The following is a 71,928-nucleotide window of genomic DNA, read 5'->3' as shown; positions in this document are numbered from 1 at the left end:
TCGCAGTGTCAAATATCGCCTGTGGTCTATTCACCTCCTATATAGTTGCATGCATGCTCCAAGAAGTCCTCCAAAACACGCGCGTAATGCCAATGGGGTCCTGAGTCGCACTTGCTCGGCCTTTATTGCGTTTCCGCAGCGTCAGGATCGCTTATCCTTCGTTTTTTTTTTTTTTAAGAATAGGGACTGTCTCCACCTTGTTTTCTCGAAAATCGCAGTTACGGAACACATACGGCCAAGTCTGTAGGGGACTTTAAAATCTCAAGGTGGCTTATAAGCAAACCTCCTGAAACTTTTCCGCATGCGGTTCGATTAATTGCGTCTTTTTCCGCACTATTTCTACAGAAGTGCAACGATTCTTTATCGTTTTCATATTAATAGATACGGAAATCATATGATGGCTTATATCCCGTGAGCGGTCACTGCATATACCCTATACACACAATGGTACAGAACATATGCCTCGTGGATATCCTGTATCCTCAATCGCATCGGTATAGTGTGGAGAGCACGGCGAGAGAAAGAAATGCAGGTACGGGCATTTTTGACGTCATTTCATGTGCACGTCGCCTTCTTTTCAGCAGTTATTCATGAGGTCTTACTTCATTAAGAAAGCTCTCGTAAATCAGTTTACCTGCCCCAGAGGTAAGTGAGAGCAATGCGAAAACACGCAGTGTGCGAGCAGTGCTGACGGTCAGGAAAAAATTACTCACTCCAGGAGCCAATTGCGGTACTTAAGCGCAAGCATGAGCGTGTTGAGAAGCACCAGGACTAGAACGAACATGTCCAAGTATCTGGGATACGAAAGACGTCAAGGGGTGTAAGACAGGTGCTGCGCGACTCTGAAACTCGATTTGCGTGAATGTCTTATAGCTTGGATCACTGTATAGGCACAAATGGTGTTTTGGTGTCCAATTGCGGTTTCAAGAGAGATAGAGCGGCAGATAATTGAAAGCAACCGTTCAGTGATCAATTGGCGGTTGGGAGGTTTTGCGCAGACACAACATATGACGTGAATGCCTTCGGTTTCAGAACGTAAGAAATATTTACGTGTACTATCAGGTTGGAATGAAACGCGAACATGTGTAGGGTAGTGTGAAGGTATGTCCGGCTTCGATGTAAGCGATGCATCCGACAAAAGAAATGCACGTAACCGATGAAAGGGACCAGTGCACATGAACAGAACAAGGAAGTTTATGAGCGCTGCTATTTCTTTTCTTTTTTTTTTATGTGTCAACTAGCCTGACAAGATGCTGTCTTGCAGTAGACAGAAATGTCGTAAGTTAGGAAACTGCCTCTCAGCCGCAGTTCTCAATAGTAAATCTGGCCCACCCAAAAAGGTATACCCCCTTCACCCCTCCCGCCCCAAGCGATACACTGTTTGTACCAACGAAGGATACTGGCTGGTGACGAGCCGCACGCAAAGCTTGCGGGCCGGGTGCAGAGGACCGAGGCAGCCGAACGATTTGGCCGCGTTGAAGCGGTACACGTGGTATCCACCCAGCTTCTTCCCGATGGCGCAGAACGTCTGCGTCCGCAACAACGGCCACTTTATTAGCGACCCGCTTGGTCAGAAAAGCAGCGATCGTAGTCTAAAAAAAAAAAAAAAAAAAAGAACACTCTGTATAGCAAACAGGTCGTAGTCAGCAGTTCTTTAAACCTCAACCTGCATCAGCGTTTCCTTTTGCCAGTGCACTCGATAACCTTATACACTACTTATTTTGGCTCATATTGGTAAATTTCAGGTTGTTTTATATGGGCTTGAGATTTGCATTCATACTGCCGAAAACCTTGTGACTCGCCTTTCCAGTGACTTACGCGTGCTTGTCTGCAATGTGCCAAGTTGTTAGTCTAATATTTTACCGAGTAAATGCTGCGCTCATGCATCAGCGTTTAGTACGTAGCACGCAGGCAGTATAGTGCATCATGAGAATAAATTATTTTAGCATGCAGATGGTGCAGTCAGTCCAGCCCCAGTCTAAAAACCGAAGGACCAGATGGAACCCCGCTTAAGTACCTTTGTCTCTTTATTCCTATTTACCGAGCGTGCATGTGCGCGCCCGTGCATGCGTGCGTCCCTATGTATGTATGTATGTATGTATGTATGTATGTATGTATGTATGTATGTATGTATGTATGTATGTATGTATGTATGTATGTATGTATGTATGTATGTATGTATGTATGTATGTATGTATGTATGTATGTATGTATGTATGTGGTATGTATGTATGTATGTATGTATGTATGTATGTATGTATGTATGTATGTATGTATGTATGTATGTATGTATGTATGTATGTATGTATGTATGTATGTATGTATGTATGTATGTATGTATGTATGTATGTATGTATGTATGTATGTATGTATGTATGTATGTATGTATGTATGTATGTATGTATGTATGTATGTATGTATGTATGTATGTATGTATGTATGTATGTATGTATGTATGTATGTATGTATGTATGTATGTATGTATGTATGTATGTATGTATGTATGTATGTATGTATGTATGTATGTATGTATGTATGTATGTATGTATGTATGTATGTATGTATGTATGTATGTATGTATGTATGTATGTATGTATGTATGTATGTATGTATGTATGTATGTATGTATGTATGTATGTATGTATGTATGTATGTATGTATGTATGTATGTATGTATGTTGTATGTATGTATGTATGTATGCATGCATGCATGCATGTATGTATGTATGTGTGTGTATGTATGTGTGAAATCCGGCCTGCATAATTTTTAAACCGGTTTGTTAGCAAAGGAGGATTCTCCTCATTCTAATACTTATGCGAAGAAGCCAAGTTCAAGGTGACACAATAGAGAAAAGCAAGTTGAGCTGCATAAGTAAATTACGCTTCTGCAACACCTATAAAAGCCACTCTTGCAGTGAGAGGACGCTTCACAATGCAAAAAATTCTGCGGTGATTGCCAGAGAAATGCGTTAGCATTACGTCGAACCTCTTTGAGGTGCCGGATCGATGGCTTAAACCGCGTTCACTGCATTGCAAATTGTTGTTCGGGAGCTCACTCGACAAAAGTCCTTCCTCTGCGAGGAGCGAAGTGCGACTGACGGTAATCCGGAGCAGACCACCGTCAGTTGCTGTATACATCGACTTCCCAAGTGCACATTCACACTATTTCCACCTCGACACTCCTAATGATACTATTAAAAAGACCCAAGAACAAAAGACAGGCGGCGACGCCACCTCGAAGTTCCCGCGACGTCAAATTACAGTGACGTCACTGATTTTGATGAAGTCAGCTGGGCCTAGTTAATTTTTCATCGGTAAAGAACAGGTGATCTATACGCTGCAGTCTAACCGAGGCAGAACTGAATTTAACAAGATTCAAAAGCGCTTACTGCACGAGGACAAGCCGGCTAGAGAAAAATATTTTTTTTAATCCATGATGTCACACTGACTTGCCTGCGCTGGTATTTCGGCGCAAAATTGAAAAAAGTGTTCCTCATTTTGTCCCCTAGTAACGAACCTATTATTTCGACATTAACAGAAATGTAGTTTTGCAAGAGTAATTTACAAATCTAAACTAGCAGACGGTTGGATTGCGCTCACGCCTGGCTGTCGTTGAAACAGTGTGAAAAGTGTTGCTCTGATTGCAGAGACAAGTGCCCGGATTTGCACTCTGAAAAAGCTACAGTCAAACCTCGATATAACGAAGTCAGTAAAATCGGCAATTTGCTTCGTTATATGGAAATTTCGTTGTATTAAAATTTGACCTTGTATGCAAATAAGTACAGTCGCCGATCAATTTTTCGCGCATGGAAAGGGACCGCAATATTTTCCGAATTATCTGTCAATCGAAAAAAAGCACATTTGAACTGGAAAAAAATACGTTCATTTTGCTGAATTTGGGAGTCGGCAACGAATGATACGGTTTCATGCCCCATTGACGATATCTTCACATCGGCGGTGCGAATCAAGCGATACCAGCCAGGCCTTCGCGTTCACTCTGCCCCCGCGGCTGATAGCGTCGCCCGCACTGGGACGGCGCTCTATCATGCAACGGAGCGGGGAGCGAACACTTCTGCCTCTCGCTTCAACTAAAGTCCCTATATAGGGACTTCAGCTTCAGCGGGTCTCCGAAACTCGAGATAAGCAACCTCCAATACTGAACGCACGGGAAGACAGCTGACATGATGCCACGCCGTCTCGGCGCGCCCACTCTTTGCACACGTGGCAGATTACCTCTAGAAGCAGAGTGCGCGGCTGCGCGTGCGCTCAGCCGCGCTTACAGCCATGCGCAGCACGGCCGAGACGCAAGCCAACTTACCCTCCCCGTCCCCTCGCACGCGCTTGATCGCGTTACCGCGAGCTCGCTCCCTTCCCCTTCTTCCCTTTGGTCGCGCGGGAAACCGGCCCTCGCGAAGCCACCACCTTTCGTCTCACCCTCGCACGCTTTCACTCGTACCTAAAGCACACCGTGCGCCGGGCCGCTATAGGATTTTATCGCACTTGGACTTTATATCATACGGAACATGACGCTGCTCCACTTTGGCGGGTCGCTGTTGTCGCGCGGCGCGCGATTTGAGAGGTGCGTTCGCAAGCAGCCGCTTGTAATTCAATCATTTGACCATCTGCGTCCGCGGAAGTTTCCATTGCGGCGGCAGTGAAATTTCGTTATATTGAAATCGCGTATAAACACACTTCGTTATTCTGAAGTTCTAAATAAATGGTGTTCTGTGGGCCAGAGGTTATGAAAAGTGAAATAATTCGTTATATCGAGAATTTCCTTATATTGAAGTTCGTTATATCGAGGTTTAACTGTAGTGCACAGCCGGAGGGAGGGAGGGAAGCTCGCCTGCAGCGGCAGCGTGTCGTCGACCTCCTGCAACGGTACGCCGCACAAGGCATCGTGGAAGACGGGCTGTTGCATCGGGCACAGCTCGTCGTCGTCCATGGTTGGGCCGGGCTAGCCTTGGGGCGCCGCGCTCTTCTGCGGGAGATACAGACATTCCTCTGTTCGTGGTTTGGTCGGCCAACGGCGTTAGTTGCAGCTCGCGATCTACTATATTGTCACGTTGTGGTGACGGCGAAGAAGCAAACACTGTAAAACTGTGAATTAAGAATGGTGCTCGCGTACGCTGGAGAATGCACAAAAGCATACGCGTCGCGAGCACAAACTTGACGAAGCTGCAGGGCTGGGAATTTTCCAACTATTTTTTTACAGCTTTTAAATAGCGCGTTTGTAGAAGACGTGGTTAGCGGATATGACGCATATATCCCAGACCACGATCTCGTGATATTTCCAGCTTGCCGCTGGTGCCGCTCTATCTCGAAGGTCATTAAGGTCATGCCCAATCGCCGTGCTGATTCGCAACATTCTGGTTTGTGCGTCATTTCCGGTGAGCGGCAATGACAGCGTTTTTTCACCTCTCTCTCTCCTTCTTAAGTTTGAGTATCCAAAAACATGTATTTATGTGAGCTTCTCGAAATGCATCCACTCACATTTCAATCGCATAATCTCGCACGAACGTTGCCCTGTATTTGTACTATCTGAAACTAAAGGCCTCTTACACACCCCAAAATTTTGTTGCATGCAGTTGGCCTTTTAATGAACACTACAGAGGAATATACAGTTAAGATGCAATAGTCAATCAGGCTTATACCATAGCAAAATAGCAAGTCTTATGTACCGCGGGTGGAGGATCGGTAAGTCATAAAAATACGCAAGATGGGTGGCGAAGCCAACCTCTCATCAAGTCCCACATCAACACAACTCGCAAACCGCTTCAGCTCACCGTAAAGTCCCGAATTTTGACAGCGTCTGCTGGCATTGTAATTTATCGGCAAAGAAGAGATTACATTGCAATCTGAAGGATCCAAGGGCTATACAGAGCAAGTGTCATGAACGATTCCAGCGCCAAGACGGCCCAAATATGAGAGCATATATATTTAAATTCGTAACGTCCCACTGACGTACCAGAGCTGAGGCCTATGCGCGAAATTCAATATGGGGAAGCTTGACCTGCGTGTTCTTCACTAATTCTTAACTTTTATTTTCTACCAAATGAGTGAGAACAGTTTCGAAAGGATGCTTTACAAGTTTAAACTGTCTTAGAGTTGCTCTTAAGTGTCGTTTTAAGAGGGACAGCACGTTAGTATTTCGCCTTCGACTGCAGCGGTGCAACGATGTATGAAAGCTTGCAAAACATTTTTTTTTAAATTTTTATGCAGTCTTTCAAACATTGTATGTCCACCACTTTTTCGGATAAATTTCGAGAAAAATTTGGTGTCCCTTTAAAAATGAGTGTATAATTCCACGGGCTTCGCCAAGAGTTTGGAAACAGCGGAGCTAGTAATAACAGCTTTCGCTAGGCCGTGTGTTCCTACTGCGTTTCTGGCCTTTCAAAGGTCAAGAGATTCAAAGTAACACTGTGCCGATATCTACGAAGCATACTAGCTGTAGCAGTAGAATCTTGATATTGACCCTTTTCGCGGCGATCCCGTGGGCGCTGCCATGTTTGATCACGTGGTGACGCGTCCATTACTTGCCTCAATTGCCTCCGTTGCCTCCTTGTTTACAATATTGGAAGTGTATGGCGCCGGCACGGCTTAGAAAACCTCTGTTTTCGTAGATATCGTAGACGGTGAATATAGGTGGACGACACGAAGCTTTGATCACAGCTTCAGAGAACATGTAAAAGCGCTTTCGGAGCTGATTAACCTATGTCCAAACGGCGCTAGCAGCGTATATGGTGCTTGTTCTAAAAGCGGCGCTAAATATGTATTCCAAGCTATCCACAAGCTTTCCGATTATGAATTCAGTCAGGATTAGTGTGTTTTGCTCTTTGTTATTTATTCGACAAATATTTTGAAGCAGTGGCTTGTCAGTTTCTAACTCAGTTAAGTTCCTCGGTGCGGCCACTATCTGATTATTTTCTGCCTATAGTTATAATCGCTCGTGGGTGTGCTCAGTTCCCATAGATTTGTTCTTGCTGCGCACAAGGCTTGAAACTTAGCTGTTTTGTACATTGTAATACCTTGTAGCAAACATATATTACAGCTAGTAACTCGCTTACTCTTGCGGACCGTCACGAAACATTCAGCTTCGACCATTCGTGCGCCATAGGTGTAGTCCGTCATTAATTGTTCGTATACAGTGCGCATATATTCAAGTGTGAGCCCATTCGCTTATTCTTGATACGTCGGCGATAAAGTGGGCGTAAGTTTTCCTGCCATTTGGGACAGATGTGTATAGATAACGTGCGCGAAACTTACTATGACAGGAAGCGCGCTACTCCCTTTGTCATTGTTTAACGAGTGGTACTCACTCTTGCCGACGTTCTGGGGATGAAGCCCTTTCTTTGAAGGTTAGCGATACAAGGCTGGCGGATGAGCAAATTTCTGTATCCTAGAGGAAAGCCGCACATCACGAAGTGCCGGTAACACGTTCGGACAGTTGCAGCAGCGGTCCGCGAACTTGGCCACACAGATTGCAGCCAACTACTGCACACGTCTTCAATCCACATGATTCAATCTAGCATGATTGGAGCTCAGTGTGTTAGCGAAAACTCAGTTGCATTTCCGACAGCTGATCGCACAGAAGCAAGGTAGAAGCGGTAATGGTTTCGTATTCGTGCGTGGTCGCTGAGGAGATGTATGGCGCGCCGCCGTGAGCGCCATCTCGTTTCTCTAAAACAAACTGCTCCGCGAAAAGGGTCAATAGATGCCTCAGCTGGTCTAAGGTCCACATCACGCGCGCTCCCATGACTTGTGAAACTTTCTAACAAAGGATATTCAATAACATTTGTTGCGTGAGGCCCAAGTGGCAATCTCTGGCGCAGCGTAGGCCAGGCGCATTGCGAGATCTTCATCTGTAAAAAAGGGGCTGAAAACTCGCATACGTAAAAAATGTTTACCTGCTAAGGGACTGGAGGTGCACTTATTGGCAGAATGGCTTGTCGTGACTGCCTTCTACCACTTCTGTCGCACAGCCAGCGTGGGAAGGTTCTTCTCTGCTTCTTCCACTACTTCTTCTTGGAGTGGGAGCACGCGAGGTTGCTCCCAGGCCCAGCCAAGGTTCCGAAATGCGAAGAAATTATTCGAATTGTTTCGATATACAGCACCGAAATAATTTTTTATGTGTTTTAGCGATAATGTTACATCTATAGCAGGGCACCAGCGGAGAGCAAATCCTTTCCAACCGAGGGTTCGGCACGTTCGCGTGGCATCTCCGCACGCTGTCACAAATCTGACTGTTCAAGCACAAATTGCCTTTCTAGCTTTTTCTACTTGCGATTAGCACACTTTGCCTACTTCAGCCATTTTGAGCATCTATCTATCTATCTATCTATCTATCTATCTATCTATCTATCTATCTATCTATCTATCTATCTATCTATCTATCTATCTATCTAGCTAGCTAGCTAGCTAGCTAGCTAGCTAGCTAGCTAGATAGATAGCTAGCTAGATGATTGTGCGTATGATTGCGCATGACCTTGGTTAGCCTGCCTGCGTTTGTGGCATGCCAGGAACGATGTCGCTCGTAGGCGCCGACGCGTCCAGCGCTAGTCACGCGAAATGTCGCGAAAGGGAAGGTACGTCCAAAAATGATCGCTCGAGAATACCTTCCTACACGTGTCGTTAAACCAAGACCTAGCAGCAAACACGTTAATACCTATCAGTAGCAGTCAGTAAGATTTGAGGATCAACAGTTTCCCTGTGCCTAAGGGAAACTGTTGTAAGAAACTGTTCCCTCTGCACGACCGAGTGCAAACTTGCCCGTTTTTTTATGTTGCTCTGCAATTTTCTCATTGACACTTTTAATCTAATTGTAATATTTGAGATTTGATTAATGAATTAAGACTAATTATGTATTTAGGCGGAATAAAAGAACATTCCGAGTATCTCCAAGCGACGAAACATTACCTTGGTTCTGTCCAGCTACGTTGCATTTGCATATTTTTAAATCTCGTTGCATGATAGCTGGAACACCCTGTAGACTTCTGTCATCGTAAAGAAGTGTCCCTTCACGATCAGGGTCTGCAGGATCTGTCGACCAAGTGGCCTCAAACAAGCGGAGGCAAGGTACATGGACCCTGCCTGGTTCTTCAAACGATAGGCACTTTGACCACTCCTGTGTTGTTCAGCCTTCTGAACAGCGCAGGAGCCAGTGTGTCGGAAAGGTACGAAAGCAAAAACGAAAAAGAACGATATTTTTGACCCGAACGAAAACGTCACCGAAACAATTATTTATTATTTTGTTCCGGAGTGAAACCAAAATATTTTGATCGGTTTTCGGTTCAAGGGGAAAGTCGGTAGACCGCAACAACCGACGTCAGGCAACGTGAGAATTAGCGCTTATCTCAGGCAGCGATAGTGCGAGCGACAGCCGGTCGAGCGCTCCACTAATCTAAGCCTGCCGCTCGGTACATTAGCAGATCGACATCGTAGCAAAACCCAGGCTTCCGCGCTGAAAAGCTCATCATTTCGTTTTCTACGGCTACAACGCTTTACTTTTACCGAAGCTTTATTGTTCGTTTATGTAAGTTCGTTTTATCGGAACAGCGGTTTCGCATTTCGGTGGGTACACTCTATGACGTGCTGCTTCTGAGATCATGCTCAGTGCCTCTAGTCAAGGCACTGAGCATGATCTCAGAATTCATAATAGCCCGAATAGCGCGAAGCAAGCCCTCGTCGCCAGCCGCATCATATTCGCGCTACCGCATCGCACGCGCTAAACGGTTACCGCGCGCATAGACAAAGAAATTGAGAGAAAAATATTTAAGAAATATATTGATCAACAAATATTAATAAGCTATTCTCAAAATATTGAGAAATTTTGAAATATTGAAAATATTGAAAATGCAATATTGAAAATTTTTGCATGCTAACCAAACCGTTATGAACCGCTACGGAATTTTTTTTTTCGTTCCGGAGCAGAAACGGAACGGAACTTCTTATTGCGATAGCAATTATATGGACACTTCAACCGGATTTCTGCCGTCGGCGTCGCCGTGAGGTTCCGTATAGATTCCAAAGGCGATAAAATTGTCGCCGCGCGCCGTATGCGCGAGCGAAAGCGCGCGGGGGACGCGCGCTATCACGGAGGGCGAACTTCCCCGCGCGCTATCACGGATAGATAGATAAACTTTAATCCAAAGATAGTTTAGTCTTGCCCCAATGGGGCATCGCTAATGGTCGGGGCCCCTAGTCCAGGGCTCCGCTGGCTCTTGCCATCTTCTCTGCTCTCTGGATCAGCTTGAGCTGGTCGTCGAGGGCCGAGCTGGACAGCAGTGCATCCCATTGCTCCCTCGTGGTGTTCGCGTTTCATCACGGAGAGCGAACGCACGGCGGAAAGCAAACGCGACCGTCGCGCGAAAGGCCGTGAGGGTATGGGAGGGAGAGGGGGCGACGCTGTGCTCCGGCACTAAAGGCGGATCTTGCAACCGGGCGTAAAGGGAACTTGCCACTCAATCTACCACGCGAAAGCAAGCGGGAAGGCAGTGCGAGAGGGAGGGGGGGGGCGCAGCTTTTACTCTGCCAACAACTTCGCTCGTACTTTGCCCGGCTGTGGCGATCGCCCGCACCGTCTCTTATCTCCACACGGCTCTGACCTTTGTATGCGCTGTGCATTCGCCGCTCAGTTTCTGTTGAAGCGATAGACCGCGCGAGCCTTCGCCCGCTGCGGCGGCTGTGCTTGCTACCAGCATTATGACAGTCGTTGTCTGCAGTCATTCAGTGTGATCTATTCATGTTTGCTTGTGCGCGCTGACATCACGATTGTTAATTCAGTTAGTAAGCGAATGTTACCAAGTTTATGCAGCCGATAAAACCACTATCCCTACTCCGAATACCTCTCTACTAATTTGCTATCGCAATCGATGCTTCGCCTTTCGGGCGAAACTGCGACATTTTTTCAGTGGAACGAAACTAAAACCAGAACGAAAAACAATTCGTTCCGACACCCTGAGTCAGGAGCAGCACTTGTTCCTTTGCTTGGGCTTGACCTCTTGGACAGCCTTATCATCAGTCCTCAGTCCGTAAGGTTCATGTGAGTGCAGCTGTCACATGGGGGTCATGCTAAGGCTTCCGACAGGTGCATTATTCCTTGCGCGAGCTTTAGATGCGTATCCCCTCCACATGCCGAGGCCTTCATGCAACCCGCTAAAACCACTTTGTGCTTGCACCACGTACGATGCGCTTTACGTTTTGGTTTTAATAGCGAAGCAGCATCAACAAAAACGAGGCTTTCGATTTTATGCTTCTGAAAAAAAAAATGCGATTGCGCGCGGAACTGTGTCACGGCGAAATACGGCTATCAGAGCACGTAAAAAACGACATACAGCGCGAAGGACTGATAGAGACGACAATCAATCCTTGTCCTTTCGCGCTGTACGTCACTTTTTACCATGAATTACCAACTAGCCCAAGCAACCACCCTCGCAACTATGAAGCTGCAGCGCGCGTACGAGTGGCGCACGCCTCGCGATGCTCAGCCACTGATCTCTACTCTAGGGGACGAAATATAGTACATACGATTGTGTTCAGCTGGCATCACCCGGCGGCGATGTTACGTTTGGCGTATTAGCCGAAGACCAAAGGCAGGGGTCATGGGATTGCTGACAAGACCAGCTGTTATGGCTAGACCATGGCAGGCCAACCTGCGAGGTCAACGTATGTTCGAGATTTCTGGAACTGCTCCATTCAGTGAAAAGGGTAACAACGATCAGGGCCGGGCTCAGCTAATTGCTGCTTCCCCATTACACCTCATCATTGCGTCATATGCGAGAGCAAAGGAGCATCACAGGCGGAGTCCGGCGGAGTTATGCGACTTCGTGTGTGCGATGCTGCAGAGTTCGACCTTTCCAAGTGGTCAATGACATGACCTGTTCCCCTAGCGAGTTATCTAGGGAAGACGGATGGTTTTTGAGAGACATCCTTTATGCATTCTCTCCCAGAATGCATGATTTAGCGTGCTCCTCCAGAATCATGTAGCTTATACTACAATGCACTGCGTTCTGTACTTCGGCCCTTCCTCTTTGCCCTATTTCTCCCATGTGAATAAACCCCGTTTTATTCCTCGAACCTGCCGACCTCGTACTCATCAAGCAAGTTCGGACGACGGCGTGGGCTCAGTTGGCCTCCGCGCGACGCCCTGGTATCGTAGGCCAGCTACCCGTTTCGATATGCGCTGGCAGCGTACAGGTTAGAGTGCCAGCCCTATAAATGTATAAATGACGCCAGACTCCCGTGACCAGGGTACGGAAATCCTACAGCAGGTAAATTAAATTATGGGTTTTACGATCCGATTATGAGGCACGCCGTAGTAGGCGACTCCAGAAAAAATCGACCACCTGGGGTTCTTTAATGTGCACCTAAATCTAAGTACACGGGTGTTTTCGCATTTCGCCCCCATCGAAATGCGGCCGCCGTGGCCGGGATTCGATCCCGCGACCTCGTGCTTAGCAGCCTAACACCATAGCCATTAAGCAACCACAGCGGGTATCCTAGAGTAGGTAGCCAGCCAGCACACTGCAACAGCAAGGAGACACAACGCACTGGCTGCCCGCCGCTGGGTGACGTGTGCAGAACGTTGTCTTGAGAAGCGCGGTTGCTGCAGCCGCCCAGTTTCGGCTTCGCGCGCTCCGATCGCCAAATTTCGTCGTGCCACAGTTTTGCGGGAAATGACATTCTTCCAGATCCAAAAGTTGATATGGCTTGTACGAAGAGCTCGCTCCAATTTCCCTATTGCAACGAGCTCACTGAAATTAAGTAAATTATTGCATGTTTGTTAATTAGCCGCTATTTACCTCTATCCCCCGTCACCCCATGGTTACCACCGCTCACGGCATGCTTACAAAAGAATCGTCCTTTTATTCCAAAACGGCTATGTTTAAATATTACTAAACGTCCTCGTAGGTATACTGGGTGCTCCTGTGAACACTAAAAAATATTGTTTAAAGGTCACTAGTGGCAGTTTAGTAGCATGGTTTGCTGGGCCAGTTGGTGCATGGTGACAGTATAGTCGGTTCCAGCAATTACAGACGCGAGCACAAGAAAAAGAAACGCACAGGACAATGCTGGACTTACAACTGAAGTGGACTGCAACTTACAGCTGCAGCTACAACTCGCAACAGTAGACTGGAAAGAGAAATAAGCAAAGCATTCCACACCAGAAAGTTGGACGCGATAAGGAAATTCAATTTTTAAGTTTACCACGCTAATCCACGTGTTGCGTCCCTGTCGGGAGGGGTGTGGCTAGGTTTTTTTGCATAGATCTTTGACTAGAAGCCTTGTTACTGCTCTTGGTTTTCTGCGCATGCGTGGTGGTTTTATGGAATGTATTCGTAATAAACTTAACTTGTAAGTCCAGCATTGTCATGTGTGTTTCTTGTTTTCGCACCTGTAATTGCTGGAACCCCCTATGCTGTCACTAGTGGCAGATAACACAATCCCAGGCTTGAGATGGATTACACAGAGGAGGACATTACTTGCACGAGAAATCGACATACACAATTCACTAATTAAGTTTTTAACAAATTACCTCATGGCACATGTTGCAATTTACAAATTGTAGCCGGGAAGTTCGCAAGGTGATCATCCACTTGGAACTCACTCTCAGGGTTATGGCAGTTGCAATACATTAATTCCCAAACTTTGCGAAGCAATACATTGGCAGTCCAATTACTTTTGTGCGTCAATGCATAAAACTGCGTTTTGTTAAAAAACGTAAGTGGAATGATAATGCATTTTTACTGCAAGTTTGCTGGCACATACCTAGAAAATAGTGCCACCCGCAGAATTCTTTCCAAGTGGGTATGCTTTGCTGTCTCACCCCCCCAGCTACAATTTATAAACTTCAAAGTATGTCATAAGATAATTAGTTAAAAACGAATAGTGAATTTCAGCAATCAGTGATTTATGCAGTTCGATTTACTGGGCAAATGATCGCCTGCGAGTAATCCAGCTCAAGGCAGCTCAATATTGAGCTATCTACCACAGGGCATCTTGGGCATGTTTCTAGAGCCAGGACAAGAGACATTGATGCACTTATTCCTCAGGAGCAAAACTTGATGCTAGGTAAGCCACTTCACTAGTGTCGACTTTTGCCACATTCTTGCCTCTCTCTTTCCTCCAGGAAGGAGAGAGGTAAAGTAGGCCATAAATGTTCATGGCAACCTCCCCCACCAAAGCGTGTTTTTGCACAACCAGCAATAATCACTCTTAATGGTCTGCACCAGACATTCCAGCACATTAGCGTAATGAAGTCGCACAATCATTACATTTCATGAGCCATGATAAAAATTGTTTTACCAATAGTTCAACAAGCTCATTGCTTTTGAACTTGTCTTCCTTTGCACGGGATGCAAACACATACCTTTGAAAATTTAAGGCAGCTAGTGTTTAAAGCGTCACTTCAACCAAGAATTCCCACTTGGATTGCATCCACCCCTTCCAGAATATATTCAGGGTGAAACGAGTTGCAAGTCCTTCCACTATGCTCTTTTGAATATCATTTAGCAACGAAGTGCCTTTTTTATTATTGTCAGGCATAATGTCTAAATAGACCAATTACACGAGTTTGACAACACTACTGGCACCACAAAGCACACCAGCAGTCCTTAGTGGGCTGAAAGGCAATTGTGGCAAGGAGCCAGTGTTTTTACCATAACCAATGATAGAAAAAACTTGGTCTTTTGCAGCAGCTTTACGAGCAGGAGAAACCTCAGTTCAGAGCAGAAATGTATGCTTTTGGAGCAAGGAAACAATGCTTTGGAGCAGTAACCTACTGCTCTGCTGCCAAGAGGAAGCTCTGCATGCAGTTAACAAAAAATGATGCTGCATGAATCTAGTTCTGAAAAAGCACATTATTATCTATTATACTAAGATGCAAGTTTTTGTCAACTTTTGCTCTATTTTTTTAAATGCATATGAAGATATTTAACCCTGTATTGACAGTTAATTCTGCATTTCAATAAAGACCCAAGCTGTCCTTGGGCTTTTATCCATTTCATCTGCGTCAGTATTTCATCTGCTAAACTCATGTCCAGAAGTGGAATACGTACAGGCGCCCAATTTGTTAACATGGCACAAGCACCGTATCCTCACCCATTAATAATGCACCTGGACAAGCTCATGCTGAAAGCGTATGCTAGTCACAGCGTATAGTACACAGGCAATCCGCCAGGAACTACTGTGAACTCGTCTAACATACGCTTGTGTGCTTATTGGATGGAACAGTGTAGGCACAAAGCTCCAAACTAAGAAAATTGCGCTCGTCGCATACATCGGGACAATGCGCGACGCTGACTAGGCTATACAATGAGCCAGGGATAGGCGAACGCTCGCTGCCGGAGACCATGCATAAAATTCGCTGCAAAACCGTGGAGCTCGCGTGAGAAGCTGGGCTCAAAGCGGCCAGCGACAAACTGTGGTATTCCAAGAACAGTGCTCCTACAGTGGGACATGGGTGACGGGTGAGCGGTGCCGTTTCAAAAATAAATGCGTTTCGGTAATTTTTGGTTGGTTTCTTTTTCCCTCGTTCTTTCCCCTAAAGGGCCTAAACTTAGGGGTCGACCGATATTCGCACTCGACTTATAATCCGGTTTATTCGACATGTAAAAATACATTACTGTCAGCATTGCTAACAAATATGCTAATTATTTATGGTGACCAATTGAGAATGTGCTAGCATGCATTTAGTTTGATTGTGCACTTACTTGAAAAGAAAAAAAAAATGTGTAACAGAACAGACAATCTTCACATCAAGTAATGTTGCTTGTCTACTGAAAGGTTGCATTATTAAGCATCAGCATCTTGGGGAAATGCTAACTGTATTCTGAACACCCCACAAATGAGCAAGAAACTCTGGTGGACAGTCCCAGATTGCCTGATGGCACAGCAATGTGTTGAGTCACTGGCAAAGCACAGGCAAATTTTACAGCCCCAAGGCCATGAATGGCTCAGCCCACCAATCATCACTGAAGAACCAAGAATACCGGGTCACAAGGAAGACACAGACCTTCCTTTATTAACACCTCCGCTACAAAAAAAAAAAAAAAAAACATGATGGCTACCCTATGGCAGTCTGGATGTGTGGCTAGCGGCGGTCACTCGTCTGTCCTGTACATGCAGCTTGCTGATGACACCCTTTACGTAGCCTCGGCTGCCAACTTCTCGGCCTTCTCACGAACTTCATCAATGGGGCCCACCATGTAGAATGCGACTTCGGGCAGGTGGTCCATTTCACCTGCAGGAACATGAACATTTGGCACAGCTGAGAGAGTACACGCCAATCAAAGTATTGCACACCTAGGCACAGCCTTTGCCTATCACACTAAAAAAAAAGGAGAACACTCTGACAGAATAACTATGTTGCATTTGCGAGCACAGAGCTCCAAATTTTGCAGTGGGCGACCATTTCGAACACGGCTCTGAAGTCCAACAAACGTGACATCAAGGCCATGCTCACAGCTGTCATGACCACCTATCACCATGTCACCTCTAATGACCAAGTGTCAAATTATAGTTTGTGCCCAACAGGCCATGACTGATGGTGTTGGCAAAATGCAGCCTAAGTTAAAGGCGAGCCAATCTTATCCTCTCGAGTTTAAGGGGAGATACTCATTTTAGACACTTTCTTTATTTATCCATCAATTTTAATGCAACTGCACAGGTTTGTGCAGTTTTTTTTCTGCTGATTTCAAATACGTAATTACTTTTCCAGTAAGTTGTTTTGTTCATGAAATAACTGAAGTTCATCCTTCATTGTTTAAGGACACAATAGGAAAAATTATATTTAAGCTATGGCTGAATAGACTAGGATAGGATAGGAACAAACTTTATTTGTCCAGCGGTTAAGGGTGTTGGTGCCGGGGGCTAGGCTGCCACGGGTCTATCGCCGAAGAAAAATCCACTAATGACTAAAGATTGAAGTAATGCAAGCACTTTTTTTATTTGGCCATTCTTAGCTATTTTACAGCACAAAAAACTAATTTTAACAACTAATTAATTACGAAGGCTCCTGCTCAAAAATCTGCTGCCATACTTGGATTCTGGACAAATTCAGGTTTCCATTGCAAAAGAATTGTACTTGCACTAGGTACCGAGATATGTAGGCCTCAAAATTGAAAAGTCATAAACTTATATGTTGAGAAAAGTGCAAAAAAGAAATAGCACAGTTTATTAAAAAAAATAAGTAGAATGTGCAAATTTTTGAATGCAGGTGCTAAAAGCCACCAGGGACATAGACTGCTGCTTAGCGTTGTAGTGGCGCTTCTTTAGTGCCTGCTAGACATGCTCGGTGCTCGCGTATAGACTCAGCCGCTCGGTGCCTGTCTTTCTCGGTCATCCGTCTGGTGCTTGGTAGGCTGGGGTTCAGATTCAGCTCCTCCAGAATGCCCAACGAGGTTCTCAAATTGCCACAGTTGAACTTCATCACTGCCTCTGCAACAGCAGCTTCAACCGTAAACAGTGAAGCATGGCGTTCCTTAGGTGCCAGTGCCCAGATAAGAGAATGAAGGCTTTCGTTACTGTATTAGGTTTTATGCCATTGGCACCTTTCTAAAAGCTTTCTTTCCGACAGATGCTCATAAATTGGTAGCAGAGCTTTAGACACATGGGGTGGCAAATTATAATGGCGGCCTAACTGTCACGTTTCTCGCGTTGCTGGCGCGCCAAGCAGACGACGCGAGTCATGCTCTGCCAATGAGATGGCTCCGCGACCTCATGCACGCCCAACAGCCAATAGCATCGGGCATGTTGCTTTTTTTTTTTTTTGGTGCCTTTTTTTGTGAGCAACCAATGAGCGAAACAAAGTAGCGCCAGCAGGAATTTCAAAACGAAGAAATGCCTTTCAAACGAGACCAAGATGGCGTCTACGGTGCTCGCGAAATGACAGCTGTGTCACAAGAAAACTGTTTTGGCGTTGGATTCCGCGCGAGCTTGACTCGCGGATGCCCCTCTTTGAAATGTTATTACAAATAAATTACACATTCCTGGAGTGTGAAAATTGGCCGACAGATAAAAAAATGCCCGCAGAACCCTAAAATGCCATATAAAACAAAAATCGACTTGCCATTTTCCAGTCCCAAAGACCCGCCCGTCTCCCCCCCTTAAAGTCTTTTGCCAGGAAGACTCCCCAAGCATCGCTATAACTTGCCACCACATGTCTGCAAGGCCCTTTCTCCCATCTACGAACGCTTGTCGGATGAGAGGCTTCTCGAGCGGTGCAAAAGGGGGAACACAGAACAGTAATGAGAGTCTCCATTCCGTTGTATGGGCGCATTCACCAAAAGAGCGCCATGCATCGTTTTCTGTGCAAGTTGCTGTGGCTGAGGCTGTATTGAAATTCAATGCAGGAAATGAAGCAGCCTCAGCAGCTATTCTGAAGGAACTGAAAGTCAATCGAGGACTCCTAGTCACTAACTGCAAGGCAGAAATGGACCACTGCAGAGCAACAGCATCAGCTCACAAGCACGCCTGTGCAGAGAGCATGCAGCGGGCATTGAAAAAACGACATTTAGGCGATTCCAAGCAGAAGGACTACATGCCTGGTGCCTACTGACAATATTAATGTAATTAATTGTAAATACTCTACAATTTTGCGCTTCAGTTGGCTCAAATAGGACTTGTTTTGTTTTTCAACGATTTCTCAGGATGACAATTTTCCTGAAAATGCAAACTTGAAGAAACAATAACTCTGCCGTCAGAGCAGCTAGCAATGCTATATCACGGCCGCTGGTTAAAAAGAAGGTGCAGCCGTGCCGCGTGCATCGAAAACGGTGTGATCTACCACGGCGCCACACACCAGGGTCTGCTGTCTGGCATCGACATAGAAAATGCGTCAGGAACTGCACTTGGAACGCCGTCGCGCGTGCAAGCCGAAGCGTTCCATCCCCCTCAGCTAGCGCCGTTCGGCACAGCCAAGCGGTCGACAATGCAACTACAGCCGTCACGTTCGCTCCCATAGCAGCGCGCCCTACGCGGCAGGCCGCACCTTTTTTTTATCCAGCGGCCGTGGCTATATTTATTGTGACATGTAGCTCTATCTGTAGAGCACACAATGGTAGGAGTGAATTTTCAAATAACACCTCCAAAAATTAAGTTTTCCACTAAATTGGAGTATAAAGTAGGTGTGTCTGCAACATTAAAACTCAAACTGCTACAGCTCGGCTAAAAATTAAAAAAAAGTACTACCATTACGAGACTTATGCTTTTTAGTGTCTAGACACGTGCCAATAGTAGCTCTCTAAGAATATTCACCGTTATTCCACCTTCTAACAACTGATAATCAATTTTAATTATCTCCAATACTAATTTACATACAAAAAATCACATTTTTGAAATCCGCATAAAAAACTCAATCATAATGTCAAGTTTGTTTTTTATTAGATGAAACAATTACACATTTGTCTCAAGTTAAAGTGTCCCCCCTTAATTCGACTCCGGTCAATTAAATTTTTTAGTTCATTCAATCTAGAACGAAGGTCTCGGCTGGTGCCTATGAATTTATATGGGCCCAAACTTGTTATTCCGATCCTAAAGTTAGCCTTTGTGGATAATTCAAACCTGACCAGTCTGCACACACGTGCCCAACCCCCGATGGCGACCCCAATAGCGATCCCTTTAGTGGCATCGTCCATCTGAGGGCCTAGGGGACAGCGAAGGCGCTGAACACACATTTCTAGGGATGCGTGAATATTCGGTATTGTTCAATATTCGATCAAATAATTCTACAGTCGTTATTCACTTCGATTCGAATTCAGGTATTCGATATTTTCGAATTATTCGGCGCTCCCGAATAGGCAGCCAGAAGCCACGCACGGCCGGTACCCATCTCAGAGGCTATGCTTCACATCATGGCTGCCATACATCAACCATAAATCTCAGACCATACATTTTTGCATTAAAGAGCCTGAAATGTGCGACGCAAAAGAGCAGAAACGGCGCTAGCGTACAACCTAAATGAAGCAGCGGAGACTGCATCGCCATAATCATCAGCGGAAATCGTACGTGAATGACAGCAATTACTGAACGTTTCGTGCCTATTTGTGCCTTTATTGTGTTTACCACCGCGCATAACGCGTTGGCCGCGCGATTTCATAGTCGCCATCCATGATCGCGTCGATAGCTGCCGCGGTTTCTTCCGCAGCGGTCGCAGCAAAAAGTAGTTTCGTTTTGACTCAATACGCACATTGGCCGTGTGCCTAAACAGCTGCGTAGTGGCCATCCATGATCGCATAGATAGCGAACGCGATTTCGTCTGCAGTTGTTGCAGCGAACGGTAGTTTCGTTCCGACTCTGTGCGTGCATTGGCTGCATGCTTTAAGCACCGCAATGTCGCCATTCCTAATTGCGTCCATAGCGGCCGTTGAAACAGTTGTTTCGGTTTGACTCTGTGCAAAGCTGTCGAGGATGAAGAGCACCAGCTACATCACAATGGACGTGCGATCTGTTGGCGATCAGCTTACTGGCGAAAAAATAATCGGGATGTGCGGGCAGTAGTGCAAAGCGCGTCGCAAATGATGGCGCGCACCGCAGCCGTGCTGCGAAGAAAGTCGCAAGACCTCGATCACAAGATGACGAGAATTGCAGCTTCTGCACTACTTTTGTGCAAAATAGCAAAAGGATTTGCTCATCCACTACAGTAATAAAACCGTGCTGACATAGTAAGCATTTGCTTATTGTTTTCTGGATACCCTGATAATTCGGCATTCGGTTAATTCGGACATGTTTTCGGTCCCGTGAAATTCGAATTAACTAGGTTTTACTGTAATATGCGATACGTACTATTCGATTCGAAATTATTCTAGCAAATCACTATTCACTTTGAACCTCAAAATCACTATTCGCCCATCCCTCCACATCTCTTATTGAAAATGCCTTTTCAGCCTCCACTAGGAAGATTTTCAAGCAATAACCATAGCTCACTAATGCCTTAGTACAGTACTTACCCGATTATAACATGCACTTTTTCCCATAGAAAACTAGGCCGGAAATTGCCTGAGCGGTGCAGTCAGACAATATCAAAACCACCTTCGTGGCGCTCGTATACATTACCGCATAACATATATACTGCGGCAATGCTTCTGAAAACCAGCAGCCATTGTGCAACACATGCTTACACTATTTCTTGCTAAAAATCAAGGTACACGTTGGATTTCTACTTTGTTTAGGAGCTTTAATGTCATTTCTACATTAGTTTTCTACTTTGATGAAGACATAGAAAGTGTGTACACGTTTGATTTGAGGGCATGTTCGAATAGGAAAAATGTCGCCAAATGAATCGGCAGCGCTTTTTTGCCGTTTTTTTATTTTATTTCTTTGGTCCCGTCAAGGTCGAATTAAAGGAAGTCAACAATTACGTAACAACATGCAGCTGAGCAACCAGGCAAGCTATACCTACCATTAAGGATTTGCTTGAAGCCAGTGATGGTTTCGGTTAGGGGCACAAACTTGCCCGCCTGTCCTGTGAAAACTTCAGCCACTTGGAAAGGCTGCGAGAGGAAACGCTGGATCTTGCGGGCACGAGACACAGTCAGCTTGTCCTCTTCAGACAACTCGTCCATGCCCAAGATGGCAATGATGTCTTGGAGCGATTTGTAGTCCTAAAATATCAGACAAGAACAAAGGGACACGAGGGCTGTAGCTATCCAATGTGCACACAACACCTGTACAATTTCATTCTGTATGGCAAGTCAAAGCAAATGTACCGTATTTACTAGAATCTAGGCCGAATCCGATTCTAAGCCGACCCCCCAAAAGTTCAAAGCCAGGAAAAAAAAAAACTTACCTCGAACGTAGGCCGAACGAAAAAGAGAGGACAGCATTCGCAAAATGAAACAGCATTTATTAAATATGAACATGCTGAGCTCATTCTATGTCACCATCGCTGCTAGCCTCGTCGCCATCTTCCTTACTGCTGACATCTTGAAACGGTGCACTATATTCAGTACCATCAAGCGCATTAGAGATGCTGCATTTTTTGAAGGAGCGCACGATGAATGTTCCTGGGTAAATGCCATCCTCGGTGCGGCGCACGCAAAAAGCATCTCCCGTGGTCCCCTCCAACAACAGACGTTTTTCTTATAGATGCCGATGTTCCACCCGGCTTGAACGTTTCACAATGCCTCTACGGATAGCACAACTACCGTATTTACTCGATTGTAACACGCCCTTGATTGTAACGCGCACCCGTTTTCATTGACGAAAAAAAAACAAGTCCTTTACAGTACCGTGCATCTCATGCTTTCAAACAGAAATACAACTTTCTGTCATTCGGAAAAAACAGATTTCCTACCAATGCACTGAAGTTGCAATGAATAAAAAAAGTTGCAGTTTCGCCCGAAAGACGATGCATCGAATGCGATAGCAAATTAGTAGACAGCTATACGAAGTAAGGATAGCAGTTTTATCGGCTGTATAAAGTTGCAAACATTCGCTTACTAAATAAATTAACAAGCACGGCGTCACGTGCGCACAAGCAAACATGAACACATCTCGCTCGTTGACCGCGGAAATGAACTGTCAAAACGCTGGAGAATAAGCGCGGCGAGCGAATTGACCTTCCTGCTAGCATGCCTCCCGCTTCAATGCGACCTATAAGCGGCGAAAACATGGCGTGCGGTGGACTTTCCCCGTCGCAGATTTCTTTCAAGATACGGCCAAAGCGATCGTATCGCTGAAGTGAATCGTCACAGATTACGTCCTGCTTCGGTCCACTGAAACTGTTCCGCATTGCTTTGCTGGCGAAAATCCTCTCCTGTTTGCGCCAGTCCCGCTCGCAAGTTTCGGATTCTCTGAATGCCTGTGATGCGGCCCGATTTCCGTCTGTCTCCGCACACATGATCACTTTCCTTTTAAATGCGGCATCATGATGAACTCTGTACTTATGCTGATAGAGCGTGAAGACAGAACGTGAAGACAGACGGTAGACTATTGCTTAAACACACGGAGGAAGCTACGTGATGCTACGGTAGCTAGGCTAGAGAGTAGCTAGGCTCGATGCGCGTGCGAGGCGGCCATTTTGAAATGCTGACTGCTATATGGTAACGCAGATTTAGAGTCGTGTTAAAAATGCGCGTTAGATTCGAGTAAATACGGTATTCGTTAGAAAGGGGCACTATAGTGGCATCGCCTGTTTGGTGCCATTACGATAACGCCACACCGCGGCGCTGATGCTACATCATACCGATACTACCGCTACGACGCAGGTCAAAATGGCGACGTCCCTCGTGTACTTCAGTTGGCTACTGGCGCGGCTAGTAGCAGTTGCGATACTGACTTTTCTAGATGGCGCTAACTATGCACCATATTTATCAGTTTAGTTAAAAACTGGCGCATTCTTTAGAATCATCAAATCTAAGCCAACCCTAGAGTTTCATATATGATTATTTGAAAAAAGAACTATTGGCCTAGATTCGAATAAGTACGGTATATTGCTTAGTTACAGATCAAAAAATATTTCTCAGAAACAGATACTGCAAACTGTCCAAATATTTCAATAAACAAAATCAATTCATTACATTTTGTATCATAAGCAGCCAGAAAGCTCCAGTGAAATCTCGATATAATGAACTTCAGGGGACCGCGACAAATTGTTCGTTATTTTGAAAGCTCGTTATACTGAAAGCCAAAATTAACCATTCCACCCATCAACCCATCAGTTGTCACTGTATGAGCTATTGACAGAAACGTCTGTTAGCTCTCAACTCGTGCTGTTGCTATTTTCCATAGATTCCACCGCCACACACCGCCGAAGCAACGCATAGTAAGAGTGGCGCGCGCTAGATGGATGCTGGTGCCGAGAAGAGGAAACTCCAAGTCGCCTCGATCCAGTTTCACGCTCCCAAAGAAATCTGATGTATTTGGTATTTCTCTACACTGCTGCCAGCTAACTGCTTGGCAAAGCATGAGTCAGGCCAGCAGCTCGTCAAGGGCAGGATATCTTGGTTAACTGACACCTGCTGCCAGTGCCACAAATAATTTCACGTGATTCAGTATGTTCACAAAATACCAACTGTGCTGCAGTACACGTGCAACAAAGCAAACAGCATATAAGCCCTAATGCAGTTGAAATCCCACACTGCTACGCAGGCTTCCGATCCCACCCGCCGACCAAATTACCAACTTCAAAATACATCTGGGGCAACTAAGCATTTGAAGGTGGACCTGCCTGGAGAATCTTCTGGACACCACGTGCAATGTCGTAGTGCTCTTGCCCGACAACGTTGGGGTCCATGATACGAGAGGTAGAGTCCAAGGGGTCCACTGCAGGGTAGATTCCGAGCTCAGCAATACCTCGGGACAGCACAGTGGTGGCGTCCAAGTGGGCAAACGTTGTGGCTGGCGCAGGATCTGTCAAGTCATCAGCTGGCACGTAGATGGCCTGCACGGGAGCGTACAGTGCTGTAATCATTATCTTGAGAGAATATCACTCAAGACAAACAGCACATCAACTCATCACTGCTACAACCTCAATGAATCTTAGCAACTAGGCATGGTGTACCAATACCGAATAGTAGATTTCAAGTTTAATATTAAATCAAATCAAGAAAAGTAAAAGCCCAATATCAAATCAATAATTAAATACGTATCAAGTTTTTTCACAAAATTTAATGCTTATAGTTTCAGCAAGAAAATATGGTGCTGCATATGCTCAGGAGTGTCCTAGCATTGCGCAACAAGAATGTAACAAGCCACCAGCAACTTAGATACATGTAAATCAAGATATACAATATCATCATCATCAGCCTATATTTATGTCCACTGCAGGACAAAGGCCTCTCCCTGTGATATCCAATTACCACTGTCTTGCGCTAGCCGATTCCAGCTTGCGCCTGCGAATTTCCCAATTTCATCACTCCACCTAGTTTTCTGCAGTCAACTGCGCTTCCCTTCATTTGGTATCCATTCAGTAACCCTAATGGTCCACCGGTTATCCATCCTACAGATTACATGGACTACCTAGCTCCACTTTTTCCGCTTAATGTCAACTACAATATCGGCTATCCCCATTTGTTCTCTGATCCACGCCACTCTCTTCCTGTCTCTTAACGTCAGGCCTAACATTTTCCGTTCCATCGCTCTTTGTGCGGTCCTTAACTTGTTCTTGAGCTTCTTTGTTAACCTCAAAGTTTCTGCCCCATATGTTAGCACTGGTAGAATGCAATGATTGTACACTTTTCAACGAGAGTGGTAAGCTCCCAGTCAGGATTTGGCAATGCCTGCCGTATGCTCTCCAACCCAATTTTATTCTCCTGTAAATTTCTTTCTCATGATTAGGGTCCCCTGTGAGTAATTGACCTAGATAAATATACTCTTTTACAGACTCTGGAGGCTGACTGGCTATCCTGAATTCTTGTTCCCTTGCCATGCTATTTAACATTATCTTTCTGCGCTGCATATTAATCTTCAACACAACTCTTACGCTTTCTCGGTTAAGGTCCTCAACCATTTGCTGTAACTCGCCCCCATTGTTGCTGAATAGGACAATGTTATCTGCAAACCGAACGTTGCCGAGATATTCGCCGTTGATTCTCACTCCTAAGCTTTCCCAGTCTCAGAGCTTGAATACTTCTAAGCATGCAGTGAGTAGCATTGGAGAGATTGTGTCTCGTTGCCTGACCCCTTTCTTGATACCTAACTTTCTACTTTTCTTGTGGAGAACCAAGGTTGCTGTGCAATCCTTGCAGATATTTGCCAATATACAGTTAAACCTGCTTATAGCGAACCTCCATATAACGAATTCCTGGATATAACGAAGTTTTTGTATTCCCCGCCGTGACTTGCATGTACTTGAAACCTCTACGTAACGAAGTGGCAGTGGGAGACCCCCTCGATATCACGAATTTTCCCCGCCGACAACCTAGAGATTTCGCCCCAAATTTTGTCATTTTTGCGCGAGCAGCAACCGGAAGCACCTTCTCCGCCGCGCTGGAATTCACGGCGCGAGAGCGAGCCCACGTGTGCGTGCGTGCGAGCGTGCGCGAGGCGGGCCTGCATTCCTCGACCCGGCGATCTTGCCGCCGTGGGCGTGACCTTTCCCCTTCCCTTCATTCAAACCTGACCCCACTGCTTGTTGCAGCTGGCCCAGCCCGCCAAGCCGGCACTCCCCTTTTCCTGTTGATGTTGCCGAAGGAAAAAAAAAAAAAACGTGTATTTTTTTTTTACATCGCGCTCGCTGCGTCACTCTGTGGTTACTGCGCAAGTCTCTGCGCTTCACTTCACTAACTTGACACTAGGTGACACTATACAGCACGACGACGCCATCGTGTTGCTTGCTCTACCTTTCCGACGCCTCGCGCTTGTGCGAAACACGCGTCCACGCATCCTGTACCTGGTGTGACATTCGAAGGATGAGTGCTTCGACGAAGAAACACGGGGTATTGACCTTGTCTGCAGTTCACTTTGAAGATAAGCCCGCGCGGGTGCACACTTTTTCCACATCGCAGAACGCTTTCAAGATACGGCGGTCGCCGCCGAAGCAAACGCCTCCCTTTCTCGCCTCCCCCACCGTGCCTAGTGCGGAAGCGCACTTCCGCCCCCTTCTCCCTCGCGCGCGCGGGATTGAGTCGGCTGACCCCCGCAAGCTTTCACTCACACGCAGCGTACGGCGCGCGGCGACGATGTTGCCGTGTTTGGATTTTACACGGAACCTCAAAGCGACGTCTACGGGGACGGCACAAATGCGCTTCGCAATAAAATGTGCTTCTGCGCGGTTACTACTCCGACGGCGACAGCGAATTCGCACCCACTACCGGCAGCTTCTCCGCGTTACCGGGAACTTATCTCGAAAGCCATACTTTTGTGCGCGGCAATCGGCAGAAAATACGTCATGATGGCAATGTTAGTTCACTATCGCTGGCGACCTGTCGTCCGGGCGTCGCAACTCGAGAATCGAACGTCTGCGCACATGAGATTTTGCCGATTTTGTGCCTGTGCGTGTAGAAAAAGAAAAATAGTACGCACTAACCGTTTGGTGGGCAAGGAGCGAGTACGGCTTAAGTGGTCAGCCAATACATGGGGTTCAATGCAGGCTGGGTGGGGGAATCTTCGCGACTACGTAAACCGCAATTACGCATTAAGCAGGTACGCATTAACGAGGTTTGACTGTACTATCCTTACTTCGTATAGCTGTCTGCTAATTTGCTGTCGCAATCGCAAAGACCTTCACCTTTCGGGCGAAACTGGGACTTTTGTGGTCATTGCAACTTTAGTGTATTGGGGGTAAATCTTGAGCGATAGTACATACGGTAAGCGTTTCTTTTTTCCAATTTTTGTGCCGAACCTGCATATAACAAAATCCTCTTTATAACGAAGTTTCTTGGGAATTTGTCAATTTCGTTATATCCAGGTTTAACTGTATTCACGTATGCATCCTGTACTCCTTGGTTGTGCAATGCCTCTATGACTGCTGGTATCTCTACCGAGTCAAGAGCCTTTTCATTGTCTATGAAAGCCGTATAGAGAGGTTGATTGTACTCCGCAGATTTCTCCATTACCTAATTGATGACATGGATATGATCCATCGTAGAATATCCTTTCCTAAAGCCAGCCTGTTCTCTTGGTTGGCTGAAGTCAAGTGTTGCCCTGATTCTATTTGAAATTACCTAGGTAAAAATTTTATACAATACTGAGAGCAAGCTAATGGGTCTATAATTCTTCAATTCTTTAACGTCCCCCTTATGGGTGAGTATAATGTTGGCGTTCTTCCAGCTTTCTGGTACACTTGAATTTGTGAGGCATTGCATATAAAGGGCCGCAAACTTTTCAAGTATATCTCCTCCATCCTTGATTATAAAGACAGTTATTCCATCTTCTCCAGCAGCTTTTCCATATACAATATGGTCTACTCTTATTAAAGGGAACACCAAAAAATCATGAGCCATTACAGTCTGTGAAGGTGGATGACCAGTGAAGCTGTTTAGCACACGACATAGAGGTGACACAGAATGGGGAGGCCGCGTTTAGTCCAGACTCCCAAGGAGCAACGCGCCTACGAAAAGCGACGGCAGGAACAGACGAGAATGCAGTCATTGCCGGGAGTGTGCACTACATGCGGCCTCCTCATTGCGACGAGTGAAGTGAAATTCAAATAGAGAACGCCCCCTCGTCATATACACGCGCCACGGCGCCGCTGCCTCGGGAGAGCGGCAGGAAACTAGGCACGCAAGCAGTGGTAACGCCAACAAAGAGAGGGCGTAGCAAATGTAGACATGGCCGATGCGGGTCGGTCTTTTGGGCCAAGATCCAATCATAGTATCTGTTACCCTTGTTCCTCGGATCTCTATAGGTGCCAGGTGTGACAAGGGTAGGTCAAGGGCGCGTTGCAGGTCCCGAAGCCCACCACCCGGAATCCACATAGGTATGTGCCATTGTGCATGGGCCCTTTTTGCACATCACCAGGATCTCCCCACATTTTTGCACACGCACACGAAAAATGCACGGAAGCCTAGCCATAAACAGCTTCGCTGTAATTAGTCAATGTTTCTGTGGTAGACAGTATCTGGCAGTTGCAGCCAAATCACGTCGTCGAATCCAAGCTGACCCCCCCGACTTTTGTACTTTATTTTGACAAGTATTCACCAACATAAATCCAAGTAAATGTGTTAATATGCTGGCGAGGAAAAGACCAGGAGGGCTGCCCACCTGTACAGAGGTGATGGAGCCCTTTTTGGTGGTGGTGATACGCTCCTGCATGGTACCCATGTCTGTGGCCAACGTAGGTTGGTAACCCACAGCAGAGGGGATACGGCCCAACAGGGCAGACACCTCGGAGCCAGCCTGGGTGAACCTGCACATCAGTAACATGGCTAATGTTCAGCCGCCCTTAGAGGCATGCCATTTTCAAAGAGATGTCAAAGGACAGCATTGAGGCAAGCTAACTTTTGTACCTTAGGAATAGCAAGATGACACTTGTGAGAAGTGTTAACTGTATAAGCCAGCCAGCAGTGTCAAGACATCCACACAGTGCAACTCCTTCGGCAGCATGAAGCACATAGATGCTTCAGTTTCAGTGTTACCGACAGACTCTCCGGGGAGCCTCCATAAATATTTACAACTCAATGAACCACAATTTTTTACCTAAGCGAACAGAAAAGAGAGGGGGGGAAGTAAAAAAATTCACCTACGATTACCACACTCCCTAATGCGAAATTTGAGCGCAGCTCTATAGGTGTTCATTTTGATATATTGGCTGGCGCAGACAATCTGTCTTGCGTGGCACGTTGCAAATGGAGCGAAGTGTGGCGCAACTGCCTCGCTAATTGGGAGATCGCAAGAGGCAGCGTGTGGGTGACGTATGACAAGTTGTAATAAACTACATCAATTTTACCATTGAAGTTTGTTTTTCAGACCACCCGATTATTTAAACCATTTTTCTGACTCCGTCCATGTCCAAAGATTCTATCAGCTACTGTACTTTAGCTTCGCAAGACTACCAACAAATCAGCACTGTAGCTCCAATTAGGACAATGAGTGATGTGCCAAGCAGACCTCCCAAGCAAAAAATACAATGTGTATGCCATTGCCCTAAGCTGGAGAGTGTTGCAACCTGAAGATGTTGTCAATGAAGAGCAGCACGTCCTGTCCTTCCTGGTCACGGAAGTATTCAGCCACAGAGAGACCAGTCAGGGCCACACGGGCACGGGCACCAGGAGGCTCGTTCATCTGGCCGTACACGAGGGAGACCTGGAGCAAGAGTATTAAAAAGGGTTCATAGCTGCTTTTGGAGAAAAATTCAGGGGTTTTTAAGAACCTTGTGGGGATTTGCGACTCTCACGCGTCTCCTGTGGTCCGGCTTCACCGCGTGGCTAAGTGCTGGCAGGGGTCGTAGTGGTTGCGGCGCGTTGCAAGAGATGGCGCGAGTGTCGCGATGCTAAGGCCACCGAACGGCGGGGTGACTTGGGAGAAAAAGGTCGAAGGCGTTCTCTCTTTGGATTGGGATCGGCGGCCAACACGCACGAACGCTTTGCGCGTGCGCCGGCCCGCTTCGCGCGAGGCTAAGAGCAGGACACCGGTATAGACGAACACGTATCGTTCGAGCGCACCACCGTTCGTGTGACTGTACACGTGAACAACTGACGATGGTGTCATAGCATGGGGCGAACGTATTCGCTCGCTATCGGGTCGCGGTGAGTCGGACTTCTTTGATTTGTCGCGCGCCCATGTGAATGTTCTATTGGCTGTAATTCGGCTAGTGTGCATTAGTGTATGAAAGGTGCAAGAAATGCCCTTTTGATTGTTTGCACTACTGTGTTGTCGTTCCTTTGTCCCAAGAGCCCGTGTGAGGCCCCACAACCTCAACCTCTTTCGCTACCGTGGGGAAAATGGCAATTTTTTGTAGGTTACACTGGATATTTTATTCTGAAGAAACTATTGCGCTCCAATATTTTATGCAATACATGAAAGCACAGTAGAATGAATTAGCTTTTTCAGGCATACAACTTTTAGATTTACATCATTAAAAAAAATCTAAATTGCCAAACACACCACTGTGAAATAGAGTAGAATAGAATTGTAAAGGTACACTTGTGTCTGAAAAGAAAAAAATGCTAAAATTTTTTAAACATACAAAATGTTTCGCTACCCAATAGCCACTACAGTCGAATCCCCCCTACAACGAACACCGCTACAACGAAGATTTTCCGTCAGCTGCTCATAGAAAGCAATAAAAAAAATGTCTCTTCATATGAAGTCTTTTTATTCGGTATTTCCGCTTCAACGAACTCTTCAAGAACGAAACTGGGACTGAATTGAAATTGGAACTGTGGAGTAGTCAAATTAGAAAGCCCTTCCAAAGCTGTGACCATCATATGTCCACTTGAATGAGGTTTACGCGAACGAAATCAAACTCAAAGTACCGATTTACGCCATTGCAATTTATAGTCACCACGCGCCTTCAGAAGACTGCACGGTTTCACCACAATCGCTGCCATTTTCTGTTGTGTATCCGGTCAAAATGGCTACGGCAACGAAGATGCATTAATTTCTCTTACATATGATCGCCGAGGCAGAAAGCGGAATAAAAAAATTTCGCAGTTTCGCCTGAAAGGCGAAGCATCGATTGTGATAGCAGATTAGTAGACAGCTATACGAACTAAGGATAGTAGCTTTATCGGCCGTATAAACTTGTAAACATTCGCTTACTAACTAAATTACCAAGCCCGGTGTCACGCAGGCACAGGTAAAACACATCTCGCTCGATGACCACGGAAACTGTGTCAACACGCTGAAAGACTGCGCTGAATGAGACGTCTCTCACTTCAACGCGGACTAAACGTCGAAATCACAGCGCACACGACTACCGGCACTAGTTGCACTTTGCCCACATCGCAGATCGCTTTGAAGATGAGGCCTGCGCGGGCGCGCACTTTGTGCATGTCGCAGGTTGCTTTCAAGATACGGCAGCCGCGCCGCAGCCGCTGTTAACATAATGCCAACGTCTCATCAGGGGAAAATGACAACCCCCTTCACACACTGACTCCGGCGAGTGCTTTGAAAGTAATGGATCCTTTTGACCTCATCTTAACCCTTTGAAGGTTTTTGCTGTATCTATACGGCGGCGGTTTTCTGTCCCACAAGGTCTTTGCCGTACGGGTACGGTTTCGATCCTCTGAAATTTCGTGCCATAATGACGATGCATGCTCACCGGGAGGTGCTGCCACCTTTTAGGACTTACAAGAAGCGTTTGACATTTGTGCTACCTCCTTGCGGAGATAAACAGAACTGATTTCTAGTTTCAGCGCGTGCGTCGCGCAGACTGCGGCAACACCCCTTTCGCGGTTTCGGTTTCGCTGCGTGATCGCAACGGAGGCGCGCGAAACGCGATTTTTCTCTTTGTCGGCACTCGCTTGAAGGGGCGGTGAAGTTGATTTCTATCTTTATTGGCGCTGCTCTTAGCTTGTTTATCACCGTCACTCACGAGGTATTCTCGCTCTCTGCGGCAACGCGCTTTCGGTTCCGCCGCGTGATCGCAGCGGAGGCGCGCGAAACGCGAGTTTTCTCTCTGTCGGCACTGTCTTGCAGTGGCGCTGAAGTTGATTTCTATCTTGATTGGCGCTGTATTAGCTTGTTTATCAGCGCCGCTCACGAGGTATTCTCGCTCTCTGCGGCAACGCGCTTACGCAGTTTCGGTTGCGCCGCGTGATCACAACGGAGGCGCGCCAAATATGAGTTTTCTCTTTGTCGGCACTCTCTTGCAGGGGCGCGGCGGAAGTTGATTTCTATCTTGATTGGCGCTGTCTTAGCTTGCTTATCAGTGCCGATCACGAGGTATTCTCGCTCTCTGCGGCAACGCGCTTACGCGGTTTTGGTTCCGCCGAATGATCGCAACGGAGGCGCGCGAAACGCGAGTTTTCTCTTTGTCGGCACTCTCTTGCAGATGCGACGGAAGTCGATTTCTACCTTGATTGGCGCTGCTCTTAGCTTGTTTATCACCGCCGCTCACGAGGTATTCTTGCTCTCCTTGTTAACCGAGTTTCCGTGGAGTTCTTCAGATGCACGGCAAAGCGGCGAACGCACTGCCCGTGCGTTCAGACCTCTGCCCAAGGCAGCCGCACGCCAACACAACTTGTCGCCCCAAGAGAACAGACACGCGTTTTTGGTGTGCAGACTGCGATAAGGCGCTGTGCGTAGAACCGTGTTTCAAGGAATACCACACTCTGAAATATTATTGACCATTTGGAGTTCTGAATGATGCCGACATCAAAATACTGTTTCAAATTTTTTTTTCACTATTCCCGACTTTATACATTTTGTACATTCAATATTCGCAATAAAGTAATTTGACCATCTGGGAAAGTTTTTTTCAAAATAATTCGACCTTCAAAGGGTTAAAAGTTATCAGAGCCCACGACAATGACATTTCGATGGCTCTTAATGGACTGCGAGACTCGCTTAACGCCTTTGCTTGCCATGAAGCGTAAGAATTCCAGGCTGACCGACTTCTGGAAATAAAACTTCCGGTAAGTGCAAGCTTGCCGACTTTGTCATAAGTATACAATGAAATTGTGATAATTCAAACTGCTTCGTTGCGACGGTGCACGCACTGCAAAATGAGTGTTTCGTGATCGGTCGGGCACACGCGTTGGTTTAGGTGTCGGCCGCAATGTACGAAAAATGCTGTAACAGCAGCGCGAAATGCATCCTCTCGTGAAGTTGACACTTTATTGACAGCCTTCGGTACGTCTAAATCTTTGCCCCCACACCATCACGAAGATTTTCCGGCCGATGGTTTCGGTTTCGTTCGCAGTTTTGCCATTTGGCGTACTATATACATACCAATTTCGCGTGAACGATGTTCCGCCAGAACGAAATTTTTCACGTGTCCTGTGAATTTCGTTGTAGCGGGACTCGACTGTCTCTGAAGAAACCAAAATTTCTCCTTGAAAACTACTTTGGCTACAAAAATTTAACTGGAAGCCCTACAGCTGGGCATGCCATGCACCAAAGCAGTTCCTCAATGTGGAACACAGGGATACACTACAAGTCTTGCAGTAAACCTGCTTTCTGCTGCATTTTGCTGTTACATTTCTTGCAGTTTTGGTATGTCCCCATGTTAGCTGGTTCGTCCTGAATGGCTTGTTAGTGGAGAAGTAGAAACTAGCGGTGAATCTTTAAATTCCTGGTTGAATTAAGTATTGTGCTCTGAATATATGTTCGCAGGCTATACGAATCCTTCTTACAAGTAACTGCAAGTTAGGGGTGTGAGTTGATGTAAAGCAGGCTAAACGTGCAAAAAGCAGAATTTCAGAAATTATCAGGAAAGGCAGCTAATAAGAATGCTTATTCTGGAGCAGTATGTGCATTTCTTTATTACAGGGAGAAACTACAGGCTACACAACGGACACGATGTGGCAAAATCCCCCCCCCCCCCCCAGCAGAACAACTTACATAACTGCTATACTATACTTATCAAACAGTGGGTAGAGTACAAACAAGTGAACTCAGTTGACAACCCCTTGGTCAGTCAGAAACACGCTCGGCACCAGTGTGTCCATAATCCTTGCAATGCGCAGCATCTCAATATCGGGCAGATTACACTACAGCCATGTGTAATTCGTGCTGAATCTATTTAGCAAAAATATTGTAGTAACCTGTTAAGGGCTGCCTTTCAATAATTGGCACAGTGGAGACAGAATAGCTAGTGCTTAGAATGGTATACCATTAGGAAATTGTAAAGAAAATATGAGGTCTTATGGAAGAACAAAAGGTGATACCTTAGAGCTCTTGTCCTTGAGACTGATGACACCACCTTCAATCATCTCGTGGTACAGATCATTGCCCTCACGGGTACGCTCGCCGACACCAGCAAACACGGAATAACCACCATGCGCCTTGGCCACGTTGTTGATCAGCTCCATAATGAGTACAGTCTTGCCGACACCAGCACCACCGAAGAGACCGATCTTGCCTCCCTTGGAGTATGGCGCCAGCAAGTCTACAACCTGGAAAAGGCAGCATGCGACGAGCTCAGATGATGATCAAGCAAAACAAGGTTTTGATTTCCAAGTAAGGCCAGTGTGCTCAATTGTCTTAGCATTATGCTTGCCTGAACTCGGAGAGGGATTACATGTCAAATGAAAGCGTTGGAGTATGCTTCCTTTGCTGCATCGTACATCATGGTTTGTCTTAAATTCTCATAGCGTTTGGAAAGAAAATTACTTTAATTGTGGGGTTTTAAGTGCCAAAAATACAATATGATTACTAGGCACGCTGTAGTGGGAAATACCAGATTAATTTTCACCACCTGGGCTTCTTTACATGCACCTAAATACACGAGCATTTTTGCATTTGAGAAAGGAAGACAAGTCTAATACAGACGAAAGCCAACTTCTCTGCAAAGAATGTTTATATTTACACATGTATTTTGGTATGGTTCTTGGCATTTGCTTGTTTTGGTCAATAGTAATTCCAGCAAGTTTGAACACTACATTCTATTCCTGCTGCACAAATTCTGGTAGGAGCAGGTCTCAACATCTTGGTGATACATTCAGCCTTCATTTTACGAGAGCCCAAGCATCCCAAGCACAATATAACTAGCCCGCACCAATAAGCTGCTCCACTTGACTGTTCTGCAGGGTTTCGGTTTTATCCGATAAATTCCTTTTTCTATTTCTAAGCTGATGCCCGAAAGATGCTACCCTTGGTGCGAGACACATAACTACCAAAGGAAGTGTAAGACAGCACAGCTACTGCACTTAGGTTTACAAACCCTATCCATTAACCCACACCATGGTACTGGCTAACATGCCTCACTATTCGAATAAGAAAATCAACTAGAGACATCTCAGCCTTTGCTGCAGCACATTTGCGTTATTTTTGTGTGCCTGAAAGAATATGTTGCACTACCTTGATGCCTGTGACGAGAATCTCCTGCTCGACACTCATCTCAACAAACTCCGGTGCCTCCTGATGGATGGAGAGGAACTTGTCCGAGTTAATGGGGCCCCTTTCGTCAATGGGCTCGCCAATAACATTCATGATACGACCCAAAGTTTCGGGCCCGACAGGGATCGTGATGGGCGACTCTGTGTCCCTCACTTTCTGGCCACGCACAAGACCCTCCGTACCGTCCATGGCAATGGTGCGCACAGTGCTTTCTCCTGCGGAGGAAAAAGAAACCACCAGTGCTCAGTTAACAGTGATCACACCTGCAACAGAATTTAATTCAGGAGAGAAAGCACCCTCACCTAAGTGCTGTGCCACCTCAAGGACAAGTCGTGACTTGCGACCTTCAACCTCGAGAGCGTTCAAGATGCGTGGCAAGTTGCCATCGAACTGCACATCCACAACGGCACCAATGACAGCCACAATGTGTCCGGTGGCTGCCTTAGGACTCGCTTGTGCTGCTGCATGTCGTCTGTTCACAGGATCTGGAAGAAACGAAATTACAATACTCTAATATTTTTGTGGCAGCTCAACAACTAAAAACAGTTTCAGTTTATTTGTCCTGCTTATTTACAGGAGCGGGAGGAGAAGCTAAAGGCTATTCAGTCAGACGCAGCTAGACTCTCAGGCCAACAAGCAGAGGTATGCATTAATTAAACGGCGATGAAAATCGGCAAGTAAATATCTTACCTTATAAAAAATCAATTTGCTATACTACTATACAACACTATGAAAACAAAACTATTTACAATACTCTAGATGTATATACCAACTATCGTACTATACATGCAAAAACAGCAATAACCACATCAATGACAAGTAAAAAAAACTGCAATTACAAGAACTGATTATATTCTATCAAAGCAGATTTGAAAACATTTGTACAAACAACACTGATATCACTGAAGTTGTTTAGGTGATTTAACACAGGTATTTGATACTCTACACTTTGTAGAAGTTAGTGAAAACTAATAAGATGTCACGGCAAAGAAATCTAGACCGAGCATCTAGCACTTACGGCTCGTGTTCTTCCCGAGACAATCGAGGCCAGGTACATCAAGCCCTTTGTTTTGGCTTTTTTCTGTTTTTTTTTTTACATGAGTAATGTATGTTCTGGTGTGATCCATGCACATTTCTCTAGCTCACCTGCACATGATTCTAGTGATTGTAAACCTGTCCCAAATCGTTCTTGTTATTTCATATAGGAGGTATTCACGTGACGTCATCCGCAAGGGGCGCTAGTGCCCGGCGCGGCAGTCGCCATACCCATGGTCGCGAGCGCGGACGCCACAGCACGACTACCACCAAGGTGCATGGCTGTGCGTGTTGTTTTCATCTTTTTTTCCCAGTGGACGCCGCATTGAGGTGTTCAGAAGATTTGCTTCTATCATGGTTCGCTCAGTGTGCGGTTAAGCACGTACTCGCATCGACTGAAACAGCCTGAAAAGTCGCACTATATGAAGAAAAGCTGCGCCTATGCGGTGGTGTTGACCCTCGACTTGAACGAATCGAAAGTGAAGTGCGAAGCTAACCTTTTGCCACGTGTGGATTTCACAGACATTAAGGATTACCTCGTCCATGTAACGAGCTTCATAACTCGAGAGCAGCTGAAATCTTACAAGGCTTTGGAAGCTCACAATTATCTTACCAGCGGTTGGGTGCAGGAACCGCCCCTCAAAGCCCTCGCCGACAGCCGAGTGGTCACCGTTGGCAGGGTAAGCTCATTTATTTTCTTGCAACACCGTCAAGTGTTGTGTATTGAAGCGATGGCGTGATGTCGAGCACTGATGTGTTTCGAAAATCGTCGCGTTACCAGAACGATTTCATTACTCTGCGCAGCGTCATCGGCAGCAACGCAAATGTGCCGACTGTTCAATCAAAAAACGTGCAATCATTTCGCATTTCTTCGCTGATTTAAGCGCTGTGTACCGCAGCGATCGCGCATTGTCGAGAACTGATGTAGTTTTTTCAATTTGCTCGTTACACGAGCGATTTATGACGGAGCATCGGCAACGGCGTAAATGTGTCGATTGTTCGATCGCAAAACGACCAATCTCTAATCCCAAAAACTAACTGCCGAGACACTAATATTCATGCATTATGCCAACATGTTCGTTTTTAGCATTCCTGATGCACGCGTGTGTACTGTGGGGTTGCTAACGCTCATTGGCAAACAGCCTAGTTCTGGCTGCTGCGACACAACTGCGATGTTTGTGCGTAAGCATGGTTTTTCTGAACGCGCTCCGAAGTAACAATCCTTAAGGAAAAGCTTTCATAACTATTCTTTTCTTGCCAGCTTATTCTCACTTTTATGCAGGTTCTACACTCCTAGTCACTGAATGAGAAACCACTGCACCCCTGGCTCCTCAGTGTTGACACTTCATTTGTCCGTGCGCACTGATGCGCGATTACTTTTGGAATGTGGAAAGAAAAACAACCTCCGCCACATTTTCGTCCTTTGCACTCTTCCGCGAGTGGGCACTGCACCCATACACTCCGCAGTTCAGCATAGTGCCAGGAAAAAGTCAAGTTGAAGGAAAAGAAACATCCACAAGCACCAAACAGCGGCCGCCAAACATCGGACCGTCATGGCTTAGGGCGGTGCTCAATGAATACCTCCCATTTCCTAATAAACACTTTGAATATGTTAACCCATGAAATGCGCAGTTAGGCTAATGTTCAATTTCTGAAATATTACAACCTAAAATAAAAGGTCAAAACTATAAGCCTATTATGATGAGCATACTTGTAGACTTTACAACTCTCTTGTGTTTGTATGCTTTTTCTCAAACTAATTGGACTGCTAATCTCCAAGACTTTAAATTTCACTGATCATTTCACATTACCTTAAATTTTCTGACATCTAGAGTAACACATTTCTTGGAAAACACTCTTCCTTTGCGAACAAATGCCTTGTTCAGGCTCCAATTTTAAGACACTACTGCCTTTATCTTATCCAATTCTACACTTTTCTATACTTGTAAACAGCTCTGAAACACCATTACCAACTCGGGCATGACAGTGAGGCACAACTTGTAGGCGAAATTAGGGAATGCTAGAAGTTTAGCAAAGAAAGTGCCTAAAAATGCTGAGTAGGTGCATGTACTGAGGCAGAAGTCTTCCGAAAAGTAGAGCTGTGATATGCTATCAAGTGCATGTACTCTATACAAAATGCACGATGCATGCACTTTACATATGCAGCACTTTTCGGCAACCTTGTACGTAGTCAAGGCAGGTCCGGCCGAAAGGCAAAAGCTGTACGTTGCCATTTTATAAGGCTGTTGATGAACCAAAAACAGCTCCCGCACAGTCATCGAGCTTTCGACACGGTGCATGGAACTTAGGCTTCCTCCTCATCTGGCTACCTAAACGGAGAGGCGAGAATTTGGAAAACCTATACACAGGAAAATCTTGTCTAGTCTAGATTCTTCTGTCTATGAAACGGAAGCTGGAATGCGGGCACCAGCCGAGCACTCACGCTGGATGCCAACGACGGCGGATAGCAGGGGTCACAATGAGGGCATACTTAACGAAACAAGTGAAAGGAAAATTTTGGCAGTGCTTAGTAACTGGGCAAGCGTGAAACACGACTTCATACAAGGCACACCATACCACAGAAAGGTCTACGGAAAATGAGGTGCACGGAGCGTCGGAGAACAGCGAGAGCCGGCCCACTTATCACCGTTAGGTGACCTCTGCATGGCCGTAGTTTTTCGATAGCAAGTTTAAAAAAAAAAAAAAAAAAAAAAGCAGCCAGACCTATTGGGAACATCTGATCTTTCGAGACGAACTGCCGCAGGTAGCCAGGGGTCATCTCTGCGAGGTTTGACCGGCTGGAAGAAGCATGGACGCCGGCACGCGGCCCCAACCAGAGCTTTTAGACAGGTAGGTTCATCTTTGAACACGATTTCTGCAAGCGCAGACAAACCTCGCAACCCTAATGCTGTTGGTGACGACATTTTATCAACAATGCAGCAGTATTTTTTGCGGGCAGCCCAGTTGTAGTCGGCACGGTTAACCCTAATTGACCCAACATTTCCACCCAAGGGCAGAGAGCGGTCGGCGCCGACCAGGGACAGGACTGTTCCACTTACGTGTTGCACACAGCGCCGGAAGCAACTTCGAGCTCGCCCCGTTAACTTTTACTAAAGAGGCGGCAGGCTTCGCCGCTTTTAGCACGCTAGAGCAGGCTCTTCCCACGACGCTCAGCATGATGTACCCTTGCTCCGCACGAAGGACGGACGAGGATCCGACGAGAGAGCAAAGAACAAGCGAGCAAAATCAAGCAAGTTGGAAAAGGGGAGGAGGTAGCGAAGGAAAGTAAATCACGTGGTAACTTTTCGATGCAACGTCACCAGCTGACTTTTCGACATTATCGCTAAAACTAGAGAAATGTGTGCGTTGTTTTAATCTAAACCACGACCTACTCAAATAGTATTACAGTAGGTCGTAATCTAAACCAATCTAAACTAACTTACGCAGATTATATTATTAAAATGTTATCTAAAATTTGAATGAAACATTACGGCAGTTGTTTGTCGATGCGCAACGGTGTAATACTGAATGCCAAACGGTTCCACCAGGGCGGCTTCGCGCGCCTTGTGATGAATTTGAAAACATGGCACTGGTCCGCGTTTGAAGAGCGCGTGCATGAGCGCGAGCGTTTTGTAACCGTGTTTTCAAACCCGCCCTTTTCGAAAAGTGGTGCTGTGCCGAGCGAAGTCCAGGAACACGGTTTGAGGCTGGCGCTTCCCGGGCAACTCGACATCATGGTCAAGACAACAAAGCCGTCCGCCGACCTTTCCCTGAAGTCGGTGCTGCTGGCCCAAACGGACAGGGACATGCACCACGTCGAAAACCGAGTGGCTAGTTTCAAGCACTGGCCGCTAACTGGCGACTGCATGTGCACGCCGGCGCGGATGGCCGCCGCCGGTTTTTATCATTGCCCTACAGATAACGAGCCCGACCTTGCTCGATGCTACGTTTGCCTCAAGGAGCTGGACGGCTGGGAGCCGAATGACGACCCATTCAAAGAACACTCGCGCTCGGCGAACTGTGCCTTCGTTCGCTTGGGCAAGAAAGCGGAAGACATTACAGCGCTGGACTTCCTCAACCTCGAGAAGGCCCGCGCCAGGAACAAGGCCCAGAAGTACATCGAGGTGCAAAAGGCCGAACTGGGAGAGGACATGCGCAAGGTCAAGTATGAACTGGACAAAGTGCGGAGGAAGAAGCGCTGACCGTCTGCGTGTGTTGTGTACTACAGGGCGTCAGCGATGTTGTGCTTTAACCTTTTTAAACATGCGTGGCTTTTATTAAACAATGCCGCTCATTTTATTTTAACGCTACCTTAATGTTTGACCTTTAGCTGGCCAGCAAAATTTTGGCTTTTGCAACCATCGCTTACTGAGCTGCAAAAAGAAAATGGGATGCAGTTCCGCCACAGCTCCCAAGTACTTTTGTCAAGTGGCCGGCTGCAGACTGCACAAGCGTCCGCAGATGGCTGCCTCGCGGCAGCGGCTAGGTTCCACTTTTACCGAGTATGCTTGGTCTCATTGCGACAATGACCTGTGCATTTTTTTTTTTTTTTTGCAAAAGATGGCTACAAACTGGACCAATTGACCACTCTATACAAGTGAGATTCCAACTGTAAGAGTGCCTGGAATAATGTCAGCAAGAGCTCAAAGCCTGCTCTGTGAACGTTCTCTTGGTGCAGCAATGCAGCTGCTTGCAAGCACAATAAATACACTCAACAACATTGTTGTGTTGAACCCTTTTATTTTTTGCTGGGTTACAAAATAGCTCAAGGCACAGCTCAACAACTGAGATCTCTTTAACAAAAAGCAAATGTGCGTCCCGCAGCGATAACTTGGGGGCACACACAAACCGAACAATGTGCGGATTTAAAAATGCAATTTTTACATAACGTAACAAAATATTTCAGAATGTGCTCACTTAGCACAAACAAAAGACCAAAAAAAGGGCCTGTGGGTGAACCAAGCCAGCACAGGCTATCGTTTAACTTTAATATACATATGTAATGAAGAAAAAAAAAAGAAAATGGGGGATGGGAAAGGTGACAAGAATTCACATATGTACAATCGCAGATGTCTGCATGTAGCGGACACAATGACAACACCTGCAGTTAACACTTCCTTTTCTACAGCATTTGATGATGAAACCGCAGCAGCAGATGGAAAAATGATGGGCTGCCATGCTGCACCTGCACTTTTCACCCCTTGCTCGGAGACCGAGACATGAACACACGCATGATAATATGTACAGTCAACGTAGTGACAATGAGATGGGTGCAGCTCCACAGAGCAGCAGGGAAAACTGTGAATGCTCACAAAAGAGATGAGAATAATGATAACTCCAGCAGGCCCTGTGCACCAATTTGTCAGGGCAAAACAATTAACGACCCTTGTGATGAACTGGTCCTGGTACACGGAGCAACTGCACTGTGCGGCAGTTCGTGTCTGCATGCACTCCATGGCAGTCTGTCCCATGACTGTGCACACGATGGCCTGAAGACTGGATGACTGTGCACACGATGGCCAGAAGACTGGAAGTGGCAATGTCCCGATGAAACGTGGCTCATTCATTCTTTTGACAATACAGCTCCTTGAGCGACTTGAGTTCGTCGATGAGCGCCTTGTTTTGGTTTTCAAGGACAGCGACCCTGTTCTCCAGGCACTTGATGTATTCCTTCTTCTTTCGCCGGCACTCCTTCGCGGCATCCCTGCAAGAATGCACCGCATCAGTACACATCTACTTTCCTTGCACACTGATCTCTCTCTCTCCAGAAAGTTTTGCAGTCACAGGTGATATATAGCAGGAATAAGTATAAAATAAAACACTGCAAGCAAATAACATACAGTAAACCCTCATTAAAATGAAGTTTCTCTATTCGAATGATCACTTTAATTGAAGTGTCACAGGATCCTTACCCAAATGCATACATTTTAAACCAGAATACTCAAAGCCTGTGCTCGGCAGTCTCCACTTAGTGCGAAGAGCAAACTAACAAAAGTACAGAATCTTGAGAAGCCCGTCCAGTGGACAGGACTTGCGCATTCCACCAACAGCGCAGAGAGAGGGGGGGCGTGAGCTGTGCCAATCAGAACCTTTCCTTCTCCTTTTCCTCAACTGCAACACGAAAAAGCAGCGTTCCGACGGTGCTGCAGCTTTGCCAACTATCTCGCTTTCACTGTTACACTGAACACATGCACAACGACAGTCATTGCTCTAGTACGGGCATGTGGGTGCACAACTGGCGTAGCCAGGAGCGGTTTGGGGGGGGGGGGGGGGTGGAGGGGGTCGACGGGCGTAAGCCAACGGGCTATTGTATCTAGTAAGATTGCAGAAATTTTCGGGGGCTTTAGCTTCGTTCACGGTCTGGAAATCTTGCACCCCCCTTATCCCGACAACGACCGGTGTAGAGGTGTTAGATTTGTCTCTGGGACGCAATTGAAGGTCCAGCTGCAGAGGTAAAGCTCGTTAATATAACTGTAGAGATTTCCTTTGCCTATTAACAGCTGCACTACTGCAGTGAAGAGGCACTTGCAGTACATTGGCCCAACAATCCCAGGTGCATTGCAAAATGTATGGTGCAAATTGTATTATCTTAGGCTTAATGTCCTTTGATAAGGGAGCTGGTTACTCCATTTGATGTGATGCTGATCAGTGTCGTGCGGGTGAGCTCAGCTCAGAGATGAGAAAGGATAGGCAAAGAGGAAGAGCTACCCTATGAGCTAGTTCAACATGGCTCATCCAGGAATGTTTCATGGAGAGCGATGTCAGGGCCTATCCTCGGCTTTTTCCTTCCTCCACGTAACATTGTTCTTGTTGCAGTATTTAGTTTAATATTGCACTGGTTTGTCCAGACAAACCGAGCAATAGTTAGTTATTAGGAAAGTGTTTGCGTTGCTGATAGATCCACCATAGTGCTACCACATACTAGCCTCTTGGAATGCTCGTTTGGCAGAGCGATCGCCTGAAATGAGCGTGGTGCTGAGTTTTATCCCCATAACAAGATGCACTAAACCCTTATTAACTCGAACTCTGATATCTCGAAATATTGGTGAAGTTTTAACATTTTTTCTGGCCATGGTGTCAGCCCACACGTTTTAACAGTGGAGCTGTTTAAGCAGACCGTCAGTCCGTAACGCGTGTACAAAAAACCTCACTGAACAACGACATCATCGCACATTGCCTAGCAACCACCTCGAGAAGCGGCGTGTGCTTCGCCTCCTCTCCGTGCCACGCACATGTTGCCTTGACATGGGACGTTAAGGAGCGGGAAGGAGAGCATGCGCGCTATGCTCGAGAGAGAGAAGAGAAAATGAGAGCGAGAGAGAGAAATTGTAGCAGCACCAACGAGGCAACGCGTAGAGCTGCTGCCGACATCGTCCGCATTTCCCCGTTTCCCCGTGTTCGCGCCGAACGCGCGCAGTGTCCGTGACTGCAGCAGGTGCCTCTGGCGGCGGCTCGGCAGGTTTCGACCAGCCACGCCCCGGCAAGTGTGGAGGTGCAGCTTGGCCGTGACGTCACCAGGGAAATAAAGCTTGGAGCCGCCGCGACGGCGGCAGCTCCAGGCACACAAGTTGACTCTGTGTTGAGTACATGTGTACATGTAGCCTTGACAAGGGACGACCAAAGAAGATATGGACACCCGAAGAAGAAGCCGCTCATCTTGAAGCGCGTCGCACAGCCAAGCAAGAATCTACGCGTCAGCGGCGAGCCAATTCAGAATACAACACTTAGCATTTCCTAGTAAAACTTAGCCAAGCCTAGTAAAACCTGGAAGAAGTTAGGTCGATCACCCGCTCTGCTGTTTACTCCTTGCACCACTAGTGCAAGCTGCCCATGTTTTTTTCACCCATTATATTTTTCCGCCCGGACTCCGGATATCTCAAAATCTCGACTTCAAAAATACTAGGCAGCAGGCAAAGGGGCAGCATCGGCGGCTTCACTTGCACTCGCTTTTTCATTTGGCAACCGCTCGCTGGCCAAGCCAGATGCCGCGTCGGGTGGCGCTAGGCCAAGTGTCATACAGTCAAACCCAGATATATTGAATCTGAAGGGGATCACAAAAAAGTGCGATATATAGATAATTCGATATATAAAATAATAAGCCCTGAGGCAAACGGCGGCTTACCGATTGATGTGTCCGAGGGCTGCTAAGTTACTGCGCACCACTCAGAAAGAAAAAGCAAGCACACTTTATTTACCCGCAAGAAAAATTGCTGGATCACTTTCAAGTTAGTTCATTGCAATGCCCAAATTGATTCTTTTCTTTACACTTGCAGTGCCTATCGCTTGCGGAAACTGAAGTTGCGAATAGGCACTCAACCCACAGGATGACGCCACGAAAATCAGAAAAAAGGAAGTTGACGATCGAGGTAGCACGTGGGCTAGCCGAACAGCACTACGGGGCTCAACTGCCTGCACACACGACCCACACAGCTCAACCGACTGTACATTCCCTTCGCCACCTCCAGGTACTAGAAGACCTGAAAGTGCACAAATAACACTTTGAGGTCTTCGGCGTGGTGCCGCATTTGATATATCGAATGTGCTGGTGAATGTGCTTTCTATATACGTGTGCACCAGCCCTATGCATTTGCATGGGATGTTCAAGGGGATTTTACAGCTGTTCGATATACAAATATTTCATAATATTTGGGTTCGAAATACCTGGGTTCGACTGTACTATGCAGTTCAGCAATCGTGGTTGCATACCTGTTCTTGAGTAGGCGCAGTTCCCGCTTGCGGGAGGCTTCCTCGGCGAGTGACTGCTGGGTCTGCAGACTGGCCGCAGGTGCCATGACCACACTTTGCGCCAGCGCCTGTGATGAGCCACCGCTGCCCGTCGTCCGGATCTGGTAAGCTTGCAGGTCAGCAGCAGACACTGTCACTGCAAAGCAATGTCCGGCCCCAATTAATCTCCGCTATCATATCTGTGCCACTAAGACAGAGTGATAGCGAGTCCTATGTGAGAACAAGCCAAAAGCAGCATACAGATGTGCTGAGCTATGGCTTGCTAGTCGGCACACGGAAAGAGAGGAATGAAAACGAGGGAAATTTCCAAGTTTCCATTAAAGTGTTGCCTTTTCATTAAAGTAGACTATGCTTGCAAGTAGGAGGAACAAGATGGCAAATATCAATGCCCTAGGTCTCTTACAAGCTTTTCAGTGCAGCTGACGGTGCTATCAACCTTGCTTTCTTGCAGGCCTTCACTACAGTTTCAACATGTGCATATTTAGTCTTTAATCACATTGCTACCCATGAGCTGAGTGTTGCACAGAGATGAAAAAAAAAAAAAATGTGTTGCTGGACCAGTTCGTTTATATTAGTGAAATAATAAATAGCGCCAACTTAGATGAGGACAAAGGGGGAAGAGAGACACATATGAACAGCGAGGAAACGGTTCTAACCTGGCACAAAGAACTGTCCATCTTGTCCTTGGGCATACTGGACAATGGTGCCAGCAGCTGCGCCCGAGCCAGCGTTGGTCATGGTCAGCGTCTGGAGACCCTGCAGGCTGCCCTCTTGTGTCACAGCTGCCAGCTGTATGGCTGAGGCTGGGACCACTGCAAGCAGAACCACCACCAAAACTTGAGACCTCTTTACACGACGCAAGAAACCGCATTTAAGTGTTCAGATTTTAAATAAGTGTGTGTGCGTGTGTGTGTACTAGGTGTTGTATGCCAAAACCACAACTTGATTATGAGGCACGCTGTAGTGGGGGATTCCAGACTAATTTTGATCACCTGGGGTTCTTTAACATGCACCTAATGCACGGCACACAGGAGTTCTTGCATTTCACCCCGAGTGAAATGCGGGCTTCTTCCTGTGCCCCTTGCTTAGGTGCACAAAGCCATAGCCACTAAGGCACCGCAGTGGGTAAGTGCTCGGATAACACATCACCTTGTAACTTCATTCATGCAAAGACAAGAGAGAAGGAGTAATCTTGTCCTGAAACAAATGCAAGTTTAATACCTTTTCATTGAAAGCAGGAGCTTTTGGCCAGATTCTGCTACTTTCTGCCGAATTGAATATGTTAGGGGCCTCTCAATCTACAAAAATTTTGGCTACTACATGGCATCCTCATAAGATAATAATGAATGGGAATGATGAGAGTTTCAAAATGCTTTCTTTAGGAAATGAAATGACAATGTCCATTAGTCATCAAAACGACTTTGGCGAAGGTGGACCTTCTATGGAGATAACAAGCGACTACTGACACGATTTTGAGGCAAACTGTGCATACCTTCAGTGCTAATCAAGGTGAAAGAAAAAAAAAAAAAAAAAATCCGAGAACACCTAAGCACTTCTTACGAGTTGTGAATGCAAAAGCATTAATGTCTAACTGAACGCTGCTGAGCGGTCCTTCGAGTTATGAACTCCTTGCGGGCAAGCGAGCCCATTGAGACACTTGGCACGTTTTAAATTTGGCCTTACCAAGGCGCAGTTTGAATGCAGACAAGAGCTTGCGCGAACAAGGAACGCGCGGATAACACAGGCTTCCAAGAGCGAGGGTGATGCAGCGTCGTGGCAATGCCTTCTCCCCTCACGCAATACCACAGCAGCAGGTGTCCCCTTTCACCCGCACTGCTCCGTCGAGGCCCAAGCCAGCAAGAGCGAGCCAGCGTCACGAGCACATGAGGCGCACTCGTGACATGGCATCACCGCCAATGGGAAGTTTCGCTGTTACAGACATTGTTGGCTTTTTCACTCAATGGGCCATTTGATGTTTCCGCATCAAAAGAAGCTTCGAATATTGCATCAATATAGATTAACAAATTCTTAATTATGAGAAATTTGTTCAATACGTTACGAGTACTGGGGAAACATCAGTCATGAAACAGAAAAGAAGCACCTATCCCATGAACAAAAAAGCTTGTTTTGGATATTTTACTCTTCACAACCAGTCATCAAGAGATTGCTCAACATAGCATGCATGCATATATACATACCGAACCAGAAAGAGTAAATGACCAACAGCACTGCAAATTTAATTACATTTAATTACAGCTGCACAGAGGGCTATGATAGACGCTGTAGTGGAGGTCTTTGGGTGTACTTTAATTAAAGAACTACAGGGTGTCAAAATTCAAGTTAACTGTGGCGATGCGCGACTCTCACGCGTCCCCTGATGTTGTTTTCCCCGCATGGCTCCCGTAATACGGATTCGCCGCGTAGCTTTACGGCGGCGGAGTTGCGGCGCATTGCGAGAGAAGGCGCGAGTGTCGCGATGCTAACGCCACCGAACGGCGGGTTGACTTGGGAGCGAAAGGTCGAAGGCGCTTCCTCTTGGGGTTGGGATCGGTGAGCGATGCGGACGTTCCGCACGTGCGCCGATCCACGCTTCGCGAGACCGTCTCGCGTGGCTGGGAGCAGGGCACCGGACGAACACGGATCGTTTGAACGCACCACTGTTCGCGTGACCGTACACGTGAACGACTAGGCGTTGGTGTCATAGCATGGAGCGAACATATTCGCTCGCTATCCGGTCGCAGTGAGTCGGACTTCCTTGATTTGTTGCGCGCCCATGTGAATGTTCTACGGGTAGTAATTCGGCTAGCATGCATTAGTGTATGAAAGGTGCAATAAATGCCCTTTTGATTGTTTGCACTACTGTGTTGTCGTTCCTTTGTCCCAAGAGCACGTATGAGACCCCACACAACAAACGCATTCTTGCATTCTGCCTCCATTATGATGTAGTCACCGGGTCAGGGAATCAAGCCAGCAACCTTGTGCTCGGCAGCAGAGCACTATAGCCACTGAGCCACAGTGGCAGGTAGCAACAGTATTCACAAACTAATGAGAAACTAAAGGTCCATGCATGCAAGCAAAATATTCAGTTTACATTTGGATTGCTCGTTGGAGGCTTCCCACCTTTCAGCAGCCCAGCCGTGGTGTGGTACTGAGTGCCAGCCACTGTGATGGTGTCAGGGTCGTCGTCGTCGTCTTTCGAATCAGCCGTGAGTGACGCTACCGCACCCTGTGCCTCGGTAGACGAAAGCTCGTTTAGGATCTTGCGGTACGAGGGCCTCCGTGCCAGTATTTCTCGCCGCTTCTTGGAATCGTCTTCCGCTGTCAGCACAGCTGCCTCTCCAGAGGCATCCAACTTGCTCGCCGGAATCAACTGTAAAGACAAGCGGGGTGCTCACACTGCAGGTCCTCCCAGCCCACCATCAACTAATATCACAAAGGGTAATTAGTGCTACAAAGTGCAAATTGAAATGAGGCGTTTTATCGCTCTTCACCTGTCCCCACTGTGCCCCGGTCTTTGCAGCCTGACATGAGTTCATTACTGAAGATGCCTAATGCGCAACAAGACACAATGCAACGCAGTGAGAGGGGGCCAATGATTGTTTCTTAGCTGCAGTTATTCCTGAATGGACGCCCAGAAGAGCTGGTCAGATAAAAAAAGTGAATAAGCTAACCATGCTACTGTTAATGGGCAACTTAAAGGTGCAGAGTGAAATAGACAATTGCTCATACACAAGGGTAATGACAACTTGCATCCGGTGTGGTCTCAAATTTGGTTTCAATTTGGTCAGTGTGAGAGCAGGTTTCTGCCAGGATAATATTACATCACCTAGGATTCCTTAGTTGGTACTTTACGTACCAGTGAATTGGAAGAGTTTGGACACCTGTGATGCTATAGATGAACAACAAGATTTGAAACAAGAACCTTACATCCTATTTTTCTAAGGGTGACTGTCACAGAGGCACACAGATTATGCAAACTGCAATGTCAACACACTGTGTCAACAAAATTTTGTTTTTCCATAGCACAGAATGCTTATTGCTCAGCCAGCTCTTGAAATATGCTGTTAGTGTGCGACCCAAATGAGAATTTATTCTCACTTGCAGAATTCTATCTTACAGAATTAATCATTAAACCTCCCAGAAGGTGTGAAAATTGCCTACACAGGTTACTGAGAGGACAGTTTCCCAATTTCACTCTCTGGAGAGACTATCCTCGAGGAGCACAGCATCATTGTTCAAAATAACTGCAGTAGGTGAGCCAGTTCACTAACAATGACAAGCATCGAAGTACTGGGCATCAGCCAGCCAACGCAGCAATTAAATTATACGGCCTCCAAAATCATGCAATGGAGTGCTGTCTTAAAAGTGGCACTTTCGAACTGCTACAATGGAAGATGCCTGAAGAAAGTGGGCTTATGCAGTGGTGAGGAATATACAGCTGCAAAAATTACTTTTTAATTGCATTGTTTAATTGCGAGCAATAGTCATCATTAAAACTTTCTACTCCTCTGCTCTATTCCACTGTGACACATATCTTGGCCTTAATGTCCTTAATGTAAGATTGCCACTTGTGCAACTCTCAGCTAAAGAAAGGTTGTGCAGACAGCTGACGATGGAAAGCATACTAGGAGAGAGTGCTGTCAGGTGTTTGCATTTGTCAAGGGCCTTGATGCAACCAGTGCATCGTCAGTTAGGCTGTCCTGCTCAGAGGTCGTCTGCACAAAAGTGAGAATCAAGGTAAAGCCCTGGGTAGAAGCTACATATATGCCCCACAAAAAACCTGCCTCTGTATAATCATGCATTTTTGTCTACCTTTATGAAGTTCACCACTGATGCAAAAAAATGTCAAGTGAACATAATGAGGTACCAGCTACAAGATAACTATCTTGACTGAAAGCAGTGATACTGCATGCATATCAATGCACAGTGCTTGTAGAATTCCACTTCTCATGCCTACTGGCTTGTCAAATATCCTATGCGACACATTACCAGCAAATCCTAGAGTAATAAAACAAGCAAAGCATTGAAGTCCACAAGCTTGCACTACATGTTGCTCGCATGCTACACACAGCTAGGTTAGTGTTGTTAGCTGCAGCCACACGCAAGCACACACACACAGGCATGCTCAACTCATAAAACAAACAAAGTGCAATTCATGGCACACATGCAGCGCAAATGATCAGAAAACATGTTATTGAACCCAAAACAAAACCTCTGTACCCTTCTGCCACTATGGAACTATGCAGATATTATAGCAAGCCTGCAAGCACCATCACACCACATAAAGCAATGCCACTTCTTGCATAGGACCTGCAGTTGCACCAAATAAAAGTGGTAACTCAGCCACTCACTTCTTCTGCACATAGCCTATGCAGAGCTACTGTTTTGACTTCCTTCAAATTGGTGATTACGCATTGGGTTTAACTGACCAAGGTAATGCTTCGATAACAAGTAACCACACCAATATCAAAGAATGGATACACCACATTCTACAAATAATTGTCATGTTCTTATGCTGGTCTTTATCAGTTGTGCAGGTTAAGTGCACGGTCCACTTAAATTTGCTCATGGCTTGTGCAAGAGGCAGCTCCTACAATCTGCAGTCTACAGCAAGGACAGATTATCATAAGCACTTGCAAGCTGGTGGGTGCAAAAGCAGACAGGGAAGGAGGGGGGGGGGGGGGGGGGGGCTATACAAAAAGAAATCTAGCACCAGCAGTGCAGCTCTTTAATGAAGCAGTAGAGACACCAGATTAGCATTGTTTTTCAGCTCCAAGGAGCCAGTTTTCTTTATGTAAATTTTGCCACCAACTGCAGCCTGCTACTTTCACCTTTTACTGCCCAGTGTTTTATGTAACTCTTGCTTATCAATGATTGGACCCTACACCTCAGGAATTTTCGCAGTTGCTCAGCTGTGAAACACAGATGTGCCTTATTGCCAAATGTATCCTCGTCATATTACAAACCACAAGGGCAGTCTTCACTGCATGGTTAGAAGCGCAGTAGCTAAAGCCTGCTATTTGGTATTTCAGCAGTACATACTCATAACCAACCTGTCCTGCAAAAATACACACCACCCTTCTCACATTTTGGATAAAGATAATTGCACTGCCTATGTTGGCCAAGACATAGCATTTGGAACAAGTGTGCTCCCTGTCCTGCTGAAGCCTACATATTCTTTCCCTGGTGCCTTACATTCTGAACATGCCTGGCAGACAGCTTGCCTTAGCCGGAAGCCTAGTTAATGTTGGGCCTAAGCCACTGTGTGGTATTTTTTTTATTTTTTTATTTTTTTGATAGATGGAAACAGTGTCACACTAAATACTGACCACACTGGCATATCCAGTCACCGGATGAGCTGAGAATCTGTTGCATTTGCTTTTGAGAGAAAATTGATTTTGGGTTTCTAATGTAATACTATCACTACGAACACAGTCGAACACACCTCTTCAAAACCAATGTGCAGAGGGACAGGTTCAGGTATCTATATAGCCACACCCAAAACAGCAGCTCTCTCCTTTCAGGCTAACAAAATATAGCAGCTGGTACTATCGGGGACAAGAGTTCCCAGGACGTGCCAGCACTACCGAACTGCATTGCTGCGCTATCTACCAGGATCAGCTGCACTATCACCTGTGCTCGAGATCGCCGGACAGCGTAGGTCGCGTACAAGCTTTCCGACAGTCTCAAGCGCAGATGATAGCGTGGCCGATGCCGGCAGATAGCGCAGTGATGCCATTCGGCCAATGCTCGCGCTTCCTGGGCACTTTGTTCCCAACAGTGTGCTCTTCTACATCTTCTTCACATCGAAACATGAAGTTGGCTGCCCCACATTTAAAATAGACAAGTCTGTGCAAATCTGATGCTTTATCTTGATGTGCTCAAGTGAGAATGATGTTATGGTGTGTCCTAACAATCATTACACGACTTGTAACTTGAATTCCAGTACACTGCAAGACCCCGTAACTTCACTTCCCAAATATTTTGCAAGACAAAGATGTAACACATATTCACGGCCACTGAAATTGATGGTTTTTCTCAGCCGACACAGCAGCTTCAGTTTATTTGTCCTGTGATTGTGCCAAGGGGCTCAAGAAACAAGAGTCCCACATTTATGCCATCACATGTGTCCTCAATCAAAGGAAACAGAGCCTCAAATTTCTTTTGCCTAAGCTCCCAGTTTCCTGCAAATGTATGTCAGCATTCCTCCCCTATTTCCCCAGCAATAAAAATTTGGTGTCTCTACATTAAACAGAATGAATAGAACCAGCATATCCACTATATACTGAACAGAAAAAAAAAAATCTTCACGAAGCATATGGCAGACATGCCTGATCGTGAATTGCCTCGTAAACATGCCTCGTAAGCAAGGGCCACCGGTTGACCAAATTCAAGCATTGCACCAGCGTTCACACAATGCTCGCACAAGCAAAGAAATAAAATGACTAAGGAAATGTGTGCAGTGCAAGCAGAAGAGAAGCTCCGGGCAGCATTAGGATGACCGAAGCGCATATTTGCAAGTCCAGGCGGTGTTACCTGGACAGGGTGGACGCCAGCATCACCGTCGGCACTGTGGATCACTGAGCCCTTATTTACCAAAATGACATTCTTGCCCAACTGGAAAGAAGCAAGCAGAAAAAAAGGGGGGCCCCCCCACTTGGAGCAAGAGCAGTGGCGGCAGCAGCAGCAATGGCACGGCAGCCCCAACGCTCCTTTGCACTACTCAGCCCAGACTTCTGCGAAGACGGCTAAGTTGACCGCGTGTCACAGTCTAAACCCATGTCAGCTCAATCCAAGTGATCGCAAGCAGTGCTTCCGAACAGACTTGCCCAAGGAAGCACACAACACATTCACTGACTACAAACTAAGAGACGCTTTCAGAAGTCATCAGATTGATTGGGCAAATCCGCAAACTGCATCTAGAAAATCTCGCAACAGAATGGAAACAACCACAGCTAAACACGAACTAGCACCCACACTGTGGTTCACAGAGGTAACAGTAATAGGAAAAGAAGACATGTCTCTGCAAGCATTCGAGTGCCTGCTTTCATGCAAAGTGAAGTTGGCAACTTGCACCACGGAGGCCATGAAGTACTCCCATGACAATAGCCAAGACTTTTACAATTGCCAATTTTTTTACGATGCGATGTGCGATGCGGAAAGACCATACCTAGACACTCTACAAAACTACTGTTGCACCTAGTATGTCCCATCCAATATAGCATAACGAAATGGACATGAGGTGCTTGTACACTAAATTCCAAATGACATAGGGCATGTAGAGTATCTTATAAAGATCACATCTACACTCTGTTTCCAAAGCACATGGAGATAGCGATACTGCAGCATGGGGTGAAATTATATAAGATCTAAGCGAGCAACTCTCAGGAATGAACTCATAAGATGGAAGGTCATGTCTTGAAGTAAGCGACTAAGCAAACCTGAGTAACATGTCACTAAGAGCATACAAAAACCATCAACACTTTTCGTATAACTTATGTGACAGTAAAGGACTTGTAAATGAGAAGTAAATGACTTTCTTTATTAGGCTGCTGTAAAATGCACTGAGACAGTACCAAGTCCTTATGATTATGGAAGGGACACTAGAGAAAATATTTAGGTAATGATGGCAGCGAAAAAAACACGAAGTGCTTTTAACGAGCAATTAAGAAAGAAGCAACCCTAAGAAACTAATGGAAAACATATCTCGCAAGAGGTGACCCTTGATGGAAAGTATGAAAGGGGGCACAAGGACAAATGCCATGTACAAGCTTTATCTTATTTTATTTTCTATACTGTCAGGACCAGAAGGCATTAGAGGGAGGAGTGGAGATGATTGGTGATAGCTTCTTTGAAGTTTCTGGCACTGAAGATGGCAGTGATGGTGGCTGGAGGGTGGTTTCGGTCAATTACTTTTTCATACCATTGGTTCAGAAGTGAACATTAGCCTGCCAAGGTAACTAATTTCAGAGCCATCTATGTTACTGCGTAGTCGAGTGTTACTTCCAACAACGTATATGACATGGGGGCACGTAGAATGCCTGGTGAATGCACAAACGACAGTGGCTGCACCATCACAGATCACAACCACACAACACAGAAGAAAAAAATAAGACGAGGGTTATTTATGAGATAAGAATAAGACAAAGAAAAAAAATAATACAGAAAGGCTGATTAAAGTGTTAGAGCAAGTGTGCAGGTTACATTGCACTTCAAAATGTGCAGCAGATTTAAACAACACAAGACGAACACCCACTGAGCTGAAGTTTAAAATGTAAGAAAATACGCAAACACAGCACATTGGGGAGTCAATGCATGTGGGTGGGAAAAAAACTGCGACACTTAAAGCTCTAAAATTCTTTGTCGCAAGGTGCTCAAGCCTAACTAAACCTGACAAGCCAGTCAGGGGCTAACATAAGTGGCTTTACCACCAGTTGTGTTCAGGAGCTCCTTGGCTAGCTTAATAACGCTCATTAGTGTTGTTTGTTGTCTTGCCTGTGTCCTTTTTTACGCTCTTAATTTTACTATAAATCCTTGCCTAGCATCCACTAAAACAAGCACAGAAAGAAGGTGTGAACTGAGATTGCCCGCAGCCTACAAATGCCAGCTGGGAGGAAATGTTTCTACCAGCTACACTTCCTGGCGCGGCATGAAAACATGAGCAGTAGGGGACGGAATGTCATTTACATAACACATTTTGATGTGGAGCCAGCTGCGCAAGTTCTGCAACAAAATTTTATTTCCAATGTGCGCGCGCGCGCGCACACACACACACACACACACACACACACACACACACACACACACACACACACACACACAAGCATGCACAGAGACAAGCAAGACATGTCCACTCAAAAGTCGTTAAAAGTCATACCCAGTGGTGTAGGAGGAGGAGGAACAAACTTTTGTTTAAACCAGCAGTTTAGTTGGGGTAGCGCAATTTTTTTTTTTTGGGGGGGGGGGGGGGGGAGGGGGGTGCTCATTAGCATAAAATGTGGAGGGGTAGGGCACTTGCCCGATGTGCCACCCACTAGCTATGCAACTGGCCATACCTATTGTCAGCGAATTTAGCATAAGAAGAAAACACATTACGCTAATTAAACAAACAGTAAAGAAAGCAAGTCAGGAAGGGTGGGTAAATAATGCGGCTTAAGTAGCAATTACTCCCTGACAAAGCGTTTACCTCTTGGTGCATTTTCCTGGTCATCTGGATGAACAGCACACAAGCCCAGGAAGAACACAAATGATTCTGGCACTCCTCATGTTCAGCCTTGTCTGCTGCCCATCCACTTGACCATGGCAAGTTGGATGCATACCAATGTGCGAAATTTTCCATCTTGTTGCACTGGTGAACACATGGTTTCCTAAGGAATGTTCTGGGGAGGGACTCGCACAAGGGATTGCTAACACTACTGTACACCACGCACATACAAATGAACGTTGTATCAAGTATCAAGGGTTAAAAAATGGAAGAGCACTCACACCAAGTCCACTTACTGTCTGCAGGGCAGCTGCCCCTCCAGCGGCCTGGATCACCGACTGCTGGTTGGGCTGTATCACTGACTGTACGTGCATGGGCTGGTTAGGGATAGAAACGTGCACTATGGACACACCTCCACCTGGCTGTTGCACTGCCAGTGCCTGTGTTGTGGCTGATGGAACCACCTGCATGGGAATGGACGACAAAAAATGCAACAGGACACATCAAGAGGGCCATACTTTCAACCAACAATCACGGAAGGGAGTCTCACTGTTGGTCAGCCCATCTTTTTTTGGCTTTGCTTTTCTGCATGAAAGGGGCACTAAAGATAAGAATAAGTTAAGCTAGCCAGGTAGATTAGTGCTAGGCAATCAGACGTTTATCATGAACAGAGACTTAAAGTAACATGCAAACGAAAGACACCCAGTTGAAATTTTCGCAGCAGCTTCCTGCAAACTCACAAACTTTGCTAAATTGCAGAATATTTTGTGGTCAATGAATCAAACATCACGAAATTAAGTTTGTTAGATTGTGGATTTTGCCAAGCACAGGCTTGCAATATTGAAGTTCGACTGCACAAGAGGCAAATCACAACAGCAGCGACCAGCGTAAGCTGGGATATCTGCCGTACATGCAGGCAGAAATGAATTATTGGCTGAACATGTGCACGGCAACAGAGCTCACATGTAGCAAGTTAAGCTTATGAATAAACATTGAGAGTCCGTCTTCCTACTCATAAGTGCTTCAAAGCCCTCTTTCATTTTGAACTTCTGAAAGATGGACCCAAAGTTGGGAAGTTATTTTTGTATCACCCTGTATAATGTTGTTTTCTAGTTTTCTGCTGCTAATAATATTGCTCTGCTTTCAAGTTTCCTTCAGCATATATTACAACCATCATCGTCAACCTATTTTATGTTCACCGCAGGATGAAGACTTCTCCTAGTGATCTTCAGTTGCCAATTAAAGTGTCTAGTGTCAAACAACTCCATCCTATGTCTGAAAATTTTCAAATCCCATTACACCAGCTTATCCTCTGTCGCCCCTCAACACCTTACAACAGTATTTACAATCCCCATTCTCTGTTGCCGGTATTTCATGGCGGTATTTCATGGCAACAAATGTGGCAGCGTCTATGTGAAAATAAAGCTTGATGGAAGGTATGCTAACCCATAACTTCCTTTAGTCCGATCCCCTTCAATAGGTTTGGCAAATCAAGGTACACAGAAAGTGGCATAGTCTGTAACACAACCAAGAAAACAACCCTAGAATGTCATGCCCGCCAGGCTTGCCTTTCCTCGTGAACGACAGTGTCACTGTTGCAAGACACTGCTGTTCAAGGTTGCATTAAGCACCTGCATGACACAGCTATTGACTGAATGCATGCAAGTGAGGTAGCTTTGCCAGGTTGGAAGACTGCTGGCTGCAATTTTCTACTACCCTTTCTTTACGTGCTTTCCTAGTGCCAGGTTAAACATTTCGACAAAATTACCTGTCTGGTTGGGAAAATTGACTAAGACTTAGAGATTGACTCCGACCAAATAAGGAAATTTTACTAGCCCGACGTTTCGGAGCCAAATCGGCTCCTTCTTCAGGGGGTTTTCTTCGGAGGTGGCGGTGTGCCGCTTTTAAAAGGTCCATCATAAGAAAGGAGAGTAAGGGGGAGGGGAGAGAGCGTAAGGTGGGGAGACACTTGGCAGGGCACCTGTTCTTGACAGACGAAAGAGGTGGTAGGAGGGGGGGGGGGAGGGGCTGCGGCGTCGCTGGTCGACTGGGTTGACCGATGCTGGGGGCCCTTTACTCGCGAAAATGCATTTACGAGCGCTGGGGGGGGGAGGGGGGAGATGTTTTGGTGTTGGTGACCTAGAGCGGTGTTGGTGACCTAGAGCGGGGTGTCCATCCCATACGTCAAAAATACCAGCGAAGCTCTCAGCCGAGTATTGAAAAAAGAAGGCCTCAAAGTCGCGCACAAACCGATGAACACTTTTAATATCCTCATTCCTAAACCAAAAGATCGTCCACCAAATGAAAAAGCTAAAGGCGTCTATAAATTCAGCTGTGCCGACTGTCAGGCGTTGTACATCGGGGAAACCAAAAATCTAAAAGAAAGAATCAGACAACATGAAAATGCCGTCAGAACATTCAACCGAATACGCAGCGCCGTCGCCGAACATTTCGAAGACGCCGACCACAAGATCCCCCCCCCCCTTTTCCAAGAAACCCAAATCCTTCAAACAGAGACGAACTGGCGAAAAAGGCTACCTACTGGAGTCATGGCACATTCAGAAAACGGCGGGTAATATAAACCGCGTGAAGGGCATCCTTCCTTCTTTGTATGTTCATGGCCTTGCAGATGCGACGAAGGGAAGAAAGGACCCCCCCCCCCCCCCCGCTCTAGGTCACCAACACCAAAACATCTCGTCCACACCCCCCCCCCCCCCCCCCCCAGCCCTCGTCAACGCATTCCCGCGAGTCAAGGGCCCCCAGCATCGGTAAACTGAGCTGACCAACGACGCCGCAGCCCCCCCCCCTCCCCACCACCTCTTTCGTCTGTCAAGAATAGGTGCCCTGCCAAGTGTCTCCCCACCTTACGCTCTCTCCCCTCCCCCTTTCTCTCCTTTCTTACGATGGAACTTTTAAAAGCGGCACACTGCCACCTCCGAAGAATACCCCCTGAAGAAGGAGCCGAATTGGCTCCGAAACGTCGAGCTAGTTAAATTTCCTTACTTGGTTGGAGTCAATCTCTAAGTCTTAATCGTAGTGCCACAATTCTTATTTTTACATACAAAGAATAATTCGAATAAAATCAAAACAGGTATGCTTTAAGGGCAAAACAAATACAAGGCCTCATTTTGGTTAGCTCCTGTGAACAACACTGTATAAGTCGAAAGCATGAATCTAGTGGCAGCAGTAGAATATCACAACCATATACATAAGCAAGAAGTGGCTTTCCTATCCAAGCTTTTGACATCAAGAATGCCAATATTTAACGACGACAGGTCTGTGCATTGAGCCAAGAGGTGGAAGCTATCACTGTAATAAATACTACAGCACTCAAATTGTTTACTAACAAAGGACCTAAGGCACAAGCTTATCTGCTGTATAGCACTCTGTTGAATGTGTCACAAGTTCCTTGCAAATTCTTCACATTATACAAACATACAGAAAAAACTTAGTGTGGATATTCTGAACAAACCTTCAGGTGAATATTTCCTAACACTACTTCGAAGTGAAACAAGCTTCCAGATGGCATAGAATGTTGCGAGTGCCGTACAGGTTTCCCATCGTTATGGTTTACCACATTTTAACAATGGTGCCGTGTTGCATGTGCCCCATTCTTTTCCATATCATTGTCCTGTTCTGTACTAGCATGGCTTTGTTCTTTCGCAAGTTGCAATAGCCCTCGTCCTGTAAGGCATTCATAGTGCAGCAGGCTTTAGAAATAAATTATGCGAATGCTGCTTGAGGTAGGTCAAATCAGACTGGCAGTGCAACTGCACAGTAGCATCTAAATCTGAGAGCTAGTCTATGAACCTGACAAGCAGGATCTGAGAGGGTGCCATGCCAATGCGCTGTACTGAATGCCAGATGAGCATTTTACTGAAACAAACATGTTAAACATGTTGTCCATATTTGAAGGTGACTGGCTATAGCTTTACAGCGATACAGCTCAAGCCTGCTAACCTTTCAGCTAAGGCAGGCAAAGAAAATGAGCCGAAAAGAAAGCACATCACGCACGTTCATGCAAGCCTTTCAATTGATCAAAAATAAAAAGAAGAGACAGAAAGGAAAGCCAACTCCCAGCTGCATAGACAAATGCATAGGCAATGCTGGCCACAAATCTATTCGCAAGAGTGCTGCCACTCTCCGGCTCTTGATGCCGCAGCTTTCTTCAACCACGATGCCTAATGTGTGCCGCCATTGTTAACACAATGACATTTAGCTGCAATGCTAGATATGCCACGTTGCAGCCAGTCAGTAGCAAATTATTTCCAGGAATCACGTCTCGTACTTCACAAGCTTATTAAGTTAAAAAGTTTCAATCAGCAAATCCATCGTGCACACACATTTGCTATTTCGCCAATGTGCAAAGTGTACACACATGCAACAGCGAGAGTTTCCAAGATGGCGGCATGCGTTAACCAAAGATAATATGGTCTATACTTGCCATCGTGGACAGCTGATTGGGAAAAAAATAAGGAAAAGAGAGAGAGAGAGAGAAAAGAAGAATGGACAATGTACAGACCAATGAACACAAAGACGTGGTATGTGGCTCTCAAAAGTAGGGGTCTACAGCTCAAAAGGCGGAAAGCCGTAGGAATGAAATACACTTTGCAGCCAGCAATAACATGCACGCACCGCAGGGGTTTCCACCACCTCCACAACAGCTGCATGCTCATGATAGATGGGCGCCATCTGTGTCTTCATTGTGCTCAACACAAGATCCTGTCGACCACCTGGGGCAATCTCGAAGCAAGGGGTGGCTCACATTGGCATGCAGTGCGCTTTAGGGAGAAGCCCTTGGAGTAACGCCGAGTGGCCCTTGTCGCTCCAAGAAGAATTCAATGCGGAGCAACATGCCTATGCAAACCCTGTGACCTCATCAATGAATGAATACTGCTGTTGTACGCTTTAAGAATTTTTGCACTCGAGCTAGTCTTTTGTAGTCCTTAAAAAAAAGTAGATATGAAACTACCTGGTAACAATCAAAACGCTATTATGTTACAAGAGTGCACGTAGCATCAATGTAAATTTTGAAGCCTATTGACTAGTGGCAGAGTGGCTGGTTGCCGTACTGAGATGCCTCATCCTTAATGAAAACCCCAGCAGAGTTCACGACACTGTCTTAATATTACTCAATTTCCACACCAACAATGTCTGTCAATTCGACAACATTAGACAGAGATAGTGTTTAGAAAATAAAAGGATATTCCTCGACAATTCCTGCTTCGATCACTGTATCTATATGAGAAAAAAGGGTCTCCACCTAACCACCTGACAAAATAAAACAATCCCATCCTGCAGCAAGGTGCCAAGAAAATGCAGCGCAGACCCCCATTTTGAGAAACTCCAAAAATAACCATCTGTATTGCAATCAGTGATTGCTCATGCTTCACCAGATTCGCCTGCACCTTATCGGCTGTGCGGACAGCCCAAACTGTGAACGCTGCCAAGTGTCTGAGACTTTCGAACATCTGTTTCGCGACTGCCCTCTCTGCGCATCACAGCGAAAGATGCTGGCTTCGACGTTAGCAGGCAAACATTGCCTGAAAGTACTATTTTGTCCGCAATGCATGACCGTACAGTAGTAACAATAGCTACAAGGGCTGCTCTGGACGGACTACTTGAACATCACCGGGCTAGACGCAAGGCTTTAAGGAAACCACTGTGTTAGTGATATGTGCATCCCTACTTCCTGCGCTCATCATCATTTTTCATCACTCTTTTTTGTCCCCTTTCTTTTTTCCCCTGTGCAGAGTAGCAGGCCAAAGCATGCTAGCTCAGGCCTTCCTCTCTGCATTTCTATTAAATTATCTGTCTCTCTCTCGTCCAGCAGCTGTACATCCTCCATCAAATGGAAAGTGCTGGTCATGCACACAGGCAACGTCATCCCCAAAGAAGCACAGCTGGAACTCTACTAGCACAGGTAGCACCTCAAGCTTGCTGCAATGTTGGCAGTCACGTGCTTGGCTTCGCCATTAGTCATGCACAGCAGGCTAAAGCTTGCAAATGCATGCTTTGTAAGTTGGTCCATTTCCTGGTTCATGCAAAAGCCATAAAGCCAGGCTTGAAAGCAAGAGTTGCAGCCACATGAGAAGACGCCCTTGTTCTGCTGTTTAAGACATTTTCGGTGTTTACAAACACCGTGGACAACTTTATAATCGCAACTTTCAGTGGCTGCTTTCACTGGACTTTCCAGTTCTGTTACATAAAAGCTGCATCAAGTCTTCGTGCAGCTTTCTCCAGGAGCAGTATCAAAGTTGCACGTTGCGCAATGCAGTGTGGCAAGCAGAGAAGTGCAGGCAAAGCATGATGCAACAAATGTTTTTCCAGGGATAGCGGCGTCTTGTGGCAGCCACAGTGCAGAACCAACTCACGTTGAGCTGCTTGACCTGTGCCGGTGAGGCAAACACCACAGTGCCGTTGGTGCGCCCTTGGGCAGAGGTGACCACTACCGCACTGGGAGCCGGGCTGGAGCGTGCTGCCGTGGTCGTGCTGCTGGCACGCGAGACGGGCGCGCTGCTGGTCACCACGGTCGCTCCTTCTTCCATCAGCACTTCCATCTACGCCATGCAAGCGGGGTCAGCGCTGGCCAGCCACGACAACACAGCACACGCCACCCGGCAGCCACAGCGGGCGCACACCACCAACCACCCCCCGGCAAACCGCTCCCATGACCGAGCCCCGCTCAGAATGCCCGCTGAACCTTCAAGAGTAGCAGCAGCCGCAGGGCAGTGCAGCAAGCTGTGCAAGAGACCAGGCACACCTGACGAGGCCACAACACAGAACACTGCCACAGTACAACTAATGCCTAGGTCCACTAAACGACATTGCAGAAGCCCAGCACACAAAGTAACTCTGCATTTACAGTAAGTGCAAGTGTACGTTCCAACCAAATTCATGTACTTTCTTCCATAAAAAGAAAAAGCAATTGAAAATGAACAGACAAGCCAGCCAAATCCCCTTACTACAACAAACACCAGAAATCTTGGCCATAGTAGTGCACATTAAGCACATGCTCTTCGATATTCAGTATCGTTGTCATTAGTCGAAGATGTGCCACAGGAAACACAGCAGATTTTTGGGGAAGTGGGGCTGTAACTTTAGTTTTGCCACCATAAACAGCTTAAATTTCATTTGCACTCTTTTCCGACTCCTGAATGCCACATATTGCCAAGCTAACCAATAATATTTACTTTATTGCTGTTTCTAGTTTCATTAGAGCTATATATTTAGGGAAAAGTAGGAAACATCACCAGTCAGTGTACACAAAATTCACTCATTCTTCTTCAAAACCAATAAGTGGACTAACATAATGGAAAAGGAAAGCAACTGTATGGGCACACTATCAGAACAGTGTGTATTTATGCACCCTCAACAGGATGCCCCCCCTCTTGACACTTCATGCACTCTGCACTGCCTTAGAAGTTGTAGCTGGTTAGTATTCCATCTTGCTAACAGCTTAAGAGTGCAAGAAAGCACACTTTCATACATGCACCGAAACACCCAATAAGGAGTCTCCTTTTTCCCACAAATGTGAAAAGGGATGTCCTTTCGAGGGTGTTTATGCAAGTGCATACATGTGCATTTTCTTGTGCTCTTCACAAAAAAAGAAAAAAAATGCCTTGCTTGTAATTAAATCGGCAATATCAGCCACAGTTGACACATTCAAACATCAACATACATCTGCAACTTGAAATGAATGCAAAAGAGCCAAGTCTATGAAATGTTTATTTCCATCAGAAAACGTAAAAATGCTCATTTATTCACCTGCTGAGCTTTTATATAAGACTCAAATGGGACATAGTCAGCTTATAAAGCCTAACAGCTTCTAACATAAGCATCAATTCTCAAATCGCAGCAAGAAGGGGGGTAATGAGGCCACACAGAGGTCCACAACGATAACTCACGCACCCTTTCAGATCGTTACAACAAAGATCACTGGCAACATGTGCTCTTGAACACATCACCACTTCAGTGCGTGATACCACAATGGTTGTGATCGTTCTTGTTGGTCTACATATTCATAACCAGGGTTATGATCTTTCCCAGGCCTTGGCCAAACCCAGATGTTAACAAGACCACTCTTCCACACACGTGAAAGCAAGTTTTCGTGAAACATTTTCCGATTCACAGATTAGCCGTCAAATGTTTTAAACTTTCCGTGGATGCCCGAGCTGGATGTAAGGCACAGCCATGAGAGAATTCTGTTGGTTGCTGAGCCTGGCAGCATGTTGAATGCTTTAAAAGGATATAATTGACTGCGACATTACTTCCCCCATTCCTATTTATAGACTATTATCCAGACTTGTGTTGTACAAACAGTCAACTGCTATCCAGTTTCATGTGATGTGCAATCTATGAGCTGTGTAAATAGCATTCGTCCAAAATTGTGTGCCTGCAAGTGTTTCAACAATCACACCTCTCCAGATTAGGATTTTTAATGCATCACTTTTTGGTTCATAAATATAATTCGGGTAGTCGATTTTTTTCTTTTTTCAAATGTACGGTTTCAAAGTGTATAAAACGTATGCTGTGAGAGGTAAAACAGCAGAATAGCAAGAAAGAAATGTTTTCAACCAGTGTTTAATAATCGCTTCAAGAGATCCTACCGCGCACGGTCCGCCCGCATGGGCAGAGGCCATGTAGCCGAACAACGGTTTACGTAAGTGCGTGACGTAACCGCACTGACGTCATGTGATGACGCACGCGACATTTTTATCGACTCCACGTTGGCAGAATGCGCGCTAAAGCGCATCCATATGCGACATCCCATCAGCGTTTTTTTTTTTTTACAGCAATATCGATGACCTCGGTTTTCGAAAGTGCCTGGTTTCTCCCAAGGAAAACGCAGCGCGTTTAGTCGGTTCAGAACAGTGCCGATTCCTATTGAATGGGACCATAGAACGGACGTAAGCGCGGGTGCCAACAGCTTTCTTATCTACTGACACAGAACATCTTCGATCAAAACTCGTAGCTGCTACTAAGCTCAATCTACACGAGAGCCTCAAAATGGCTTACGCGCCAAGCAGTTCCGCAGCCACGTTGCAAAACCAATTTGGCTCAAGGCCGCTGCAAGCCCAGGTGCGCGGTAGCGCGGCGCAATACCTCCCATGGCCGCTTCCTTATACCACGCGCAGCACAGCAATGAATACGGTAACGTTTTATTCCAGGAAGCGAGTCAGCTGCTCGAACACGCACCACACCTCGCACGCATAAAGACGAGAGATCCCCGCACAAATGACGACCGCAGAACACCTACGCCTCTCAGCTAAAGGAGCAACAAATTAATGAGGCGCACAATCACAAAAAAGAAGAAAAAAAAAGGAAAACCACCCAGACGCTATCTCACACGCAAGAAAGCAATCATTAAAGTCGCTAATAAATGAAATCGAATGCCAGACCATCGGGCGACACGGTTTCACAAGCAACTTGAAACACAAACTACAAGGCGAGGTCTGCGCCACACCATTTCGGACAGCCGCAGACTCGACGCTTCGAATACGGCAGAGCAGATCCATCGATTCGGACACCTAAGCGGGCTAGAAGGGGGTTAGAACGCCAATCGGGAAGCATAGGTTCGCAGTTCCGTGATCGAACCAGCCGCGATGTACAGTTAGGCCTAACGGATACACACGCGTCTAAATTCAGCGCGATTGCAGCCCTGGCAGCCTGCCATATTTGCAGCGATACCGTTCCAGACTGTATCCACACATTTTCCCAAAAAGCAGGGGTCAAAAATTTGGCTAATTTCTAAACTGGCAATCAAAAAATGCCACCACCACACGAAAGACATCACGCCCGACTGTTATTGTAAGAGGGGCGACGCAGAGCACTTACCAGTTACGTATTTCTCGTCACCAAGTTTGCCGCAACCCGAGTGGGCAAATTGGCAGAAACGTAGGAACCACGTCAAAGTACAACGACGTCGTCACTGAAAGCAGGTCCACATCACCCTCACCTAAGAGCCCAATATCACTGCGCGCTACGTCACCTTGGGCTTTCCTCATTGGACAATTTACAGGCGACGCACACGTGACGATGCGCTGCGTCACCGTCATTGGATGGCCTGTGATGATTCACAAGCCATGACGACATGCAAGCCACGCATATACAAGGACAATACTTTCCATTATATAAAATTGCTTTTTGCAATATTAGAATTAAAGCGATCCCTGCAAGATGCAATGAATATCAGCGATAGGTAAAAAGAAATTGCATAAAGTGATTATGAAAATATTAATGAGGCAGCGAACAACGCACTCCTTTCTTTTTCGGAGAGTGACAGTCGTGAGCGCGAAGGCTGGCGGGGTAGAGGTTGAAGGAGGGCGTGGGCAGCGAGGCGGCCGACAGCTATGGATGAACGCCGTCGAAAGGTGTGCCAGGTGTTCTCCGTGTGCTGGCGGAATAGTAACTGATAGTACCTATTGTTCAAAATTAACTGGGAACAGATACACTGACAAATATACCGATTATGTCCGCGTGATAAAAGAAGGCAGATGAGGGGAACAAGCGCACGAAAAAAAGGTTGCTCCGCGCGCGCTAAAGCGCGCAAATTATGCGTGGCAGCTCGTAAAATCCCGTGCCGCAGGTCGAAATCAGTGAAAGCATGCAGAGTATGCATGTGTTGACATTCAGGATGAACGATCGACCATTGTCAGCGAGCAACTAATCCCGCTGCACCAACTATCGAGAGCCTAAAGGGATGCGGCATCACATATGAAAGCGGGCCGCAGCAGCCAAAATTACCGACTTGGCGCGCACCGCGTGAATTCTCTTGCCCGCTTTAACTCTAGCCCGCTGTGCATAGCAGCGCCGCCCGCACTTCGCTCCCTTAGCAACGCCCACTGCGTGGCGTCCGTTCAACACGCTATCGGGCCATGGATCTATCATCAGATAGTTAGCACCGCTTTATTCCTTTTATGTCTGCCGTGAATCGGCACACACTAAACAGCGTTATGCGTGCAGTGTGATTATAAATTTTGGTCTGCCCTAGCACGTACTCGCTTCGCGATGATTGCCATTTTAGTTTCTGTTCGCTTCGCCGAAGGTTAGCGATTGCGTAACGTTGCTTACACAATCGGAAGGGGGAAAAAAAGAAAAGCCGTTAACACATCGACCGGCCCTTCCTCTTTCCTTCGAGGGCCAGTTTGAGGTAGCGCACCTGTACCGGCCGAGTGTGCAACCTGTGTGCGCGTAGCCCGGGTCGGGTTATCCGACTTTCGGTTTGAGAGACAAACAAAACGTTCAATCACACACTCGTTGAAGCCTGGAAAGACGCACTTGAAAAAAAAATAATAATAAAAAAAACGAACACACATCTCCACAGGTGTGATGCTAATAAGTTTCCTTTGACATTCTCGCAGAAATAACACTGCACTGCTCTGAATTGCTTCAAATTTATAAGTTGCGTCGCGCATGACATTTTACGGTCGCTTCGATCCGTAGCGACGCAGAAAAAGCGAAAATATTATTCTTGATCGCTCTTCCACTGACAGAACCAAACTAGAAAGGGCAGCGAAATATTTTTGAGTGGAATATAAATAAAGGTGTCTCAAATCGCTTATTGCAGAGAAAGAGAGAGATCTCAATGCATTCTAGCTTGGAGCGTGCAGCATGCATTGCAAGAGAAGGAAAGGGTAACAGATGCAAACGAATGGAAATGCCAGCAGCAAAAAAAAAATAAATAAAAATAAAAAAAACATCTGGAGAGATGCCAGAACAGCAAGGAATAAAAATAGCAAGATTTCCTGGATTGCCAAGGTCAACTGGCCTGACCAGCCCGGAAAGGCAGGTTAACTTCTGTGTATGTATGTGCTGCTTCACCAACTGCAGCGCGTTTTCTTGGCATTTCTAACAAGTAAACAAGAAGTGAACTTTACGCATGCCGTCTATGTTGCTAGGAGGCTGCAATGTAACGATTCCCTGAAGAATGTGTACGATGAAAAATGCATGTTAAAATATATGCCTGTCACAGTTCATACAGCTTTCAAAAAGATATATTCAAGGAATTTCAATGCCCTGCTGAAGTATTTTCAAAGTCATATCTGATGTTATATGTGGCCGTTTTCAACCAAAACAACACCATCAAAAGATTGCGGATAATCAGTTCTAGTGCACAAAGCAAAGAGAAAACACTTTTTACAAAAATTGCTTTTGTTGCACTAAATCGAAATAATTCATTGAGCAGCTTGTATTGCAATTAGCCAGAGCAGCAATCCATATTTGACAATTGAAAAATTGCTTGCGGCAGGCATTCCGCAGCTTTTCCTGTATCGACATTTAGTACCTCTTGGGTCTTAACTCATTGCAGTTTTCCTTAAAAACCTTAAATGTAATTCTTCAGGATAAATAAATGGCACAAAACAGATGCAGACCGAGAAACATATACGACAGGACGGGAGCCAACTACCAACTGAAATTTATAAACGAAAAAGCAGCGATACATAGAATTTTCACTTACACATACACAGAAAGAAGAGAGCGAGCAAGCATACAATACCACATGTCAATTGCAATTCTCTAAAAATAAGATTTCTTTTTCCGGCAGGGCCGAGCGATGGCTCACTAACATGCTTATCACCAGCTTTACTCATGTAAAATGCCTCTGAAATTTCACGTTCCTGCTTAGTTTTTTACTTTTTTAGGTACTTAGTCTTATCAAACAAAGCTGTACATGCGCATTCATTCCAATGAACTGCTAAGTGACTGCCATAACCATTTCTTATGTTGTTTTGGTGTTGTCTGTGGTTAAAACATTGTCCTATCTATCTTATGTAAACTTTACTACAGATTAGTGGGATTTCATATGCTATATCTAATATGCAGTTAGTATGTTCTTGTGTGATTAATGGAGCATAACAGCCCATCCTGTCGTATATGTTTCTCGATCAGTGTCTGTTTACCACTGTTTATCCTGGCGTATGACACCAACTCGCTCAAACCAAGATTGTGCTTTAAATGTTACAAGCGAGGTCATTTGCTCTTTTCACTTCTTCACTGTAGGAGTCTAATGAAGGCTGTTAAATCAACAATGACCAGGTTCCTTCCTTTATTTATTATTACTATTTAACCCCTCAACTGCCATGACAAATTCCAAATGAATTTTTACAAGTGCCAAAAAAAATTGCCAAAAGTCATTTTGTATTGTTTTCTTGTCAAAGATATCGAACACATACACCTGTGCAAAAATAGCAAAAAATTCACAATTTAACTTGTCATCGGCACCAGAGGACGCTTGCTGTCATGGCGAATTATCTCGTCATCGGCAGTTAAGGGCTTAATGGTGTTGAGCTCTTCTCCAATGTGGCACTTCATCGCCATATTTTAAACCTTCAAATTTCGTCTTCTGTGGTTTTCTAAGCCCAACTACGCAACATACTGCTTCCTCACTGCCTCATACAGCAGTCCCAAACTCTTTTGTGATTGTAATGCCGAGAAATCCACTCGAATTGATGTTGCTACAGCTATTGCAAGAAACACCACCACAAATAGGGCAACCGTTTAACTATTATCCATTTCCCCTCAGATGCAGAAAATGGGACATGTAACAAATGTCAAAAATATAATAATTTTCGCTATTATAAGCCAAATTGTGGGGCTTTAACATTCTGAAGCAATGTACATGTTATGAGGGACATTGTAGTGGGTGGCTCCGGATTCATTTCGACCATCCAGGTTTCTTTAGGGTTCGACCACGTAGGGTTCTTTCAAGTGCAGCTAAACATAACTGCACGAGTTTATACGCATTGCACCCCATCAAGATGCAGCCACTATGGCCAAGAACCGAACCTGTGACCTCCTCCTCAGCAGCAGCAGCAGACAGCCATAGCCACTGTCTGAGCCAACGCAGAAAGTGGATATTATACAGAACCCTTTTTATACAGGGTGTTTCAGCAAACACTTTCAAAAATTTTAGTTTGCCTGTGGCAGATAGCGCAATTATATTTGATGAGCTGATCTACTCGAAGAGGCAGACATTACTTGCACAAAAAATTGAAATGCATAATAGACTAATTAACAAAAATTCATTAAGCTTTTTAACTAATCACCTTATGGCCCATATTGCAATTTACAAATTTTAGCGATGGAGTTCTCAAGGCAATGATCCACTTGGAATGAATTCTCAGGTTGACACCAGTTTCGAGATATTAATTCCCAACTTTGCGGAGAAATGCATTGGTGTTCCAGTTACTTTCTTTAGAAAACGTCATTTTATGCATTGAAGCACGACAGTAACTGGAACGCCAATGCACTTCTCCGCAAAGTTCGGGAATTAATATCTTGAAACTGGTGTCATCCCGAGACTGCCATTCTAGCAACCATAACGCTGCTCCACTTTGGCGGTCTTTCTTGGTCGACAAGCGCAGAGTTTTAGAGGTGCATTCCCAAGCAGCCACTTGTAATTCAACCATTTGACGTCCAAGTTTCCATTTATTGTCTCAGTATTTCTTCGCGGCGGCAGTGAAATTTTGTTGTACTGAAATCGTGTATATAAGCACACTTCGTTATATTGAGGTTCTAAATGCATAGTGTTCTATGGACAAAAAGTTAATAAAAGTTATATACTTCATTATATCGATGTTTAACTGTTAAGTACTTGTTTAAGCATATATTCGTTAAATGCTGATATCAGCATTTCACGAATATATGCTTAAACAAGTACTTAACAGTTAAACATATCAGCAACAAACATTGTTGATTTAATTATATCTGTGACCGTGCTATCAAGGTTCGAGTACCACTGTTACTTCTTTTTTGTTATAAGGACAAACTGTTGCTCCGGGCAATAACTGGAACTATTCCCCCCCCCCCCCCCCCAGCATAAGAAAAGCTGTCGGCACACTAAACTGCTAAGTGGTCACTCTTCCGAGGACTGACGGAGAGCCCAGTGCTGCTTAGCTTTGGTGATCTCATGATAACTGGTGTAATAGACATGTAACAAATGACTAAACACACCCGTATTACCTGTCTACAAGCATAAGTAACATGAGCTGTATCTTCTACCAAAGGTACAACTGCATGCAACATGCCAATGTTAGGGCACGAGATGCATGCGAGTGATGAAACAACCACATATCTTGGCACTTAGAATGTTTATTTTTTATTTTATTTACACCAGAAAGCCGTCTTTGCAGAATTCATCAAGCAGTGCAGTCACCAGGTCCAGATGCAGTTCACTCTGCATTCATCCTCCACAATGCAAGCCACCCCTCTGATTGGGCAGTACGTCGCAGGTTGTTGCAGTGCTGTCGCCAGCCACCAAGATGGCTGCCACATGTTGCATGCTAGTTGTCAGAAGCCATCGAGTTTCGAGTTTTGTTTGATACGACACACCAGACACTCGGTGGAGAAGGGTATACAGGCACCTTCTTGATGTTATAATTTGGCAGCAGCCCACCTCTTTTGACAGGCGAGCACACCAATGTTCAGGTAAGCTTAGTGAGATGGCGTGTGGCTGACATGTTGCTTAATGATGTCACCTTGAATCAGGGACTTGGTTTGTGTGCTGCTGTGACTTTCCATGAGGGTGAATAGAACGGTGAACAATAAAATAGTAATTTCGAAGAAATCGGTGTTGGTTATTGTGGAATGGCGAACAACAGCCACAGAAGCACTGCAGACATTTGTGTATTAATAAAGCTGTATTTCCCATAAAGGACCTCCACATTTAAGATGTCATACACTACAAAGTGAGCAAGAAAATCTCCACAAACTTCTTCCATTGCAACCCATAGGTATCATGAAGTTTAACCTGGATGCCAACATGTCAACTTTTTATGTTTCTTCCTTATAAATCAGTCATCACAAAAGACATATCTGCCTGTCGGGTGGACAAAAAGGCATTAAGGTGGCAGTCTGGTCCTAGGAGGCCAAGAATTGTAAAAAAAAACAACATATCTTAAGAATCGACATTTGAAATATCTATCTCTCTTGTGCACTAATCTTTAAGGCATCTCGCTTCATGGATCAATACTATTTTTTGTCAACTCATAGCAAAATTAACTTCATAAACCTGTGTCCCTCCAATCTTGAGTTGTTTCTTGCGATTTCCTTGCAATAAATTTTTTTTTTTACTGCTTCCGATCTACGAGTGTTGATATCTCAGGACCCAGAGCAGATAAAATGTAATTTATAGCTTCAAAAATTTTAATAAAATAATTTAACTGCCCCAAAAGAAATGAAATAATATTTGAAATCAGTATGAAAAAACTAGCAGCTTTGTTCGAAAGGTGAAGCATCCATTGTGATAGCAAATTATTAGACAGTTACTGTATACGAAGTAAGGATAGTAGTTTTATCAGCCGTATAAACTTGTAAACATTCGCTTAGTAACTGAATTAACAAGCATGGTGCCACGCATGCACAAGCAAACGCGAACACATCTCACTCAATGACTGCGAACACTCGCTTTCAAAACGCTGGAGTGAGGATGCATGGCAGAAGCAGTGAGCAAATTGACCTTCGTGCTGCCTCTCGCTTCAACGTGAACTAAACGGCGAGAACACAGCGCACACGAAGCCATCAGCACACGGCGCACTCTGTCCCTATCGCAAATCGCTCTG

General features: G+C 45.8%; 3 protein-coding genes across 8 annotated transcripts; 1 reads left to right on the top strand and 2 right to left on the bottom strand.

Annotated features, from left to right (window-relative positions):
- Positions 1-15,993: 15,993 nt before the first annotated feature.
- On the bottom strand, positions 15,994-39,682 carry LOC119441999 (ATP synthase subunit beta, mitochondrial). The gene is made up of 9 exons (XM_037706694.2): positions 39,477-39,682; positions 35,685-35,867; positions 35,344-35,597; positions 34,212-34,439; positions 29,546-29,682; positions 28,642-28,786; positions 24,167-24,379; positions 21,398-21,599; positions 15,994-16,240 (listed from the first exon to the last, which is right to left on the bottom strand). The coding sequence occupies exons 1-9, from the start codon at positions 39,592-39,594 to the stop codon at positions 16,143-16,145; spliced, it is 1,578 nt and encodes a 525-aa protein (XP_037562622.1). The 5' UTR covers positions 39,595-39,682; the 3' UTR covers positions 15,994-16,142.
- Positions 39,683-39,955: 273 nt separating this feature from the next.
- LOC119441998 (baculoviral IAP repeat-containing protein 5) lies at positions 39,956-41,137 on the top strand. Its single transcript, XM_037706693.2, has one exon. It carries the CDS (start codon positions 39,987-39,989, stop codon positions 40,617-40,619), a length of 633 nt encoding a protein of 210 aa, XP_037562621.1. The 5' UTR covers positions 39,956-39,986; the 3' UTR covers positions 40,620-41,137.
- On the bottom strand, positions 41,138-65,335 carry LOC119441995 (cyclic AMP-dependent transcription factor ATF-1-like). Of its 6 annotated transcripts, none has more exons than XM_037706686.2 (8): positions 65,204-65,335; positions 61,741-61,926; positions 55,648-55,830; positions 52,699-52,779; positions 48,283-48,532; positions 45,819-45,974; positions 45,124-45,298; positions 41,138-42,121 (listed from the first exon to the last, which is right to left on the bottom strand). In XM_037706686.2, the coding sequence occupies exons 2-8, from the start codon at positions 61,924-61,926 to the stop codon at positions 41,977-41,979; spliced, it is 1,176 nt and encodes a 391-aa protein (XP_037562614.1). In that variant the 5' UTR covers positions 65,204-65,335; the 3' UTR covers positions 41,138-41,976. The 6 variants fall into 6 exon arrangements, with proteins under 6 accessions (XP_037562614.1, XP_037562616.1, XP_049517757.1 ...); XM_037706688.2 differs by having other exon boundaries at positions 61,741-62,107; positions 65,204-65,299; XM_049661800.1 differs by lacking the exon at positions 65,204-65,335 and adding an exon at positions 64,833-65,181.
- Positions 65,336-71,928: the final 6,593 nt, after the last annotated feature.

The sequence above is a fragment of the Dermacentor silvarum genome, chromosome 2 (assembly GCF_013339745.2).
Source record: "Dermacentor silvarum isolate Dsil-2018 chromosome 2, BIME_Dsil_1.4, whole genome shotgun sequence".
NCBI lineage: Eukaryota > Metazoa > Arthropoda > Arachnida > Ixodida > Ixodidae > Dermacentor > Dermacentor silvarum.
Note: the sequence above shows the minus strand (reverse complement) of the source record. Positions and strands in the feature narration are given on the sequence as shown.

What these genes read in the sequence shown, in the direction of transcription:
- LOC119441998 (XM_037706693.2), top strand. Translation starts at nt 39,987, where the DNA reads ATGAATTTGAAAACATGGCACTGGTCCGCGTTTGAAGAGCGCGTGCAT.
- LOC119441995 (XM_049661800.1), bottom strand. An exon ending in CACAGGTCAAGCAGCTCAAC is followed by an intron (nt 55,831 to 61,740) that starts GTGAGTTGGTTC and finishes ATTCCCATGCAG; the next exon opens with GTGGTTCCATCAGCCACAAC. An exon ending in CTGCGCCTACTCAAGAACAG is followed by an intron (nt 42,122 to 45,123) that starts GTATGCAACCAC and finishes GCATTCTTGCAG; the next exon opens with GGATGCCGCGAAGGAGTGCC.
- LOC119441999 (XM_037706694.2), bottom strand. Translation starts at nt 39,594, where the DNA reads ATGCTGAGCGTCGTGGGAAGAGCCTGCTCTAGCGTGCTAAAAGCGGCG. An exon ending in TCCGGCGCTGTGTGCAACAC is followed by an intron (nt 35,868 to 39,476) that starts GTAAGTGGAACA and finishes CGTTTCTTCCAG; the next exon opens with ATCCTGTGAACAGACGACAT. An exon ending in TCAAGGACAAGAGCTCTAAG is followed by an intron (nt 29,683 to 34,211) that starts GTATCACCTTTT and finishes CTCTTGCTCCAG; the next exon opens with GTCTCCCTCGTGTACGGCCA.